This window comes from Jaculus jaculus, chromosome 6 (assembly GCF_020740685.1).
Source record: "Jaculus jaculus isolate mJacJac1 chromosome 6, mJacJac1.mat.Y.cur, whole genome shotgun sequence".
Taxonomy (NCBI): domain Eukaryota; kingdom Metazoa; phylum Chordata; class Mammalia; order Rodentia; family Dipodidae; genus Jaculus; species Jaculus jaculus.
In genome coordinates this window covers 19,755,252-19,827,340 of record NC_059107.1, presented here as the reverse complement: position 1 = coordinate 19,827,340, position 72,089 = coordinate 19,755,252, and the positions used below count along the sequence as shown (strand labels likewise).

The following is a 72,089-nucleotide window of genomic DNA, read 5'->3' as shown; positions in this document are numbered from 1 at the left end:
CACGATTTTTAGATAGGGCCTTTTCATGGGTTCTGTTCTTCCTCCTTCCTTAAAATAATGGCTATAATGCTGGTTATGGTTTAGTTACATCTAAGAAAACCACCTTGATGAAGGAAAATGAATGCACCTGTGCTGGCTGGCGGAGTCCCTAGCTGCGGCACTAGTATTGCAGATGTAGTTCTCATCAGTTCTGAACTCCATTGCTTCTTTATGACAACTGCATCATTTGAATACCTACCTAAAGCACCAGAAAATGCCATGGTGATTCAAGTGCTCTGTGCTATCTATCTATGTGCTACAGACTATTCTCCTGTGTATTGTTAATGAGACACAGGGTATCAACATAGATAAATTACTAACATGAACTAATTTTAAAAAGTAAATCTAGGGCTGGAGAGATGGCTTAGCGGTTAAGCACTAGCCTTTGAAGCCTTAGGACCCCAGTTCGAGGCTCGATTCCCCAGGGCCCATGTTAGCCAGATGACAAGGGAGCGCATGTGTCTGGGGTTTGTTTGCAGTGGCTGGAGTCCCTGGCATGCCCATTTTCTCTCTCTCTCTCCTCTCTCTCCCTCTCTCTCTCTCTCTCTCTCTCTCTCTCTCTCTCTCTCTCTCTCTCTCTCCCTGTCTCTTTCTCTCTCTGTGTCTGTCGCTCTCAAATAAATAAATAATAAAAATTTTTAAAAAAAGTAAATCTATTGTACCTTAAATTTTAATTTATATCTAAGATACAAAAAGTATCTTTAGGCACTTGGCTTGTACTCAAGATGCTCTGAGTTTGTTCCCTAATACTGATACCTATATCTATTTATCTATATGGATATAAATATATAACATGGTCAGTATATCTGTGGATTTGCTAAACGTTTATAGATGTTTAAATTTATCTGTCTGGATAGGTAAATAAATAGATGACAGATGAAAAATAGGTATACAGATAGACACATAGATAATTAGATAGATAGATAGATAGATAGATAGATAGATAGACAGATAGATAGATAGATAGATAGATAATAGAATAACCAAATGCTTTACTTTCTTGAAATATCTGCTGCCATTGGTAAATTTTGATTGGATTGAGGAGTGACTAAGAGACTAGTCAGATACATCCCCACATGTGTCTGGAAAGGGGTCTCCAGAGATTAACTAATGGGAAGACCTGTCATCAATTTGAATAGCACAGTTGCATAAGCTGGGACCCTAGATAGAAAGGGGGAAATGGAAACCACATATTAGTGCCAGAATTCTTTCTCTCCTTTCTCGCTGCCATGATGTGAACTGCTCTGCTTGACTCCTCTCCCTACCATGTTGGACTGTAACCCCCAAAACTGTGAGCTAAACACCATCCCTCCTACAGTTCTTAAACCTCTGGAGCTGGTTTGAAGGATAAATTTGGAGGGGTTTTAAAATACAGACTAGAGAAACACTAGAATACCATAAGTTCAGCTTAATGGGTGATTCTGGTATGAACTCAGAATACGGTAATAAGGCAGACAGTGAAGGACAAGCCCAGGAGGTTTCAGATGGGAACAAAGTCTTTATTGGGAATCAGAATCCAGGCTATGTATGTTCTTCTGAGCAAAGAAGCTGTTCACATTTTGTTCTTATCCTGAGACTCTGAGAGGACTGAGTTGAATCATAACAGGCATTTCATCTAGTAGAGGATGCTTCAAGGCAGCCCAGCATTCAAGCTGTGGCAATGCTTTTGCTGGTTGCTTTTACCAAGGTGAGTATTGAAATAAAATTCAGAGGTTATAGATTCCAATACCTGCCGTATGGTAAGAAAAGTACATATAAAGTTGGGACTTAAGAAGGCATGGCTTCTGAAGAGATTAAAGTCCTTAAAAAAAAAAAAGTTAAGTTTTCTTTGAGACAGTAGGAAGTAAAGTTATTCAGGAACTGACCAGACTCCATCTATCCCAGCCTAGTGGGTATAAAAATATAACTGTATTTGAAAGACTTTCCTTTGAAAATAGCACCACTGGAGAGACTGCCTTCACAGTGTCCACTAGGAAAATGGTTAACTACCTTCAACTGGGCAGGCTTTTGGAGACCACTGCAACTATACTCCAAAGGGAACAGCTACAACTCCAACTAGGGGAAGACTTTGATTTCATCTATATGAGGCCAGTTTTCCAGGCATGTAGAACGCAAAATCCATGGTGTGCTATGGAGGATCACACCAAGATTTCAGAGAAAGAACCCAAGAGAGCAAACAATGTTGCCATGGTTGTAATCTCCGCAGGAAGACCCTGACAGGGCAACATGTGGAGCTGTAAGGATGGCACAAAAGTTGCGGTGGAGATATACCCAGAAATTAGAGATGACAAGAACACAGAAATTTACCAAGGAAATGAGGCAATGAGCCAAGCCAGCCTAAGAGAGAAAGAGGATGCCTGTCCTCACTGGCTTTGTGCTTTTCTACCTTTTATTCCATCTGGCTTCCTAGCTCGTGGTACAGTGTGCCCAAAATTCAAGACAGGTCTAGTTAAACCTTAATTAATCCTCTCTGTAGATGCTTGTGCAGATACTCCTGGTGGTTTTACTGCCATGCCTATGCCACTGAACCCAAACAGGAGTAAATATAACAATCATGTCACTTATCCAGATAGAAGCAAAAATACCAAGTGCTGGGTAGATGGATCAAAAGTTAAAAGCCATTGCCTTCAAAGCCTCCCTGTTGGGGTTTGATTCCCTATTGCCCACATAAAGCCAGGTGCACAAAGTGACACATGTGTGTGGAGTTCATTTGCAGTGGCAAGAGGCCCTGGCACTCTCAATCCCTATCTCTCTCTTCCTCTCTCTGCATAAATAAATAAATAAATAAATAAATAAATAAATAAATAAATAAATATTTAATTTTCATTACTGGTGAAACTAAGCTTCCAGAAACAGTATTCCTACAAAATAAAATTCTCTCAATACTCCCTCCCCTGATGGTGAAAAGGCCGCCACTCTACAATGTTTCTGTAAAGACTCCCAGTGAATGTCAAAACTAGCTCTAACCCCACACTTCACTTCAGAACAACTGAGCATTTAGTATAGCTCAGAACAAAAAATGGCACATGATATGATTTCTTTCCACTTCACTTGCTAGTCCCTTTGAAGAGCTTCACTTGACATTTGGTGAAAAATCACCCACCTTCAGGGAAGCTCTTAAGTCACACGTCATGAACTGTAGAGGGGATTTAAGTCCTTTGCAAGGATGTCGCCCTTTACCACACAGAAACGTACCTTCCAGGAATCCTCACAGCCTCTTCAAAACCTGAGATCTGTACATCTGGCTTCATTTAAGGAGGCCTTTAAAACAGACAGAGGGGCTCAGCAGTTAAGGCACCTGCCTGTAAAGACTGGTTGCCTGGGATTGATTCCCCAGTACCCATGTAATGCCAGATGTACAAAGTGGCATATGATCTGGAGTTCATTTGCAGTGGCAGGGGGCCCCTGGTACATCCACAGTTACTCTCTTTCTGTTGTCTATCTTTGTCTCTATCAAACAAATAATTTTTTTAAAAAATTCTAAAAACTGAACAGAAAATAATTGGGGTTCCTTAGTTTCACAAAAGATTCATTTGAACTTTTTTCCATGGAGTTTCATCATAGTAGATTTAATATGTACTTACATATTAAAAAGAAAGTTGGCCGGGATTGGTGGCGCACACCTTTAATCCCAGCACTCGGGAGGCAGAGGTAGGAGGATCGCCATGAGTTCAAGGCCACCCTGAGACTCCATAGTGAATTCTAGGTCAGCCTGGGCTAGAGTGAGACCCTACCTCAAAAAATCAAAATAATAATAATAATAATAATAATAATAATAAAAATAAACAAAAGAAAGTTGATTGGGCTGGAGAGATCGCTCAGTGGTTACTAGCACTTCCTGCACAAGCGTAAGAGCCAGAGGGGGCCTGAGATTACTGAGTTCAGTTCCCAGAATCTATGTACATATCTAGTCATGGCCACACACATCTGTAACCCACGTTCTGTTGGTAGCAGAGACCAGAGAATCACTGTAGCTCACGAAACTGCCACAGCTCCAGAATCATTGAAAAGACTCGAGGGAGGAAGCAGATGAGAAATAATAGGAGACAGGTGACATGTTCCCTTATAGGGTGTCACATTTTCACAGACATGCATACACCACCCACCCGCCCCCCCAACATACACACTCCACATCATCCCTACTACACACACAAAGCAAATTTATTATATGCTCATTTTTCCCTTTTGTGAACTGAATTACGTTTAGTTAAAATTAAGGAATTATATTTCTATATACTATGAAATGAAACATCAAGGCAAATCCATGCTTCTAGCAATAGGATATCTATCAGATACATTTTCTGCATTTGAGTGGTGGTGTAAAAGAAACATAAGCCAAAACCTAAAGTATTTCCTCCAACTACACATTTTATAAATACTTATTTATTTATTTATTTATTTATTTATTTATTTATTTGAGAGCGACAGACACAGAGAGAAAGACAGATAGAGGGAGAGAGAGAATGGGCTCACCAGGGCTTCCAGCCTCTGCAAATGAACTCCAGACACGTGCGCCCCCTTGTGCATCTGGCTAACGTGGGACCTGGGGAACCGAGCCTCAAACCAGGGTCCTTAGGCTTCACAGGCAAGCACTTAACCACTAAGCCATCTCTCCAGCCCAAACTACACATTTTGAATAGACAGTAATACACATATATTAGTGAGATTTTGCTGTTGTTAACTTTAATAATGCTCCTTATATTCCTCTCAGCCTGGGAGTCAGCTGACAGGGAGCCTGAGTAATTTCCATAAAAATGTCTTAACAGTCTAGTCATTCCTTGACTACATCAACACAGATGGTGTTTGCAATGCTGTGTGTTTAGCAAGAGGAGCCATGTCAATATATAGGTAAGACAGGCATTGATTAGAAAACAGTCAACGAGGTTCTTGCACACATAAGAAATAGGAGTTGGGGGCTGGAGAGATGGCTTAGCGGATAAGGCACTTGCCTGAAAAGCCAAAGGATCCCAGCTCGATTCTCCAGGACCCACATAAGCCAGATGCACAAGGTGGAACATGCATCTGGAGTTCTTTTGCAGTGGCTGGATGCCCCAGAGCACCCATTCTCTCCCACACCCTCTCTCTCGCTCTCTCAAATAAACAAATAAATAAAACATACTTAAAAAATAGAAATAGGGATGGAGCTGGACAAACAGCTCAGCAGTCAAGGCACTTGCCTGCAAACCCTAATGACCTGGGTTTGATTCACCAGTACCCAAATAAATCCAGATACACAAAGTGGTGCATGCATCTGGAGTTTGTTTGCAGTGGTTAGAGGCCCTGGCATGTCCATTCTCTCTCTCTCTCTCTCTCTCTCTCTCTCTCTCTCTCCCCCCCCCTCTCTCTCTCTCTCTCCCTCCCTCCCTCCCTCCCCCTCCCTCCCTCTCCTTGCAAATAAATATATAAACATATTTAGTTTATATTAATAAAAAGAGCTGGGCCTGGTGGCACACATCTTTAATCCCAGCACAGAGGTAGGTGGATCACTGTGAATTAGAGGCCACCCTGAGATTACATAGTGAATTCCAGGTTGGCCTGAGCTAGAGTGAAACCCTACCACAAAAAAAACAAAAATAAAATACAAGAAAAATAAAAGAAAGAAAGAAATAGGAGTGTCTACTAAGAGTCCTTTTGGCCATGCCCTGTAAGTAGACAAATCTGAGAAATCATGTGAGCTAGCATCCTTCTCCCATTTACTATTTGGCTCAATTATCTATTATAACATTCCCAAACCAATCTCTTTCTTGTATGTAGTGGAAGAGAGGCATTCCCTAAGGAAATGCACAAAAATGAGGAGTTTTATAGGTGCAGTCAGCATGTAACACATGACTGATGGCCATCTTCTGCAATGCAGCAACTTTGCGTTTTCTAAGTCCATTTAGTCTACTCCTGCTATACTCTGGAGACAAAACCAAGACCATAAGTGCTTCGCTGTGTCCAGAAGACACTAAGAGACGTGCTTTTTATAAAGTAATAAGTTTCTTGAGCCATATCTGTTGCTTCCAGGTAACCATAACTATCATAGTCATTAATGTAGTGTTCAGTAGAAATGCCCTGAATGTTTCAATTCCAATTAAAATAAATAAAAGAAGGCCAGGGGTTATATAAAGCCCTCCTCAGCCTTTAGAGTGATTCTCTTTCAAGCTTTGCCATATATATATATATATATATATATATATATATATATATATATATATATATATGTAGCTCAGCCTTTGGAAAAACATCAGATTAAATAGAGGATTTTTGAAATTATGATTATTGGCAAAATATTAATTTTTAAACATATTTAATAGCAGGCACACTTAGCTTCATTAAAATCTCTTTAAGCTTAAATTCCACTTCATGAAATAAGTCCATACTATTAGCTTCTACTCTTTGCCACAAGATCAACCTGTCAACCTTCCATCAGTAAACTGTCCGACACCGTTCTTCTGTCTGTCCCTCTCTCCCACACTAGAATCGCCATGCCTTCCCTAAAGTGCCACAGATGGTCCTAGGATTGGTAATGATGGTGACTCCAGATTCTCAATACTGAACTACTCCTCATGTGATTTACCAGTCACTGTGCTTAGGATAGCCTTGTGCATCAGAATTTTCATTATAAGCATTAAAACATAAGCAAGAAAATCATTCCTAAGTCTCCTCAATTTCATTTATTCAGCCTACATATAAGGGCCAATAGCCTGTGGCATTATGTGATATGGTATCATAATGTTGACAGAGGCTGGTATAGGCCTGCCCATCTAGAAAGTATTGAGAAGAGAGGGCAGAAGCCATGACTTACCTGAATTTTAATGGCACTGTGTTCATGAAACATTCATTCACTACTTACTACATGTTGTATTGCCTTGCTATTTAAAATTTCTACATGGCTTTTTCTTCTCAAATAAAACACGATATCACTTAGAAATAGTACTCTTACGAAGCAGGGCAGTGGCTGAGAAGCAGTTACTCAGTGCAGTGTTACTGGAATAACTCTCTGTGTGGTTATTCTCAATAGATATTACAATTTTACCAATAGTTGTATTTTAATGCTCAGTAAGCATGGAGAATATCTGTGTACATACATTACCAAATTGTTTCAGACATGTTATTTTAAGCATACAAAATTTATTACATGGTATACCAGATTACTAAAATGCAAAAATTATCAAGGACACATCTTCACTCATCCTCAGGATTTATTCAGAGTTTTCCATTTCTCCTAATGAAAAATTTTACAACCAAAGAAAATCCAAAATCACCCACTGTGCTCAGTTACTGTGCTTCTTTAGTCTCCTCTAATTCAAACAGTGATTCAGTACTTCATATTTCATGACTTTGATGTGTTTAAAGTATGAAGTCCAAGTACCACGTAGGCCTTCCCTATTTTGGATTTTGAGTGCTAGTTCTGTATTATTACATTCACCTTAGTTATCTTTGGCAGAAACATCACCAAGGGATAAGGTAATATAAAGATCTTGAACTATTTTGTCAGGAATTGCATGTTATAAATTAGCCTAAATGTGACTAGTTAGTTTAAGTGAAAAACTGATGGAAATATTGTCGTCAGGATTCTCCATTGTCTTTTGTAGTTGATAATTATCTTATTATGTGTAAATTCAAATGAACGAACTATTCTTTTATTTAGCTAAATTCCCCTGACTTGTTTTCATATCTATTAATGATTACTGTCCACATAAATTATTATGACAATGGCCAAGTAATAGTTTTCTAATTCTGTCATTTTTTTTTTCTATACTGATTAATTGTCTGAAGAAGACATACCCAGGAATGGATTTTTGTTTTGATTTCTATTTTATTTATGTAGTGAGTTGCATAATTTTGGCTTTGAAGGCACATAGCTCATCAGTTAAAATCCTTTACTATCATTCATTTAGTGTCATGCCCAAATTGTCCCATAGTTATCTAGAGAGGGTCTCCCCATCCTTCCCCCTGTGTCCTTTGTAAATAGCCATTATTTTTTGAATACAGTTACTGCTTGCCCATGATATTGCTGATTAATCTAATTTTCTTCCCTGACATTAGAAGTGTCTCCATTGAGTCCTTAGATATTAAGGATTGACCCATTTTCCCTTGAAATCTCTTTAGGAAAGCTTTTCAAAAGACTCCATGTTGGCAAAACAAGCATTCATTTTTTAATCACAGAAAGAACCTTCCCTGAGTAATCACTGACTTAGCTGAAATTTTCTTTCTCCAGCCTTCTTAACAACACTGGCATTCTCCTTGACATCACTGCTGGTTCCTTCCTGTCTCCTTATCAAATTTTCCTGACCCTGATAAACTGAATTACATGATAATTAAATCCTTATTATAGCTCTTCTCTAAGCATGCCCAGAAATCATATGAAGGCAGAACATTGTAGTTTGATTCTGGAAGTCAGCCCGCCTTAATTTACATTCCAAACCCTCTGTTTACAACTATAAGAGTCTATAGAGAAGGGAGAAGGTACTCTCTGTACCTACATGTCTGCACTTTTAAAATGAACATATTGATAATACCCACCCCATAAGATTGTTTTGACAGTTAAAGCTATCAAACTATCTGTGCCCTATAATAAACTGCATCATAATCAACATGTCATATACATATACATATATGACATATATACATATACAAAAAGTATATATAAGCCGGGCATGGTAGCACATGCCTTTAATCCCAGCACTCGGGAGGCAGAGATAGGAGGATTGCTGTAAGTTCAAGGCCACCCTGAGACTACATAGTTAATTCCAGGTCTGCCTGGGCCAGAATGAGACCCTACCTCGAAAAACCAAAACAAATAGTAATATATATATATTTCCTTTTGGGGACAAAGTTTCATGTGTTCCAGGGTTCCAGGATGGCCTCAAACCCGCTATGTAACCAAGGATGACTTCCTTTTGCTATTCATCCCCTGCTTCTCCATACTGAGTACTAGGCATGTACCAACACTCCCGTTTTATGAGGTGCTGGATATTGAAATCAGGTGTCACACATGCTAATCAAGCATTCTACCAAATGAACCTTATCCCCAGTCCCTCATATTTTTAACTATCATTTTTTGTCTCTAGAGTTCCAACTTTCCCCATGTTTATAAATATTTATGTTAGCTGGATTTTACATCAGTGACTTAATGTCCAATAGGAGCCTCAAAATTCATGTATGTAGAACCAAGCACTACACTTTACTCATAAAATCTTGTGTATTATTTCCCCCTCTCTTCTTTATATGAGAAAAATAACAACTGGAGGATCCATCTTAAAATGTTAGTTGCATTTAATTACCTTTTTAAATACTCAAATGCCTACTTTGTTCAATATTAAATGCAAATGTGTCCCAACAACCTTTAGAACCTCACAGGCTTTCTTGGCCCCCACTTATACTTAACAAGTCATAGCTCTTCTTGCCTGGAAACTTTCTTCCTGTCCAAATCCTAATACCTCATTTCTTTTTATTTTTCAACTTTTTTATTAACAACTTCCATGATTATAAAAAATATCCCATGGTAATGCCTTCCCTCCACCCACTTTCTCCTTTGAAACTCCATTCTCTATCATATCCCCTCCCCCTTTCAATCAGTCTCTTTTTTTTTTAATTTAATTTATTAGTTTTCATTTCAGTGAATACAGGCAGTTTGGTACCATTATTTAGGCTCATCTGTGATCTACCCCCTCCCATTAGACCCTCCTTGTTAATGAAAATGGGTCGTGCATTGTGGAGTTAGCCCCCAGTTATTAGTATGATAAATGTCTCTGCAAATCATGACCCAACATGTAACTCTGACATTCTTTCCGCCCCCTCTTCCGCAAGATTTCCCTGAGCCATGTTGGGTTCATTTTTGGTCTGCTTCAGTGCTGAGGTGTTGGGGGCCTCTGAGGCTTTGGCTCTCTGATTTGGTAGGAGTTGATTTTTCTCTGCGTTGATCTCCTTCCCCTTTGTGCTGGTATCCAGTTCACAGGAAAACATCACCCTTGCTTATTTTGCCAGTTGTCCTTAGTTTCAGTTGGGCCCCTTTTGAGGTATGTTGGGGCAGCTCTCTTCTTAGGATCTGCATCTATCTTTTTTTTCCCTTGTTGTTTGTAGTGCAGCTAGGCGGTCGCCATCAATCAGTCTCTTTTTTTATTTTGATGTCATGAACTTTTCCTCTTATTATGATGGTCTTGTGTAGGTAGTGTCAGGCACTGTGAGGTCATCGATATCCAGGCCATTTTGTGTCTGGGGGAAGCACGTTGTAAGGAGTCCTACCCTTCCTTTGACTCTTACATTCTTTCTACCACCTCTTCCACAATAGACCCTGAGCCTTGGAAGTGTTGATAAAGATATATCAGCACTGTACACTCCTGTCACTTCTTTCCAGGACCATGATGCCTTCTGAGCCATCCCAAGGTCACTGTCATCTGAAAAGAGAAGATTCTCTACCAAAAGTGAGAATAGCATTAACATAACGGTATGAACATTAAGAGAAGTGCTTACTGGGCAGTTTGGTGAGCATAGTATATACATGTAGCCAGACATCAGCAGACATTACACCCCTGGGGCTCATGACTACCCATTTTAAGTTTTCAGTATCAGGATGTATTCCCTCCCATGGAGCAGGCCTCCAGTCCAATTAGAGGGCAGCTGGTTTCCACCATGAAAGATGTGCCACTATTTCACCCTTTGACTCATTTGGCCTGGCTGGCCAAATATAAGGCTTGAATTGTCCACTGTTGAGTATCTTCACTGGTGATTTCTCTTTCTTCCATTGAACGTCATGAAGAATGGCTTCTTCCAACTTTCTGTCTACATGAAGGAGGTTATCAGCTCAGTTCTAGCAGGATTTCTCAGTGGCCCTGCAGCCCAAATATGTGGAATCTTGCACAATAGCATCTTACCATCTATTCCTGGTGGAAAACCAAGGGCCTTGGCAATGGCCTATAATGTTTTGAGGGCATCAGGGACCTCCCTGGCAAACAACTCACTGGAAGATATCCCACCCTTGGCCCTGAAAAATTTCTAGCAACAATCTATGGCTCCTGAGTGTTCCATTGTCCAAAAATGTAGGTTTCTATATGATTTATTTATATCTTCTTAGATTTTGATTAGCCCTCTCTCCACCTTTCCTTTACTCATTCTCTTCCCCTGACCTCACTTTGGGCCTTTTAACCCCCACTAATCTATTCTTCTACTTACACATATAAAATACCATCCTATTAAGTACCCCCTCCCTTCCTTTCTCTTCCCTTTGTATCTCTTTTCTAGCTTACTGGACTTTGCTACTGAATTTTCTCCCTACTCACACAGAAGTCCAGTAATGTGTAGCTAGGATCCACATATGAGAGAGAACATGCGATGCTTGGCTTTCTGGGCCTGGGTTACCTCATTTAATATAATCCTTTCCAGATCCATCTATTTTCCTGCAAATTTCATAACTTCATTTTTCTTGACTGCTGAGTAGAACTCTATTGTATAAATGTGTCATATCTTCATTATCCACTCATCAGTTGAGGAACAACTAGGCTGGTTACATTTCCCAGCTATTGTGAATTGAGCAGCAATAAACATGATTGAGAAAGTATCTCTAAGGTAATGACATGAATCCTTAGGATCTATGCCTAGAAGTGCTATAGCTGGGTCATTTTTTTAAAACTTTATTTTTACGTATTTATTTGAGAGAGAGAGAGAAAAAGAGGCAGAGAGAGGGAGAATGAGAATGGGCATACCAGGGCCTCCAGCCACTGAAAACGAACTCCAGAAGCATATACCCACTTGGCATCTGGCTTATGTGGGTCCTGGAGAATCGAACCAAGGTCCTTTGGCTTTGCAGGCAAATGCCTTAATCACTAAGTCATCTGTCCAGCCCATCACTTCTTCATAATAAATGTGTTAGAGTTTGTCAGAAAACAAAACAGAGCTAACAGGACATGTGCACAAATAAATTATAAACATAGACCATAGGCACACAGAGATGATTCTCAACTTATATTTTTTTGTATTTTTCATAAGATAGACAGATAGATAGGTAGATAAATTGGTATGACAGGGCTTCCAGCCATAGCAATTGAACTGAAGACATGTGTGCCACTTTGTGTGCATGTGCAACCTTGTGTGCTTGTCACCTTGTGCATCTACATCACCTTGTACATCTGGCTGACTAGGGACCTGGAGAGTTGAGCGTGGGTCCTTAAGCTTTGTAGGGAAGTGCCTTAACTGCTAAGCCATCTCTCTAGTCCTAACTTACATTTGATTCACATTCTGATGAGCCCATCCCTATGTAAATATACCATAGGCTAAAATGTATTTAATACACCAAACCTACTGGACATGTTAGTACAGATTGTGGTTGGATTTTTGTCATTACTTCACACTATACTGGAATATCCTAAGTGGCAACCATCTATTAGTATATTTGGTGTGTGTTAGGGTGGGCAGAAATGCAGAGATAGAAATGTATCTTTAGCAAATCCCTGTGGGAGAGAGGTCCAGGAGTAGCCAACATTTTATTTTGAGTCCTAAGACAGACAGACAGAAAGAAAGACAGACACATATACACATGTAACACGCAAATACACCACCACCATACTAATATTTCAGCTCAAAAGAAGTGAGGCCGGTAGGATTCCCTCTTCCTTGTGGAAGTTCAAACTTTTTGTTCTATTCTGGCTTTCATCTTACTGCATAGTCCCATCATACATTATAGAAAACAGCTTGATTTTCTCAGCCTACTAATACAAATAAAAATCTCATCCTTGGGCTGGAGAGATGGCTTAGCGGTTAAGTGCTTGCCTGTGAAGCCTAAGAACCCCGGTTCGAGGCTCGGTTCCCCAGGTCCCACGTTAGCCAGATGCACAAGGGGGCGCACGCGTCTGGAGTTCGTTTGCAGAGGCTGGAAGCCCTGGCGCGCCCAATCTCTCTCTCTCCCTCTGTCTGTCTTTCTCGCTGTCAAATAAATAAATAATTAAAAAAAATCATCCAAAAACTGCCTCACAGAACCAACAAAAATGATGTTTGACCACATATTTGGATCCCATGGCAAGCATATTGGCATATAAAACTAACCATCAGACAGACTTTCATGGTTTTTCTGAAATATTATACATGAAAGAACTTCTCAAGCTATCTGTATAAAATTAGAGCCACAGTCTCTATTTCCTTTATTCTTCATATTTGATTCTCCAGCTTACCATCAAATGGTTTATTGAATGTTATATGTTACCATCTCTTCTTCTAACCTCCTAATGAGTATATTTAATTATAAATTTCATAAAGTCAGGAACATTATTTTATTTACTCCTGTGTCTCTAGAGGCTGGAACAAAGAGGGAAAATAGTAAATATTATGAATGCATGGATGGATACCCTTTTTGCACATAGTATGCTTTCAGAGATACAAAGAATAGTGCTGGAGAGATGACTCAGCAGTGAAGGCCCTTGCATGCAAAGCCTAAGGACCCAGGTTTGATTCTCCAGTATCCACTTAAAGCCAGATTAAAAAAAAAAAAAAAGGCACATGCATCTGGAGGCCCTAGTATGCCCATGCTCTCTGTCTCTCTTCTATCTCTCTCTGCTTGCAAATAAATAAATTAAAAACATTTTCAAGAAAGACACAAAGAATATGCCCAGCAATCTAGGTATCCTTGAGGGGGTCCTGATATGAACTTCTACAGGTAGTCATTGGTGATTATGTGTGCATAATTGTGTTTTAGAAAGTGCATGTCAAATGAACTGAGGTAATCCCTTTTTTTAAGAAGACATAGATGTCTCAACATTCAATAAGGTAGCACCAAAAATTTTGATGAGCTTGTAAGAGATTTCCAAATTCATCTTAAGTCCTTAGAAGTGAAAATGTTAATTTATAACTTAGAGAATAATGTTTTTTTTTAAAAAAGAAAGTAAGGACATCTCACATCTACTAAAATAAATTTATACCAAATAGTTACCAATTAAAAAGTTATGATGATGATATTTATGAGTTCAGTGCTTATTAGCTAATGGAGTATGGGAATGGTGCTTTAGATGTGAGTCTTTTGTTTTTCTACAAACCATGTACTTTTTTTTATACACACACATACACACATTCTCTCTGTGTGTGGGTGTATTCTTTTTCCTGGTTGCCTTTTCCCTCTTTATTTTATAACATTCTATTAGTGACTTTTGTTATGCAGTGGAATTTTCAGTATTCAATATATAATACTCCATATCTTCATAAATTTGCTTCAGTGACACACACATATGACAACTGACCCATGAACCTGTTAGAAGGTAATTCTACAATAAAGCGAAGTTTCCTTAGCTCATTTTTTATGGAAAGTTTTCCAACGAATTTTAAAGTGGATATTTTTGTTCTTATCATCAGTCTATTATTTTCAGAAGCATTTTGGGGATGGTACAATCACATGTGAGTCTTTGATAACATCCTTTATTATGTTCTTAACAAATATAAAACTCGATTATTTCAAATCTGTTCAATTAATGCTGTTGCTTTTTCATGCTGGTCAGTCAGTCTTTTAAGCCCTTTGCAGAAATAACAGGAGCTTAAACCATATAATGCTTGGTGTTTGAGGAGGGGGTATGCTTTAAAAGGCTCAATTCTCCAAGCAAAGTAGTTCTGAAACCTGTTTTCATTTTCTTGATGATAATCCATCAATTTCTACAGTCCTAAAAATAATATAAAGCAGTTAAGCCATGGGGTTTCAAGATTTACCTACACTGGGAAGTAAGCTTAACTCCTGTTTGGAAGGTTGTAAAAACATTTTTATACAATGAAAAATTAATAACCTCAAAGCATTTGGATAAGGATAAAATAATCCACATACCCTAATGTTTAGTTTTACTTAGAAAGCCTTCAAAAAAGTGTCAAAAGTAGGAGGGGGGATCAAATATCTAAATGATACCTTAAGAGGAAAATTCTAGAAATGAGATATTTTCCCTCAATTAACTTACATATTCATTTATTGTTAAGAAGTTTCAAAAGAACCAGGATAAAAATGAACTTTCCTAAGACATGATCCCAGAAGAAACTTCTTGATTTTGTGATTATAGAAATGGACCAAGAAGCTGGGAAATAGACCCTGTGATTTCCTTAGCACAAAGGTACTTCAACAAAAAATTGTCTCAAGGCAGTAGTACTCATGGAGTTTGCATATAGAAGCAGAGGTCGGCAGACTACAGTGCTGGATTAAATCCAGCTGTAGGCCTGCCATGGAATGAGCTGCACATTTTTAATGGGGATAGGACTGGTAGGGAAATTGAGGGAGAAAGACAGAGAGAAGAATATGTAACAGACTATAGAGCCAACAGACACTAAAACATTTATTTCCTAGCACTTTACAGAAAAAGTTTGTTAATCCTTCTGCCAAAGTGTAGTCTAAAATTTCAATGTAGGATTTATTTTTATTTTGTCAGCAAAGAAGCCAACCAGTGCATAGAAAGTAAGAACCAAGGAGAAGGGAGAATGTTCTGTATCTACAGCATAAACAGATCCCGGAGTGTATATGAAATGTGGTGCTATGCCAGGGCCAACTCAGCAGGGCTTACAAGAACCAATTGTTAAATTTAAAGATTTTTGTGAGTCAATTCCCAAACCATTGAGGGTTTCAAATCAGTCGCTTGTAGGGATATGGGAACCATGGGAATTAGCAAACACTCAGAGAGATCTGGGGTGATGGTTGCTTATTTGCCAACTGGTGATCTTGCTCATCTCCATATGTTCCCATAGCAGCCACAGTCAGCTTTGCTCACATATGTACTTTAATTGAAACTTGCTTCTTGAAAGGTAGCTCATTCAATGTGAGAACTGTAGGCTTCCACTCTACAGTTCTGAAAACCTTCCTGTCACCAAATATTTTTAATCAAAAATGAACCAGATATTTTAAAGCATAGTGAAATAGCAAGTAAGGGATCAAAAAATATGACTAGAGCAAATCCCTTCACTGGGAATGCATATCTCGGTCCACACATTTTATGTATTCATTTAGATATCCCAAGTGACAAAAATTTACAAGAAAACTGGAAACCCAGAAGGCCTGATATGTAGCTGGCTTTGTAGAAAATGTTTGGAGGATTAGTCTTCCATAAAATATCATGGTGGCTGAGTATCAAAGGTGAGAATACAGACACTTCAGGTTTTCAGATGAAGGCAGGACATTTGAATGTGTATGAAATAAATAGAAGCTATTAAATGAGTAAACACTAGCACACCGAGGAAAGGAAAGAATTTGAGGTTGATTCTAATTGGAAACATCATCCATATACTGGGTCACAAAGATAGCCTCCACATATTTAGGAAAATCAACATAATTCCCTGCATGATATCAGATCATAATGCTATATTCCTAGAAACAGTTGTCAATGCTAGTGGCAAGGCTGGTTTCTTGGAGAGCCTCTGACAGATGACCCTTTTCCCTGTGTGTTTTCCTGTGGGCACATGTGCACCTGGGATCTATTCCTCCCTTTATAAGATTTACAGCCTCACCTGTGGACTCACTTAGCACTTACTGTCTTTATAAAGGACCTATATGTCCTAGTAGAGTCATCAATAGGATTAGGCATCGAACATATCAGTAGAAGGTAGACACCATTCAGCTCATAACACTATATCAGATAATAACAGATAATTACCAATGGAAAGAATAGCAAGGTAACATCAAAATATCATATGGCAAACAACATGGAAACTTGTTGATCTTGGTATTCTCCAAAGGAGGAAGGAATATAATGAAAAAAAAAATTTCATGTCAAATATGTATGTGATAAATTTAAAAATAGCTACAGGATGTATAACTTCTATATACAGAAGAAAACCATAAAGGTGAAAAATAAGTTGCTCAATCTAATAGAAAAATGACAAACAGAATCATAGGTGAGAGAATACATCTACATTTATCCAGAGTACTCTAGATAAAACTTGAAAAGGCTTTAAGCTCATTGATAATTTTCAACAAAGTGAAGAAATTTCAGGATACAAGAAATTCAGTCAAGATAGAAGCACAGAACACTGAATCTCACTTGTGCCTTGCAGGCTTTGTGTTTTATAATTGCTGAACCAAGGGAACTTAAGCATTGTTTTTCTTATGCCTTTGAATAGCTCAGAGAACAGAAGAATATAAACCTGAAACTGTAGAGTGGATTCTACAAATACGAAATCACAATTTTGCAGCTCCAATTTGATTAATTCAGATAAGATTCATCAAACCCACTGGGGAAAGTACTGCCACAGAACAGGTTATTTCAAAACAATCGTATTTATTACTTAAAAATAAACAATAATGGGCTTTTTCAAAAGTAAGAGTCGTCACCACTCCAAGCACATAACCAAAACACATTCCACCATCACTGCTGTAACCTAGGTGCCTTCTGATGAACGTAATCAAAGCTTATCCCATCGCTTGTGAAGAGTTCTTTTCAAGAAGTGCAACAGCCATCTACTCAGGACTTCAGACCTAACTTCACATGCTACCAGGACAGCGCAGAACCCTACCTCAGTTGTCCAGGAAAGGATCATTTCTTTGTCCACTCATTGCTTGCGGATATCAGTCTGTCATTACTCCTATCACCAGATGCTCCTGACCAAAAGGTTAAAAGACAAAGCTGTTTCTACCTATCACACGACAAGGCGAAGCCCAGAAAAAAAGCCAGTAAGTAACAGAAAAAAAAAAAAAAAATCCTCTCCTCAAGGAGAACACCTAACTTCTTTCAGGACTTGGAGGTGAAGCAAAACTGTAGGTTTCCGAGCAAGGACAGTAGATACCAGTTTCCTCAACCTGATTTTCACTGCTTTGGCAGAATATCCAGCTTAAAAAAAATATTTTGTTTATTTAAGAAAGAGAGAGGCAGAGAGAGAGAATGGGCAAGCTAAGACCTCTAGCCACTGCAAATGAACTCCAGACACATGTGCCACCTTGTGCTGCTGACATATGCATACTGAATCAAACCTGGGTCCTTAGGCTTCACAGGTAAGTGCCTTAAACTAAGCCTTCTCTCCAACCCATAATATACAGCTTGTTAATTCATTTTAAATATTAACTTTGAAGGACTGGTGGGATGGCTTAGGAGTTAAGGCATTTGCTTCAAAGCCAAAGGATCCTGGTTTGATTCCCCTGGACCCACCTAAGCCAGATGCACAAGGGAGAGAATGAATCTGGAGTTCGTTTGCAGTGGCTGGAGGCCCTGGTGCACCCATATTCCCTCTCTCTCTCTCTCTCTCTCTCTCTCTCTCTCTCTCTCTCTCTCTCATATCCTCTGTCAAATAAAAATAAATTAATTAATTAAAAAAAATAATTTTTAGTCATGGTGAAAAATTGTAAGCATTGTCATCTTACTTATTCTCAAATGTTTACTTTATTTGAGCTATGTTCATATGGTTCTGTGGATGAGCTCTAGAATTTATCATCTTGTGAAAAATGCAAGCAAATCCCTTGTCTTTCTCCCCATCTATGGAAGACAACATTCTACCTTCTGATTCTCTGAGGTAGACAAAGTGGATTCATGCATCACCTGTCTGTGACTGTGTGATTTCATTGTCATAGTTCTTTAAGGCCTTGCATGCTGTAGCATGAGAGATTCATAAAGTAGCATACAGAGTCCATTAGCAGAACTGTTGGAGCATCATCCCCTGCCTCAACTTGCTTATTGCCTTAAAGCACTACGAAGGCCAGCCAGTGATGGAGCGAGCTTCCATTTCAGTCCTAGCCTGAACTCACCATGATCGACAACTAACCGAAGTCCAGTGGTTATAAGGTACAGGGTTAGCAGGGTTTTACCTTTCAATTTTTGTGTGGCAGTAATAGGCATAGCAATTATTGTTGTTGTTGTTTTTTTAATGATATCAGTCAGGAATGGTGGAATACATCTGTATTTTATTTTATTCTATTTTATTAGAGCCCCTGCAATCGAACACCAGACGCTTGTGCCACCTAGTGGGCATGTGTGACCTTGCACTTGTGCATCTGGACTACTTGGGATCTGGACAGTCCAACACGTGTCCTTAGGCTTTGCAGCCAGCCACCTTAACTGCTAAGCCATCTCTCCAGCCCAGTAGTTTTTTTTTATATATAGGTTTTGGGGGTGAGAAGGTCCTCAAAGTAAACAATCCATATGGAGGTGACCCACTCAACAGCTGCATTTTTACGGGAGTACCTTTATTTTGAACCCAGGCAGAGTTCCTTTGTCTAAACTCTTCGAAATTTTCTTTTTAACTGTTCTTCTAGGTGCTTATCGAAATCAGTAAGATACTCTCCATGGTTATCATTATGTAAAAACTCCCTTTTACAGGGGGTAAGATCTCTGAGGGCTCACCACCACTTACTCTAAGCAAATGATAATTGGATAAAGGGTATCTTAGAAAATAAATGTTAATAAGGTCAAACATCTTTTAAAGATCCCATCACTTGCATCAATATTTTCATCTAAAGGACAATGTTGGGGGACTAGAGTGATGGCTTAGTGGTTAAGGCTCTTCTCTGCAAAGCCAAAGGACCCAGGTTTGATTCCCGAGGACCCACATAAGACGGAAGCGCAAGGTGGTGCACGCCTCTAAGGAGTTTGTTTGCAGCAGCTGGAGGCCCTGCCATGCCTGTTCTCTCTCTCTATCTCTCTCTCGCTCTCTTGCTGTCTCTCATCTATCTGCCTCTTTCTCTCTCAACTAACTAACTTAATAAATAAATACAGAAGTAAATAAATAAAAGTAAAACTAAAACTATTTTAAAGAACAATGTTGGGTACAGTGTCATGGATGGGAGAGAGTACTCCATCTAGTCCTCCATAATTCATGTCATTTTGCATAAGCCACATGGCCTCCTCACCTTGGGGTGAGGCTGCTGCCACTGGGCCACAGAGCATATTCCTGCACCAGATGGAGTTGTTCTGGCCTGCTTATGCTTCCTATATTGCTTTGTCCTGTTCACTGGGATCAGGACCACACTGTTATCTTCTGTGTTGATGCAGGAGGTGGCATCCTTGTGCTGGCAGGCCCCAGGGCAGCATCATGGCCCTTGTCTTTTATCTGTCTGTCTGCACATTGTCAGACCTGGTTGCTTAAAGGGTCCTAGGCTGGATGAAAAAAATCTTCAACCCCAATATGCTTTCTTGCAGGGGAGAAACATATTCAGTATGCTCTAAGGAAATAACTGCCCATTCCTGGGGCACACTTAATTCTTTTTCACCTGCACTGTTTTATCATTTATGCCTTCTTTGATCTTTTGCTCATGGTTTAAAACCTTCAAGAAGCTGACTAGCATCTCATTTGTCATTTTTTTAATTGTTCCCTCACCTCTTGGAAACTGAATCAAAACAAATCTTGCCATACTTGCCTTTGAATAACCTGGACAGACTTCTGTGTCTGCTCTGTCCTTCTCTCAACCTCCTTTGATGGCTTTAGCACTTTAAAAACTTGATTTGCATGCTGTCTATATCATACAGATCCACCTCTCACATGACATCCTCCTCAGTGATCCCTGAAATATTAATATGGGTAAGGAAAAAAAATGCAACTACATCACTAACATATCCACTCCAGAATGGAACAAAAATTATTAAAACTATCTTACAGCTTCTTGCCCAATCAGAAGGCAAGTTCACTGGAGAGCTAGGCTCCTCCCTTCAACAATGATTTCTGCTTATAAAATCTTGAGTTGGCCTATAAGTCTTGTACCACTGAGTACCCTAGGTATTATACTTTTCATCAGCTTTCTGAGTCTTATGGGTCTCCCACCTCCAAGTAGTAGGGGATGTTGAAACTCAAAGGAAATAACTAAACAATAGTTTCAATGGTTCATCTGCCAGGATAACACCATTTAAATACTTTTCAATGTGTTTGAAATCAGGAATTATTAAGCCCTCAAGCTTGTTCGCTTTCAATATTCTTTTGTAAAATATTTTATTTATTTATTAATTTATTAGAGAGATAGAGAGATGGAAATAGAGAGAGGAAGAGGCAAATAGAGATAATGGGCATAACAGGGGCTCCAGCCACTGCAAACAAACTCAACACATGCACCACCTTGTGCATCCAGTTTATGTGGGTGCTGGAGAATCGAACCTGAGTCCCTGTGATTTGCAGGGAAACACCTTAAACATTGAGACATCTCTCCAGCCCTAATATTCTTTTAATGATTTGGATTCCATTGAAATTTCACATGAATTTTAAGATCCCTCTATCTTTCTATTTTATTGTCATCTGAAAAGAGAAACTTCTTTAACCAAAAGTGAGAGCAAGAGTATTCTGTGGCTATGTACGTAAGTATTTGGAGGGCAATTTCATAAACATAATATCAATATAATTAAGCAGCAGCAGTAACTTCCCCTCTTGGGCTTATGACAGTCCAAACCACAGGCTTTTTACTAGGTTTTCAGTATCAGACACAAACTCTCCCTTTGAAGTGGGCCTCATGTCCAGTCTGAGAGACATGCCACTATTACAGTAGTGGGTATATCTTGCCTAGATGGCCAGTTGCGTAGCTTGCAGGGTAGAGTGCTAATTAAGACCACTGATGACTTTTGTTGCCCAGTAGGCTACATTAGCACTTTCTAATACTATGACTGCTACTCAACAGGAAGGAGGCTTCCAGCTCTTATTTCTCAGTTCCCTACAACTACAGTATGTGGTGGTATCTTTAGCAATAGAGTTTTACCATCTAGCTCTGATGAGCAGCCAAGAGCCTTGGCAGCAACAGCCTGCATTGTTTAGGGGCTATCAGAAGGCCCCCTGACTAAAACTCATGGGAAGGCATCCCACTCCTGGCACTGAAATACTTCTGTAACAATGTATGGCTCCTGGGTACAGAATTATCCACACCCAGAGAGTACTTCTGATCAAACTTCCTCCCTATATATATTTTTTAAATTAGCTAAGAAAGAAGTAGGTTTCCATATGGCTTATCCATATCACCTTGAGAGTCGATTAACCCTCCACCCATACCCTAATCTTCCTATGCCCATCCCCACCAAGTGTCTTATTCTTTTTGAGGTGGTTATAAATGAGAGAGTTTTGTTTACTTTCAGAAATAATTATTTTGAAGAAAAAAATATATGGATTACTTGTTACCACTACCTAGGTAAACCTACCTTCAGGGATCTTAAGTCAAATGTTAAAAGACAATTTGTTTATTTGAAAAGTAACCTTCTGAATCAGTTAAGGATCCAGGGAAAATAAATATACAGAAGTTAAATTTACAAAAGATAAAAATACACAGAAGTTAAACAGAGGGGCAGTGTGCATTGTTCTACCAATTCACTAGGTTTTTGTCCCAACTGAGATAAAGCTGGGAGTGAGGGTAGCATATGTGTCTTCCAGTAATCCAACCTTCACCAGAGAGGTCTTTGGCAGAGGATTCCTCCTAGAAACAATAATTCTCTGGTTTCTCAACCTGCCACTTGCCTGGCTAGGGCAGAGTCTGGCTACTAGGAGAAATCTCAGGGAGAGGGAAGCAAATATAGTTATGAATGACACTAATACTATCTGAGTAAGAGGGGTAAGAAGCTTCAGGATGGTGTCTGATAGCTTGACAGTTATTTAGTGTAAACATTACTGGCTTCCTCTGGTCAAAAAACTCCTCTTTCTCTTCTGTCCTGCCTCATCCACTCCTGATCATTGTACCTGGTCAGGATGAAAACAGATCTTTTCTAGAAAGGAAAAATAGGGACTAGCTGCAGTGGGGACTAACTTCAGAAATAGCTGGATTCATGTTCAGTTTTATTTGCCTACACAGAAAACTTTCTGCTTCCTCAAGCACTCTAACTTTGTAATGGGAGGGGTACTTTCCCACCTCCACGCGTATACTCAATCCACATGAGCCAAAGTAAGTATATGTAGATTAGTTCAAATGTCACAATCAAAATCAACCCATGTATGTGTCAACAAAAGTTTCTGTACAAAGCCAGAAATTAAATATTTTAAATTTTGTGAGCCAATGGGCAAAGATCTAACAAACTGGTTAAAAAGTTGCATAACAAAAAATAATTTTATTGACAAAATTTAAAACTTAAAAATTTTGTTTTTTTTAGAAAAGGTTTACTAATGTGAAAATTTGAATTCCCTTTTGATTTTGAATGACAGTATTTCATTTTAAAAGGGCTTAAATTTAATCTTCCACATAATCAACTGATCTGTAATGAGATTTTTACCTATTTCATCTTTTAAAATGTCTTTTCGTACAGATAGGTATCACCCCACACTGATATTAATTTCTGAGAACATAATTTTAATTAAGCTCATTCATCATTTGGAAGGCATTTATAAATTGTACTAGACTTTTCCCTTTGATACTCACCTTTCAATATGTCATTACAATACTGATTAATCACTTCCAATTAAACATTACGTGAAAGCTGCTCAATCAGATTTTGATACATAAAAAATTCTCTTTTCACTTTCTCTGAGGACTGACAATATGACTAGGTCTGTATTAGATATGTGAGGAAAATACATAGGTTATGAGATTGGCATGAGACTGGAGATTTTTGTCTTTTATTAAAACAAAACATATATACCATAATTGGCATTACTTGTGATTCCAGAAATGTTAGTAATTCAAAGTAACTTTATTATATTTTTAAATTTCAATATTTAAAATTTTAAATATGAGTATGTATATGCTCTGCCTTGGAGATTGTTGTATGAATCATTATACAACTGTACCAATTCTGTTGTAAAAGAAATTAATATCCAAAGAATGTAGTGTTCTACAATAGCTATTTTTGTATGTGTTTAGAAAAAATTTAATGGGGCTGGAGAGATGGCTTAGCACTTGCTGAGGCACTTACCTATAAAGCCTAAAAATCTTGTTTCAATTCCCCAGTACCCGTGTAAGCCAGCTACACAAGGTGGCACATGCATCTGGAGTTCATTTGTATCTGGAGTTCATTTGTAGTGACTAGAAGCTCTGGTGTGCCCATACACACACCCTATCTATCTATCTATCTATCTATCTATCTATCTATCTATCTATCTATCTACCTATCTATCTATCTATCTCTATCTCTCTGCTGGTAACTCAATAAAAATCTTTTATTTTAAAATAGGAAACTTTAATATCAGGCAGAAGCTCAATCACAATGAATCACCCTGTTAAGTGATTGAGCTGATGTGGCAGGACAAGAAAGGATATTTACCCATCGTCTGTTTCAAAAAATGGACAGAAGTTCATAACGGTAAAAAACACTCACCACAGACAATACAGCATCAAGATCCCTTGATAGATTCAAGTATTTCTTGCTAAGTACCTGCCAATTAACAACATGCCATATAGTCATAGGAATGAAAACATCTCACATTTCCAAAAACTTTAAAAATTTGTCTAACACTTATATTTCTGCTTTACATAGGTTTCACCATCCCCACTTTGGCACATTCCACTTCAGGTTATCCAAAAGAAACAGGTATTTTTGAAAATATTCTTACATATAAATATTCCACATAGATGGATTGTTCTATAAGTACTTCAAATTTGAGATAAACTTCTAAAATAAATGAAAATCCATTTGATAACATCTATCATCTTACCAATAACCAAAAATATCCAGCCTACATTTTTCTTGTGTGTGTTTTTTTAGATTGAAACTGTTTAGTCAAAGTCCTAAACTCTAAACAGCTATTTTTATCAACTCTAATATTCATAAGCAAGCTTATTTTTCTTAAGCTCATTGCTTTGGCCATTCCTACCAAACATGAATGATTTACTCAGCATTAGTAAGCAATACTTTTGTTTTATTAGTTAATGAATATGCCATGTGAAATTTATGTTGAGTGTAGCTTCATGTTCAGTTCTCACTGTTGTGAAAAATTTTAGCTGGAATGAGATACTCTCATTTAAAATTTTCTAATTTTCCTGTCTATTGCCTTCTTGTTCATGGGCACCATTGTGAAAAGTACTTATTCCCTCACTATGGCAATGTTATTCACTATATGAGTGGTCTTTCATACATCTATAGTGGCATTCAACAATAAGTAGAGTGTTGTGGCACCAAATTTAGTAATATATAATTCACACTCCACTGTGCTTTAAAAGTAAAGCATTTTCTATTAGTTTCCTATGGCTGCCATAAGAAATTGCTATAAAATGAGCAGCTTAAAACAACACTAATTATTCTATTTACATTCCAGGCCAGCTACCAGACCAGTTATTGGAGGCGCCAGTGGAGAATCTGTTCTTTACATCTTCTAACTCCTATAAGTTGCTGATAAGTTGCTGTTCTATCTACCTGGGAATAATGTCCTTCTACTGACTAGTTTTATTATTCTCTCTCTCTCTCTCTTTCTCTTTCCTAGGTGGCTCTTATAGGGATTGTGATTACATTTAAAACACCTAAATAATTACCATCTCAAAATCTCTAATTTTACCATAATTCCAAAGTCCCTTCTGTCATCTAAAGTGACATATAATTTCCAGATAGTAGTACAAGAAAACATTTGAGACACCCAGCATACCACACATTTGAAGTCTGCTTCTCTCTCTTTGATATAATGGATGTAACCTGAAAATAAAATCAAATGACTATGAGACTAAATAACAACAAGTATTTGAAATGTTAACATGTTACAACATGTCAAGTCTTCCTTTTACCAATTCAACTTCATTTTGGTAATAGAGAAGCAGCTAGAAACAATATGTAAATTAATATTCATGGCTACATATCACACTGAAATTAAAAGTTAATGAGTACCATATATCAAAAAATATCAATATGCATTTTCCAGATATTGATAAAATATAATATTTTATCAACTGTTCCAAACTATAGGAAAACAGGTGGCAGGCTATTGAGATTTAAACATAAAATGTCTCTCTCAAGCTGATGTGTTTGGAACCTTGGTCCCCAGATGGTAACACTAGCTTAGAAGGCTCTTCCATCTTTAGAAAATGTACCCTCACTGAAAGAAGTAGGTCACTGGCGGTGGGCACTGAGGCTTTGCAGGCTGGGCCCACTTCCAGTCCTCCCTCTGCTTCCTGACTTTGGATGAAATGTGACCAGCCACCTTCTGCTCCTGCAGCCATTTCTTCTCCACTATCATGGACTATATTCAATCGAACCGGAAGCCCAAATAAATCCTTTCTTGTTTAAGTTTCTTCTTGTCAGGTATCTGATCAGAGCAAGTAGAAGCGTCACAATCGTTCAGGCTATATTAGACCATTAGGCCCTTATTGCTTGACTCCTGGCATCAATCAGCAGATAATAACGATAGCCAGATGGGCTCTATAGACATACTTTAGACAATCAGGTGGTCCAAAAAAATAACCTTACATTTAAATATCATAAAAGTTCACCCGAAAGTTTTGTTTTTTGTTTCCTTTCATAAAAATCTAAAGATCTAACAACTACGGGCCTACTTGATAATATACCCACAATGCACTAATTTGCCTCTTCAGACAGTACGTGGACTTCACACCTGGCTAACTTCAAGATTATGCACCTTTGAATATATGACTCCAGTTTCTTAGCCCTCTAAATTTTCCACTAAATCCTTCAAAGTTCCTTCTAGGCATGAATTTCTCAGACATACTGACCTGTTTACCATACGTTAAAATGGCAACCATTGCCACGTGATTATTTACAAAGTTGTCACAAACTAGAACTCTCAAGTTAAACAACACTACAAAGCAAATAACTTGGGATCCTTTGTAAAAAGTACCCAGTATTTGATTCTTACTCTAAACCAAATAATAGCTAGAACTGAACCCTGTGTGTCAGCTAAAATTTTTAGTGTTCTTCAGGTAACGTTCATGGAACCAGGTTGAGTATGCCTGAATTCGAGCAAGAATATTACATCATCTCTCATTCTTGCTGTTATTAACTGATAGGAGTTTTGAGCTTTTAAACTCAAAGAATAATAGGCCTGTATTTACCTGGAATATCTACTATTTCTGCTCAATTGTTCCACATTTTCATGTAAGAAGAATTTAAGCATCTCCTGAGTTCTAAACAATAGGTTTGATTTGATAGTGATAGTACAAATACCTTAGCTAATGTTCATTTCTTTCTTCTTATTTTTATTTATTGATTTGAGACAGAAAAAAAAAGGTGGGGGTTGGAGAGAATAGGTGTGCCAGGGCCTCCAACCACTGCAAAGGAACTCCAGATGCATGCTCCACTTTGTGCAATTGCCTTATGTGTGTCCTGGGAAATCAAACCTGAGTTGTTTGGCTTTGCAGGCAAGCATCTTACCTACTAAGCCATCTCTCCAGCCCATTGATATTCATTTTAATTTATTGGCCTAGCTAGAATTAATAGCTTCCATCTAGTGAACATTTTCCTATGTGGCAGACTTTGTTCTAGGCACACTTCATGAATTTGTTTGTTTTCATAGCAGATAACTATTATGTATTCTCATCTCTAGAATACATATGATTTATATGATGAAATCAGAAAATTCTTCATAGTTGCAAAACCAATAATTTGTAGATGCTAAAATTTTAACCAAAATTTATGATTTAAACTTACTACCTCACTGCTAACCAATCCTAGCATGCAGCAGAATATAATTTGTACTAAAAACATTCTTAATGATATAATGCAATTATTATCATGCAGTGGTGCAGGTCCAACTCTGAACAGCAGTAATTCATAGGGAGATCTACATCTTTATTTTCCTTGGATACAACTAGTTTATGCTAGAGTGTGTCATGGTATGTAGTCATGAGGCTTTGCCAGGTTATATCCAAGAATAGACTCCATATACCCAACAAATAACACATGAAGATAAAGACAACTATGTTTGCTTTGCTTATACCCTGACAAGTCTTTGTTTAAGGAAAGTTATCCACAGTCTCCTTCTCTTCTCAAAACTCCTGATTACTACTCCAAATATGTGAACATCCAAAGCAATCAAATATTATGACTAATGGAGAAATGTGGCTTTCATTAATATGATTGCCTCCTTCTGAAAAAGGAAACAGAAGTGATGACCAGCATTAACATGTAAATATGTATACTTGAGGATCTTTGTGTAATCTGCCCATCTTTATGTTGTTCTTAGAATTTTCCCCATGTGACAACAGGGGCTTAAATGAATGTTTCCTATCTGCATAATGGCCACAGAGACAACCCAATAGAAATGGAAGTTATTTTACTCACCTGTAGTCTTCCATATTGTACCATGTCAATAGCTTCCAATGTGTACTGAGGTGGGGGGTTATGTTTCACCATGTGAATTTATCAACACTAGCTAAAGAGACTCATTTTTTGATAATTTCAGTCATTCTTCATAACTTAACTAGATGATATTGGATGATTTACAAAAGATTCACACACACACCACCTACAAATGTATTTCTTATTTAATCATAAACAAGTACACTCTGGCAGAAGTCAATTCATATGGATTTGTGTTTATGCCCGTTGTAGTTGTTTGTGACCCAATGAAACATTTTCTTCGAAAGTTGCAAGAGTGACTGGTGTTCACATTTTCCCAAGTAACATTTTCTTCTCCAAAATTGCCCTCTCTCATTTGACTTGCATCTTATATGCTGTTACTACAGTTACATATATATTAAAAAGTAATAAAAATCATTCCCAATTGAAAAGAAATTATAGAAAGATAATGTTTCCCTCGTCACTTCTGATTAGCTCTAATCTGGCTCTCCATAAGGAAAGGACATGACATTGAACATCGAGTCTCTATTCAGAAAACGAATCCTTAATAGTGCTGAGAGAGGAAAAAAAAAAAAACACGAAGTCTTTTGATCTTGTATTTTAATCTTAAATTTTAATTTGCCCCATAAAATTTTAATAACTGTCCTCAAGGTTTCAAAGCGAATAGAATTAAGTATTTTGCCCACGCTGCATATTACACATGTAATTCAGATTCTTTTGTGTCTGCAAGAGCTTTGAAGACTGCTTATTAAATTAGTAATGACCACCCGTCAAGGGATGTCAACCTTTCCTGTACACGCTTGAGCCTTGACCACACATCAAAAATAGATGCCAAACACCCTTCTGTTCAGAAGCATAATGTGAGGATATGACCATGATTTAATAAACTCTACATCTCACATGGGACTGTAAATAATCATAGCTCTGGCTTTCCTGGACTGCATCTATTACATACAAATTAACAAAAGTAAAAATCAGTTTAAAATATACTTTTCAAAGGGCTGTTGATCAAGTTCTAACACTGCAAAATTTTAGCAGCCCTCTGAACCCTAGATAAGATATTCCAAAACTTCTGAGTACCTGCAACCCTGGTTAGTACCAAGCCTTGTATACATTGTTATTTTCCCTATACATATATTCCTACCATAAAATTTAATTTATAAGTTAAGGAGGGGATGTTAGTAATAAGAACTGATGATACATTGGATTGATTATGGAAATGTACTGTTATAAAGTTATGTGAATTGTGGTCTCTCCCACTTTCTGTCTCTCAAAGGGAGTTAATTGAACCCAAACAAAGCAGATGCCAGTCAATGTGAAAACAGAGATAGCTATCAAATGGCTAACAAGAGTAAAATATACAATGGGGTAACACTGGAAAATTGGGTAATTCATGCAGGAAAGAGTAATAGTGTATGATATTCCATAATACAAGCACAAATGTGCAGTATAGTTGGCAAGCACTTTATATTTTTTGAAGAATGTGTGTTTTGTTAATTAATTTGTGTGAGAATACCCTGAACACTTGATAGGGAAGTTCAACATGAAACCAAATAATTTTGTGAAAGTGTGATCTGTGAAAGATTGAAAGACTAGCAACAGTCCAGAGCAAAAATGCCTGAACATTTTATTGAGGATGTAGGAAGCTTCTAGAAGGACCTAAGCACAAGAGGACCTCAGCCAGTATATTCCAGGACAATCCCAAAGGAGTAAAATGACATGAAGCGTGGAATACAAGGTCCACATAAGGGATTCTGTATAACTGAGTACTGCTTGCGGACAATGGAGAGAAACAGGAGATGTGGTCTGGAGTCTGTGTGACCTTTGCGAATGTGTGTTTGTGCATACATTTGTACATATTCATAGATAACTTAGTTTCAGGTAATTAAAATTATTGCTTAAACTTTATATGTATATTTCAAACAGAGCCATATGGAGGTGAAGGGAGTAAAGGATTGCTATTCTACTTTTTCCCTGTACTTCATGCCTCAGTGCATCCTATTCTCCAACACACATAAAATCAAAGATATAATTCAATGAATATAAACCATATCTACTACGAATTTGGAGATGTGAAAGTTGAAACAGATGTCCTAAGACAAATGATTGACAGGATTCAACAAGTTGCCTGCTACATCATTTATTAAGTCATAATTTGCATATCATAGAGTTATGTCTTCTTGTAAGTTTATATGAGCTGCAAAACATATGCGACAAAAAATTATACTATATATAGCTCTACCCACCAAATTTCCTCTATAATCACTCTTTCACCATTCCCAACTCCAAACCAATGACAACACCAGGTATTTCTCCTATAGGCTTACTTTTTCCAGAATGTACTATAGGTGAAATCACAGAGTTTGAAATCTGTTGATTCTGGCTTCTTTCATTTAGGATAATGTATATGACATTTGGTTACACATAGTATTTACTCACACCCAGGCACTTAACAATTACCCATTCATTGTAATTGCTAATAGCATTGATTTTTTCATATATTGATTCACTACATAGTTTTGTTAAATCAATTGGTCAGTTCAAATATATTAGGATATTGCTGGATTTTTTCCATTAATTTTAAAGGGATTGGGGGAATTATGTAAATATTTGGTTTGGGGCATACATTTTCATTTGTTCTACCAAGTACTTTGGAGTGAAATTTCTAGGTCAGGTAATAAATATTCCTTTATTCATGATAGCAGTGAATTATTCCTCAAAGTGGCTGAACATCCTTCAGCAGCAGTGATGAATATATATTCGTCATTTCTCACTGATGAGTCTTCTATATCTGCCCCTCTAGTTTTTTCAGTTCATGTTTACTGGAGAAATAGTTATAATAGCCTAGGAATACAAACAACCTAAGTGTTCTCCAAATGATAAATGACTAAAGGAAATGTGGTCCATGCACAATGATAAACTCCTTCTATTTTTCTCAACATGGGTAGTACTAGGTATGCTTATGGTATGTGAGATAACCCAGACACCAGGAATCACCTTCACCATGTTGGTATCTATAGGTGTCCATATCTTCTTAATATTAATTTTTATTTTATATTAATTATAACAGGTTATTCTCTTTAATTCCCTTGCCCCAGCTCCCATTACCCTGGAGACTCTTCTCAGTAGAGTTATGGCATTCAGTGAAGGGTCATGAAGACCACAGTCAGCCCCTGTAGGGGAGCAAAGGGAACATGTCTCAGGATATTTCTACCCACTCTATGGCTTTTACAATGTTTTTGCCCTCTCTTCCACAATGTTCCCTGAGCCATAGCAAGCCTACTGACAGACTGATTTAGTGTTTGTTTCTCTGTATCCTCTGTTTTGATAGGTTTTAATTGATCACTGTGTTTGTCACCATCAACCTGGGGCTGGTTGTCAGGCTAGCAGTAAGAGCAGTGTTCATGTCATCACTTTCCCTGCAATTTCTCCTGAGTCATGGAAGATATAGTAGAGGTGGCACATGTTATGGTAGGCAGTCAGCTAGCTAATTTCTTGTCTTATCAACAGATCTCTGTTCAGCTCTGCTCTCTCTACCATCTGTAAAATGAAGCAGATCCTCTGAACAAGACTGAGAGAAGCTTGAGTTAAAGGGGGGTATGCAAATTTGAGATTTGTTTTGTTTTGTTTTCAGCATTCAACCCCATTCTTCTTTTCCAGAGAGCAGTGGGGCCTTCTCTCCAGAGTCTATGAGTTTCCTGACAATGGGGCTCTGACTTGCTTTTCAGTACCAGGTATGTGTTCTCTTCCACTGAGGAAGCCTGAGGACCAATCAGAGAACCCCCAGAGACCTGCCATTATTGTGCATGTGTGTGCTTCTTGACGAGTTGGTTAATTTCAAAGTCTGCAGGGTCTCCTGCTTATTCATGCTGTCAGTAACCATTTTCCTCCAGGGGCTGCCTGGCTTTCCAGCTCGATGAGGGCTAGCCTGGTAGTTCCAGCATGATATTCCAATGTCCTGTGATCACAGCCAATGTTGTCATCAGCAACAGGGTCTTTAACTTCTGGCATGTAATCAAGTGTTTTGGCAATGGGGTGCATGGTTTGGGGGACCTCATGGTTATCCCTAGCAAACAGTTCACCATGGGGAGGCACCCAATTCCGGTCTTCAGGATTTACATGCAGAGTCCTCATTCTGGCTAGCAATCTACAAGATATAAACACGTATAAAGGGGGAGATGGGACAGTCTGGACAGATACCCATATCTTTTTTTTTTTTCACAGTAAGTGAACTTTTTTATTCAAACCACAGCACTGCTATATGAATGTTATTACTACTAATATCTACTACTGATAATTCGTTTTCCACAATAAATGCATTCATAAGGCAAGTTAAATCTTATCTATGTTCCCAGAAGTGGTATAGCTGGATCCACGGACTCTATATCCTACCACAAAGATTCCCATATCTTTTTTAATGAGCTGTTTCCCTATCATTTAGTTTTTAAATTTCTTCACATATTTTTAATATTATTCCTATATTAGGTATGTGTACAGTAAAGATATATTTCTCAGCAAAAAAAAAAAGAAAAGAAAAAAAAGCCGGGCATGGTGGCACACACCTTTAACCCCAGCAGTCAGGAGGTAGAGAAAGGAGAACTGCCGTGAGATTGAGGCCACCCTGAGAATACATAGTGAATTCCAGGTCAGCCTGGGCTAGAGTGAAACCCTACCTCAAAAACAAAAAAAAAGATATTTCTCATTCCATAATTTTCTATGTACTTTATAAAACAAGAGCTTCTCATTTTAAGAAAATCCAATTTATTGATTTTTTATGATTATATTTTGATGTCACATCAAAGAAATATTTGCCTAACCAAGAATGATAAAGATTTTATTTATGTTTTCTTCCTCTGCTTGTAAATAAATATATAAATATTATAAACATTTCATCTTTTAAGATTTTAGGGGCTGAGGAAATAGCTCAGAGGTTAAAGGTGGTTGCTTGCAATCTGCCAGCCCAGGTTCAATTCTCTAGTGTCCACATAAAACCAGATACACAAAGTGGTATATGTATCTGGAGTTTGTTTGCAGCAGCAAGAGGCCCTGGTATATCCATCTACTCACTATTTCTTTCTCTCTCCCTCTCTCTCTCTCTGTCTCTCTCTCTCTCCTCCCTCAAAAACAATAAATTAATAAAAGTATCTTAAAAGATTTTATGTTTATTTCTAAGAACTATTTTGAGTAAATTTTGTATATAAGATACAAAGCTAAGGATCTAGGTTCTTTTGCAGTCACATTAATATTTGATTGTTCAAGAATCATATGTTGCAAAGACTATTAAATTTCATTTGTACCTTTGTCTAAAATCAATTGGTGAGATACATAGGATAAATTTTAGTGATTGTATTGTACCTTTTTTTTATGAAATTGGTAGAACTAGAAGATACTTAAGGTCTATGCAGCCCAAATAAAAAATAAAACTTCCCAAAATATACATGGAACATTAGAATCTGAAGGAAATAGTTGAGAAAATAGAAAGAAAGAAAGAGGCTTCAAGTCATGAGATGTTCTGCATCAGGGTTTCTTAAAATTTTCCTACTCACTACTCCTTTCTACTCAAAAACTTTTATTACAACCTTGGGTGTGTGGGCATAAATGAGTTGATATAAAAGAAGGCATATGCCAGGGATAACGGTTCATGCCTACAATCCCAGCATTTGGGAGGCTGAGGCAGAGGCAGGAGGGTTGCCAAGAGCGAAAGGCCAGCCTGGACTACAGAGAAAGTTCCAGGTCTGCTTGCCTCAAAAAAAAAAAAAAAAAGGTATAAAAAGCAAACAGTTATTGGCAATAATACCTTGGAATAACATTAACCAAGGCAGTGAAAGATCTATACAATGAAAAGATAAAAACACTCAAAAAAGAAATTGAGGAGGCCTTGAGAAAATGTAAAGGCCTCCCATGCTCCTGGAGAGGCAAAATTAACATTGTGAAGATGGCAATCCTACCAAAGGCAATATACAGATTTAATGCAATTCCAATTAAAATTCCAACATTGTTCTTCACAGAGATGGAAAAAAATGATCTTAAATTTCATATGGAAAGGGAGAAGGCCTTGGATATCCAAGCATACCCTCAGCAAAAGAAATACCTCTGGAAGCATCACCATACCTGATCTAAAGCTATATTACAAAGCCATAGTAATAAAAACAGCATGGTACTGGCATAAAAAATAGGCATATAGACCTATGGAATAGAACCGAGGACCCTGACTTTAGGTCAAGCAACTATAGCTACCTGATATTTGACAAAGGATAAATATTTAATTTTAAAACACTCTTCACCCTTTCTGAGGATTTGTGGACAGTTCATGGTTTCTGGGGAGCAGGGAGATATGTTCTTCAGTGATGCAGTCATTGGTAACTTGCCCATGCTCACAAGAATACCCCTGACCCATGCTCCTGTACACAACACTTGTGGTAGTGTGGATGGATGTGCCCCAATAGACTCAGGAGTTTTGAAGTTTGTAACTCAGTGTCACTGTGGCTGGATCCTAGGGTCCAAGCCTAAGGTGTATTTGGGAGTGGATCTGAATTCTAGCCTAACATATTCAGAGTGCTTCAACTCTGCCTGGGGCTCCAGGGTGGGCTTGCTTGTGGTGCTGGGGGTGGTGGTGTTTCTCTCTGTGTAGACCTGTGAAAGGGGGCCAACTTCTTCCTCCATTATGGAACTTCTCTGAGATCTGTAAGCTTCGAATAAATGTCATTCCCCCAGTAAACCTAAGCCTGGCTTGAAAGTTCATCCCAGCAACATGCAGTTGACTGTGATATAACCCTAGTTAAACACATTGATTCAGTAACTACTTAATGATTATTTATCTCACTTATTAAAAATTAAAGCATATTTGTATACCAATGACATGGATGTGATTATTTACATAATTAAATTTTGGCTGAAATTTAGAACACCTGAAATAAGTTTCAAAGTTGACTGATATTTTCATTTTATAATATAATTATCAATGCTGAGAACAGCACTTCACATAAATACGTAATACAAAATGCAATAAGTATGGTTAGGGCCATTTCAGAAATTGTTGGAAATTCAGATCTAATCTCAAACCAAAGTTCTTATAATGATTTTGTTTTTATGAAACTCAAATCAGTAACTCAGACCACAATTTTTAAAGGCAAATAGTTTATCAATCCAAAGATAGATTAATTTGATACCTAAAGGTTGGGGAATAATGATAGAAAATACTATCTTTTTTTCTATAAGTCTTCACATTTCTAGGCGAGCAGAAAACGTTACACAGTAAAAACACTATAACTTATAAAGTGAACTAGTCTTCAATCTGAGCTGAGGTATTACAGGCAATATTTGTGGTATTAATAATATTAATGGTGTGAGAACACACTCAGCCCCAAGTGTGCATGCTGTGCTCAAAACTAAGGCTGCCATGACGTCCCACCACACAACACAGACAAATTTCATGACTTGAATTCTTTATGTACTTAATTTTGAATTAATTTGGGGTCAATGGGTTTCAGAAATCTTTCTCTGCTGCTCATTTTTTTTATAACCACCACAGTGAGTTACATAACCCCATCTGGTATCGCCACCCATGGTTTAAGAATCTGGACTCTCGTGGTAAAAGAAGGCCATACTTGTTGGTCTAAAGCACTATTTCCAACGACCTAGGCCACCTTCTCTAGAAATAATACACTGACTTTTTTTTTTTTTTGCCCCCATAGATTCAATGACTTAAACTGAGGATAGGAGTAGACGGGAGATATGACCCATGCTGTGCAGAGCCATGAAAAGCAGCAAAGATCTGAGCACTGTGGGAGGAATAAAGACCAGTTGTTCACAAGGCCATGTACAAAGCTTGCAAGGTGATGTTGTTTTCTGACTTGCTTTACACCTACCTGTAATGCTTTCTAAGAGTGCTTAACTGGAAGGAAGTTGCCAGATTTAGAGCTTTTGTTCTTAAGCAACAGACTTTGATAATCAGACTGTCTGTATTCGAAACCTCAGCCAACTCCTTTTGCAGATGATGTCTTTGTGTGGTTAAGGATGTAATTCAGATAGCATCATCTTCCTGTTTCACAGCCTATAATTCTCCTTTAATTTAGATTATGATTAAAAGCAAATAAAGAAACATGCAGATGAATAATTTTATATTTTTCCTGAAAATGGCTATTTTTCTTAATTAATCAACCTGAAATAGATTCAGGAATTGGCTTTGATAATAGTAAACCACATCGTGTGTGTGTGTGTGTTTCCCTTGAAAGCTGCTCACACAGACAGCATTTTAATTTCCCATGGTATTGCTATTTTGACCTCTAAGACCTTGCAAAGTAAAGTATTTATGATCCTGGGCTTTTTTATGGTATTGTTTCAATATTTTTGTAACATTTGTATTTCTTGCTGATGTTTTTGGCATTAAAAATCACTCAAGCTGTGCTGAAATATAATGGCATTCACTGAACCATGCCGTGGAAGGATAATTCAGTTCAGTGAGGTTATTCTAGCTCATCATGTACACAAAGGATTGAAAGAAATTGTAGAAGATTCTCAGTTCTCTACATATGCAACGTTGAGTCTTTTTTCCTCTCCCCCTAATAACTTGACATAGAAAAACCTTCCCTTGAATACAGAAATATCTGTTTTTCAGTTTCTGGAGCTAACCAAAGGAACAGTATAGAAGTGGTCAAAAAATGTAAGCAAGCAGGCTGAAGGGATGGCTTAGCTGTTAAGGAGTTTGCCTGCAAAGCCAAAGGACCCAGGTTCAATTCCCCTGGAGCCACATTAGCCAGATGCACAAGGGAGTGCACACATCTGGAATTCATTTGCAGTGGCTGGAGGCTCTGGCCTGCCCATTCCCTCTCTCTCTCTCCCCCCCCTCCCTCCTTCTTTCTCTGTCAAATAAATCCAAATAAAATATTTAAGTACTAGTGATCATTGATTTTTTACCTATGACCCTGATGAAATCAAACCTCAAGAACGGGTTGTGGCTGTAGCTCAATGGCAGAACACTTACCTTCCTAGAATGTGCAAAGCCCTCGGTTCAATTCCTTAAAAATTCCTAAAACACATACACAAAATTAGTCAATGACTAAAATTAGGTCTCTGCAAAAATAATAATAATAATAATAATAATAAAGGTTTTATTGCCAATATTAACCTATCTGCATGCAAACCAACAAAATGAGATATTTTAAATTTAGAGTGATGTAATATGTGCTGTTATAGATTTTCAAAAACAACCAGAGGTGATTTTTCTCCACATATTGAATTTGTCCCACATTAAATCTCACTGCTTCATTTATGCCATTTTTCTATATATTTTACAATTCCTATCTGAAGATCAAGTGAATTCTGAGCTTTTCTTTCTCTTTTTACCTTCAGACCATAATGTACACCAGAGTATCTCCAGCTATTATTTTACCTTTTTGGTTTGTTGACCACTCACATGTGCCCTTGCTGCACCCCCAAACACATATGCAAAAGCTGAGGACTGAAGCACGGATACCCACATGCCCTGTGTGTTTTCTCTTCAACTGCACAGGACCACTGCATGCTGAACTATAAGGAATCAGTGTTAAACTTCATGGACCAACAGGTTAGCAGTCATAACCACCCCCTAAAGATAAAACTCAGAACTTTGGAGTCCTCTGCGTAGGAAAAGAAGACAGTGATGTAAATTTCAAAGCAGCAGAAAGCTAACATGCACGGGGCAAGTCCCCAGTCAGACAAACCTGGTTTAGATGGTGCTGCCTGGGTTGGGCAACTTATCTTAGTACCTCTGCAGTTTAATGCTATGACCTGCAAAATGGAGATTCTAGACTGCACAATCATATTGACCAAAACCAAGTAAAAGCTTGTTTGTGTTTCCACACTCTGAGCATCCTGCTTTGACCATAGTTTTATGGTGTCGGGGGCAGAACTCTTTGCAGAAAGTTACTCTAACATTCTTAACATGTGACTTCCACATTTGGGTCCAAAACAAAAGTTGCTGAAACCCTCAAAATCATTACAATGTGCCAGCTAGTAAGGAAAACGATACAGGAAGAGATGAATTTCATTACATCTCGAACCCCACCCTCCACTGGTCTGTGTCTCTCTGGCTCTCATCTGTGATTTTCCAGTGACTCCCTTGTGTAGTCTATTTCTCCACCCTTAGGCTCTCTGCATGAAACATAGCTCCCTTAATCAAGAGAAAGCATCAGGCTCTGCAGGGATGGCTGTGCAGTTAAGGTGCTTGCCAGCAAAACTAAAGGACCCAGGTTTGATTCCCCAGTACCCATGTAAAGCCAGATGTATAATGGCACACGCATGGAGGCACATGCATCTGAAGTTTGTTTGCAGTGGCTAGAAGCCCTGGTTTTACCATTCTCTCTCTCTCTTCCTCTGTCTCATAAATAAATAAATAATTCTTTTTTAAAGAAGTGAGCATCAGAATGGCTGGTGAGCACTGTATGTTAGGAGGATCTGCGTGCCTTCATCCACTCTTTGGCATCCTCACAGCCATGATGTAAACAAGCCTAAACTAGTCCTTTGACTGAAAATAAAAAGCCCTCCTGGTCCTAGGTGATGGTCACCTCATAGTCAACCTTATAGCCTATCATGACTCACATGATCCACTAATGCCAGGAATGTCCAACAACTGGAAATGGCCCAAATTCCCAACCTGGACGTTAATGAATAAAAATAAACAGTTTTAACTCACTGAAGTTGGGGGTTGTTTTTCTCAGCATCAGATGATTCAAGGCAAACTATCACTTCCCTTTCAAGGCTAAGAGCCACAGCCTGTACCCGTCACTTCTATTCTTGTGCTATGTGTACAAGAATCGACATATAGCCATTCCAGCTACAAAGAATGCCGTAGCCAGACCAGCTATGTCCAGGTTTCCAGTACTAAGGGAAGAGAGAAGAAATTGCATTTTGAAGCAACTAGTTAGCTATTTGTGTGGCCTATAGTTGTGGATATTAATTATAAAATAACTTTAAAGGTTTAAGGATAATAGCTCCAATCCAGAAGGGACCCCACAATGTGCACTGTAACTTACAGTCAGGATGAGAACACGATAGTATTTATTAAGAGGAGCAAAAAGAATAGTCAAAAGAATCAAATTCTCAGTAGTCATTCACAGTTTGCCCCAATCTTCAGGCTACCCCCCCCCCCTTCTCTCAAAGTAAAGGCAGGAACAATATTGGGAAATAGTCCACAGAGAGAAGATAAAGAATAAAATGGAAACAGTGTGTTTTCATGTCATGCTGACAAAGCCTGGGTGTATATTAGAAAAGATTAGATAGACTTTATGGCACAAAGCCAGGGGACAGGACCAAAGAAAGGCCTTTCAACGTTATCACCTGTCACTGTATTATAAGCGGAAAATGTCCCTGGGAAACTATCAAAAAATCAGATTGGGAAGGGTCTTTTTTCCCATTTATTGCATACTAGACGTTTCGATAAATAAATAAATAAAATGGTGATGCATGGTAAGCTACCTTGGCCTTGGGGGGAAAAAAAAAAAAAACAGGTGTCCGTTTCTTGCAGTCACTTTATATGTCTCTTTTCAAATGTTACAGTAAAAGACAATAGATAAGAACAGAAGGGAAGATGGGCTATGGACAACTGACAGGAAAGAAACCTAAAAGGAAATCTTTTTGAAGCAGTTTGATAGATGTATATAACTGCCCACACCCTAAAAGACAAGCATCACTTACTAAGTAGCTAGCTAGTCATCTAATGGTAATTGAAGGTTTCATCCGCAGTCATTACAAAAATCAAGAACATCCCCTGGCCTGTATTTTGAAATGTGATGTTTTGAGTTCTCCTCCTGATGGCTGCTGGCCTTGCACTGGGTAAGCAGTGATTGCTGTCAGAACTGGTGTAAGTCATCCTTCTCGCAGAGCTACTGCCGGTCCAGAATTATCTATGAAGCGCCAAATCCTGAAGCAATCCCCTCCCCAAAAATATGTATAACTTTGCCAGACCCTGGATGGAAGACAGATTAAATAATCAATAAGTAAAGTGACAGGTACAAAAGAATGAGACAGAAGTAAGATGCAGAGCAGTCATGGGCCACTTTGTGAGTGACAACATCTACAGGATATGTCCAATTGAGATGCAAGGAAGATCTCAAGGTCAATGGTAACCAGAGAAACAGAGAGCCACAAGAAAGCAGGCTTTGTCAGGCCCACATATAGACTGCTCTGCTGAGCATGGATGAGCAAGGAGAACAGAGGACTTCAAACAGAGACTTCAGAAAGGGAAGGGAGCTACAGACCAGGGTGCTGGCGCACAAGAGAGGAGGAAGCTGGCCTCAGAGAAGTGCCTTTAGAACCTTATTCTATTCAAACTGATTTCAAAGAAAACATGTAGACCACCAACAGGAAGCATTTTATGGCATGACAAACTGTCCTGTCTGGATGATCCAAAGGATTAGGAAACAGCAGTATGAAGGAGGAATCTAATTAAAGGACAAAGATCAATTCCCGGGAAGTGGATCAGCATTTTGGCGAGTCCTCAGGGATAGTCTCCTTTCCTCCATTGGTGGAAGTTATTATCCAATAACACTAAATAAAATGGAACTGGAGGTATTTATGTTAAGTAAAAGAAGTCAGGCAGAGAATGACAAAAACTGCCTGATCTCACTCACAAGGGGAATTCTTAAAATGCTGCTCTCCTACTAATGAGAGCCGAATGGTGCTTTTTGTCAGAGGCTGAGGAGAGAGGGAAGAATGGGGAGAGACTGAAAATAGGTTACTAAATGACAGATGAAAACAAAGTTCTCTGGCATTCTGTTGCACACTTGGATGACCATAAGTAACAATATTTCACTGTATAAAATTTGAATGTTTTAAATAATAAAGGTTTCAAGGGCAAGGCATGTTTCCCTGATTTGAACCTTATAGACAAGTATTCTATATTTATATATATATTTGGGGGTCAATTAAAAAATTTAAATATATTGGGATAGAGAGACGGCTTAGCCGTTAAGTGCTTGCCTGTGAATACTAAGGATCCCGATTCAAGGCTTGATTTCTCCCGGACCCATGTAAGCCAGATGCACAAGGTGGCACATGTGTCTGGAGTTTGTTTGCAATGGCTGAAGGCCTTGATGCTCCCATTTCCTCTCTCTGCCTTCTCTGCCTCTTTCTTTCTCTCTCTCTCTCTCTCTGTTGCTCTCAAATAAATAAATCAATTAATTAAAAAAATTAAATATAAAAAGCTAAAAAGGTTGAATAAGTTTCTTTCTTGGAGAAGACGTCCAGAGCTAAGACTACAGCATTACTGCAAAGAGATCTGTGTGAGTCACGCATGGGACTGACCCTCCCTCACCACCCTCACTTTTCCTTGAGGAAACCGCATGCTGCTTGGACTGGGACTTCTGTTCTTCTACCCCCCTCTCCCAAACACAGCCCCACACAGGCCAGCAAGTTTCTTTCTCCAAGAATGTGCCACGTTGTAGCACATGACATACCTGCACAAAGCACCACTGCTACACTCCTGTTATCGAGCTTCCATTAGCTCTGCCTAAGGCCCGATGTGCCTTGGAGCCCTGAGCTACCCCATGTCCTCACCAATCCCAGTCAGACTTTGTCATTGGGGTTCCTTTGCATGTAAACGCATTGTTCAGAGGGAGTTTCCACAGTCTTTCCTAAACACATCTGCCAGTGAATTTTAGTTTTTTAATGGCAAAATAATTTTTATGAGGTAATCAGCAGAAGCAGTATGAAGAGGGAAAAGAAAGATTAGAAATGTGTTAGTACACATATCTAAATCACGATAATTTTGTTTTTATAAAATGGCAAATGTGAAAATAACAATATTAATATTCATAATAATAAAAGTAAGCATGGATATAATTTCATTCCTATGCTTTTTAGATTACAAATTAATATCTCCACTGCACAGCTGCGAAAAGTTAGCCAGGAAAGTAGGCTGTTTCCATGAGCCTGTCACCGATCGATTAACTTCTCCTCAGTTCCAGACTAAGATCTTCCTCTGTATCCTACTTAGATGCAAATGTGACAGAATCCATAGTGATAATGGTGATCGAAAGACTGCACATCAGTACATACACATGATACACGTAGTCAAAAGACTGCCTTAAGAAGAATGACACCCAGAAAGGTGAATAATAAATTGAGTGATGCCCTGAGGGGCAGAAATGTAAGGTGTGGGACAGACTTGAGGAGGTCTTGCAAACACTTATTTCTCTAAGTCTTGAGAACAGGAAGAGTGGGCAAAAGGTGTAAATGCCTGTGGTATTAGGAGTGTGGAGGCATTTCTTGTCTGAAAGTAGCTCTTAGAATGTATAATGTGGAGTAATAAAGAAAAAGCAAAACCCAAAACTTGGTATGATGAAAATTAGAGAGATGATGATATAGAGAAAAGAAACATTGGCCCAGCTAGAGATGGGTAAGCCCACCATAATGGAGAAATCCAACACACCCCAGAACATCTGCTTATTGAATCTATTGATCTGAACTGACTTCCTGTTCCTAAAAACCCATCCATTGTCCATGCAAATATGGAGATTTGTTTGTGATAAACATTAAATGGATAGTAATAAAGTCCATCACTGCATGATATTGTACAAATTCTAACAGTTCTTTCTATCTCTTGGGAATATGATTTACAAAATTTTCAATTTTATTATGAACTTTCAGTTTTATCAGGGTATATAAAGTGTTCCAATTTCTTTGGTTTACTTACATTCCAAAGCCACAGGTAGCAATTGGAAATTCAAACTAACTTGCATCTTGGGGCTCAAACTTATAGCCCCAAATCTTGCCTGGATGTCATAAGTAAATGGGTCAGAGTGTGAAAAAATGATATATCCATCTTGATCTGACTTCCAAGTGTCCATGTTTCATCATTGCCTAGGTCCTGAAAAAAAAAAATCTAATGAATGTCACTTCACAGGTGCACTGGTAATGACAAGCAATATTGGTTCTAGCTGCAGAGCAAACACAAAATGTTGAACGCATGCTTCTGTAAATGTGGCAGCCTGTGGCATTTAGGAGTACCACATTTGCAAAATTGTCAGACGGTCTTGTTGACATCACCTGACTTTGCCAACAGAAGGTATAGGTGTGGAACAGCATTTCAAAGCCTGTGCTCAGTAGATCCCACAGTTTTCCATGTGTTGGCATAAATCTACCATTAGTATAACCGGACCACATATGAGTCTGAGAGATGAGAGGATGAAGAGAAAGCAACTGGGACAGGCATAGCCAGAGGAATGAGCCAACCAAGGTCAAGGTAGCTAAGTAGCCAATCCCCACCACACCCCAGGCACATGAGCAGCAGACGCACATATGCATGCCAGAGTCTCTTTCTTTTTGTGACTCAATGTTCTCACGGTACAAAGTACCTGATGGACAAAGTCCATGTCCTTAGGTAAAATATGATTCTTAAAAGTTAACAACTATGGGGCTGGAGAGATGGCTTAGCCTGAGAAGCACAAGGACTCATGTTCATGTTCAACTCCCCAGATCCCATGTAAGACAAGGTGATGCATGCACAAGGTCACGCATGCACACAAGGTAACGCACATGCATCTAGAGTTCAATTACAGTGACTGGAGGCCCTGGCAAGCTAATTTTCTCTCTCTCTCTCTCTCTCTCTCTCTCTCTCTCTCTCTCTCTCATCTTTCTCTTTAGCTCTCACTCTCACTCTTACTCTCTCTCTCATAAAAAAAAAAAAAAGAAAAGGCCAGTCTGTCTGGCTTGCCTAAAAAAAAAAGTTAGCAACTAACTTCTGTTTAAAAAATAAAAGTAACAACATAATTTTGAACCACGTCACAGGCCACTGTTTTGTATTTTCTGTTCAAGTCTAAAACTTTCATCTTACAATTAGGAAAAGACATTTACAGACAGGCTAAACCTTCCTAAGGTCAAATAGCTAGATCCCAGTGACGGTGACTCATTTAATTTAGCCAATTTTTGAGAAACACCTTGGAGTCCTCATTTGAATGCACAGATATTTCCAAACTAGGTGGATTCTCTCCTCTTTGCTCTCCCTGATGCTTAGTTGTCATCCAGAAGCAAGAATCACATGAAGGAAATGTTGAGCTCTTCTCTCCAGGTTGTCTCTGAACCTTGTCAGCTGCCATCTTTTGAGCAAAGTATTTGAATTTTCCTCTTCCCGGCCAAGGTAATACTTCTAAACTTGTGCTTCAGGCCATAAACTCACTATATTATTTTAGCAGTAAACTCATACCACTTCCTTCCAGAAGACAAATGAATAGATTATATTTCCATTTTAAAAATGGGACCATTTTTCTTTTTTTTTTTTTTACAACGCTGACTAGGGCAAAATTCCCATGAAACCTAGATAAGGCTGGTCTTGGCCAAATAAAAACAAGCAGACAAAAGCAGAGAGACAAATTCTAATACAGAATATGTCTATTTATTTAGAACAACATAGATTGTCTCTCACAGAGCTGTTGAAAGAGAACCTATGTTGAACGTTGTGATTACTGTCTTAGCTTGGATTCATGAAGAGACCGAGCAGCTGCAAGCTTTAGGCTCTTCTCTAAATACCTGCTCCTCACATCTTGTGCTGGGAGATATTTATGTTATCAATTCAAGTTTATACTAAACATCAGGAAGAATACTCCCTGTAGATCTGCTGACTCAAAATAATGACTTGTGAGGGAGCTCTAATGACAGAACAAGGGGCAATTATAGACCCAGCATGAGACTTGGAATAAGTGTGTGATGTAGTCTGTGCACTTGATTGACCTCCTGTTCAAGTCAGTTTGTGTCTCATGTTGTAGATACAGCCCATGCCTCAGGGTATAAGCCTTGCTAATTTCAATATCAGAAGACAGAATGGATTAGATCTGATGGCTCAAACAAACAAACAAACAACAAACAAAGAAGCTGCACCAGTAGTTGGCAGAAAAGTGATGACACCTTGGAGTCTACCAGAAGGAACCATCAACTCTCTTTTAGGGAAAGACGAGATGTTAGAATAATCAATATAAGGTGTTAATTTATTTCTATTCCTGAGAAAACTAAAACAATGCCCATTTCCTCGTGTCTTTAAATAACTGTTGTGGCTGCTGAGGGGGTGTAGAATTACTTCTGAGAGAGGGATTGGAAAACAAAGAGTGAACTCAGTATCCAGTGACTGTAAGATGTTCGTAGAGTGTGTTAGTTTAGACGCAAGACACTTCCTCTGTCCAGGTCACTTTCAAACGCGCTCCTGCTGTGCTGAAATTCAGTGAGTGAGGAAGGGGTCCTTCTCTGATGGGTTGTCTACGATGCCAGTTCTATCTGTGTTTGCTAGAAGGAGGTGGGTAAAAGAAAGGGTGAGTAGGAGAGAAAGTGTTGCTTATACTTTTTATCAATGTTTACAAAGAAAAGAATAAATTCTCTTGTTTCGCTGTGCACAAAATTATAGTGGAAGTTCAAGCACATAACGATATTGCAGACTGCCTTCAAAACAACATGAAATAACCGATACTTATGCAATTTCTCAGAAGTATAGCTTTGATTCTAAATTGGCTGAAAAGAGGCGTTCCAAAGCAGTCGTTTCATCAGCTGTGGTTGTTTGCTAATAGTACCGTCTAGTCAATGCTGCCTAACCTTCCAAAGCAGTTGTTAGGAAACCTCCAAAAGCCTTGGTAAAAACTTGAAATTGATGCCTTCTAAATACAACTGGGAGCCACATCTTTGCACTTCCATTGTTAGGCATGTACGTAGTCTTTGAGAATGTGCAGAGGTAATATGTAAATCAGGAAGCTTTTCACTAAGAATATACAAATAAAATGCCAACCTACCAAAGAATATAGGCAAACAGTATGGACTAATTAAAATTGAAAAATAAAAACTATATCATATTTATCTGTCCCGAAAATTTTAGGTGGGAAATGGGTCCTAAGATGCTGATTTGTTTGTTTGGGTTTTTTTGTTGTTTGCTTGCTTGCTCTTGAAACAGGGTCTCACTATGTAGTACAGGTTAATCTTCAATTTCAGATCCTCCTGCCTCAGTCTCCCAAGTGCCAGGATTTCAGATATACCTGGCTGAGATCCTGATGTCTTCTAAACCAATTTCAGGCTGAATCATTTAAAAAATAGGTTATATATATATATATATATATATATATATATATATATATATGTATGTATGTATATATATATTCGAGTGCAATAATTTTACAAAAATTGATTTTCAATAGGCTGTTTGAAAACAAACTTTCTAAGTTCTCATCAAGACACTAGTTAAATATTGTGTGTGGATTTTAAGCAATATATAGAAGAGTAGGCATATATAAATTTTCAGATTTCTTTGAGAAAACCGAATGCTGAGGGGAAACTCTTGAGAACATGTTCTCCTCACTGGGGAGGTATCATTTGGTAACTTGGAATACGTCATCAGATGCAGATGATTCTAATGAACTACGCAGCCCAGAAGACTGACTCACTAAGTCTAAATCACAGCTTTTCAGTTTATTCAATAGCACTGCCACCAGGTTTTAAATTAAATGGAGAGATTTCTCAGAAATAGCAATATTATTATATTAATACATGTGCTAAGAAATATAAATTCATCAAATTGAATGTTAATATATTAAAAAAATTAAAGACAACTTAATATCTGTCACACTAAAAGTTGGAGAAGCCTGCAAAAAGTCTTACTGTAAGACATCAACTTAAACATATTAGAATTTTATTCATGTGAATCTGAAGTATGCTCAGCTGGACTTAAAAGCTTACAAGGTTTGATATGGCCTCCAGTGAGTCTCTTTTCCTGTGAAATACATCTACCCAACTTTTAATTAATGCACTTGGCTATGTTCATGACTCTATCCCTGAAATGTGACTCAATTCAGGCAACCAAAATCCCCTATGTTTAATGTTTATAGAAATTGCAAAGTTTGTGACTCATCCAGAACTTTTCTGTAATTATTGAGAAATACACTGGATTTGCATGTGGACATATTTGGATGGCAGCCATCACAACACTGAATGTGGCCTGAGAATGCCTCTATCACATGAGAAGATAGTACCACAATATAAAGGAAAAAATAATTCAGAAACATTTGATTACTTTTAAAATTATATTTCTGACATGCATTTATTGTGCATTTGCTACACACAAAGATATTGATAATACAAATGAAAATAGAAACAGTTTAAAATAATTTCAGGGTAATATGGACAGATTAAATGAATAAAGCATCTCATGATAAAAAAACACTCATATGTACTTGGGCTGGAGAAGATTGCTTAGCAGTTAAGTGCTTGCCTATGAAGCCTAAGGACCCTGGTTCAAGGCTCAATTCCTCAGGACCCACGTTAGCCAGATGCACAAGAGGGTGCATGTGTCTGGAATTTGTTTGCAGTTGCTGGAGGCCCTGGCACGCCCATTCTCTCTCTTTCTCTCTACCTGCCTCTTTGTCTGTTGCTGTCAAATAAATAAATAAAAATTTAAAAAGACTTATTATTGTTGCTGATACAACAAAAAAAATCCCTCCTGTTCCTGTAGCATCCCATTGAAAATGTCGAGTTTAATAGAGATGCAATGGTGCAGATCTATAATCCCAGCATTCACAAAACAGAAACAAGATAAATACAAATTCTAGGCCAGCTGAACATCATAGTGAGTTGAAGGTCATCCTTGGCCACATAGATAGATTCTGTCTCAAAATAAAGAAAGGAATTGAAGGAGGAAGAAAGGAAGAAAGGGAGAAAAGAAGGAAGAAAGGAAAGAAGAAAGGAACGAAGGAAGGAAGGAAGGGAGGCAGGCAAGAAAGGAAATGAAAGATTAAAAAGAAAGTTTATTTCACTGTTAGGCATAATTCAGAGGAAGTACGGTAATATCATTTGTAGATTTTCCCAGCATAAAAATATTCTCAATGTAAGAATGGCCTCTAAGCACTGAGCAGATATAGTGTATTCACAAGACCTTTTGGTAAGAAGTCAAAGGATGTTTATTGCAGCTTTTGACTAAGTTAAGTCTAAGAATCTTAACACATTGGCCCACAGAAAACTAGCATCCAAAGTAAAGTGTTTCAGAATAAAAGGGCTATTTTGGTGAAGCAAATAAATTCAGAAACAAAAAAGAAATTTGTATTTCTTTTTCTTTATGTATGGGAATGGCATATGTATTCATGCATGTTCATATGTGTGTTGTGCACATGCATGTAGAGGTCAATGTCTAATGTCTTTCTCAATTACTTGCCTCCTTATTTATTAAGTCAAATTAATCTAGAGCTCACAAATTCAACTGGACTAGCTAGCTAGTTTGCCCCAGTCACCTGCCTCCCTCTGTCTCCCAAGCACTCGGGTTACAGACACACACCTCCACATCCACATGGGAGTTGAGGATCTGAGCTCAGGTTCCAGCACTTGTACAGAAAACACTTTACTGACTGAGCCAATTACTCCAGCCCCAACAAGAACTTTTGAACACAAATTTCCTCACCTATAGCAGCAACATGATAACTCGCTGTCTTTTGAGATAGTTTGTCATGGGTTTAATACGTTTTTGTCCCCTTAAAATTCTTATACTAAAATCTTAACCTTGAATACAATGATACTTGAAGGTGGTTTTCAAAAGCCTCCAGGTTTAGATGATGTCCCGAGGTTTTGATTTCTTCTGAATGGTGTGATTACTGAAATTATAAAAAGAAACAAGTCAGATATTCTCTCTCATCTCTCTTCTCTGTCTCTCCTCCCCATATGCTTTATGTACACTCATGAATGAGGCCTTGGGAGCACAGAATGCCATCTGTGAACCAAGGAGGAGGTACTCACTTGACACTGAAACTGTTGGCATCTTAATTTTTCAGGATTTTCCTGAATTTGAAAACTAAAATGGCTTAGGTTCTCATGTTATATTTGTTTAAATTTAGCCAAAGGGTATAATGAACATTTCAGTGTATTCATATAGCTACTTAATGGCATATCCATAAAGGAAAATTGGTATAATGTATTCTAGAAATTTCAAGAAATTTAACACTAAATTCTATGGTTAAAATAAAGGACAGAAAGAGACTGGGCCAACACAGTGAGGCATGGTGACATAAAAACCTCTAATCCCAGGAGACTGAGGCAGGAGGACTATAAATTCAAGTCCAGCCTAGGTTACATAGTGAGATTTTGTCTCAAAACCAAAAAAATAAAAATAAAAATAAAAACAGGGAGTATTAGAGATATAGCACACTGGTAGAGCCTAACATTCTAACATTTATGATGCCCAGGGTCCAATATCCAGTATTGCAAAGAAAAAAGAAGAAATTAGACATTGTAGGAACTTTCACTCTAAAGGAAGTCATGTGAATGTCATGTTAAGCATGTGTCAGAGTTTTAGAATTGGGGTCACTACTCAAAAACATTTTAGATATATGATTTAGATTATAAATATTTTAGATTCATATCATGAACCAAAAAAGACTTTCTTTTGCTCCCCATTAAATTCATATCACAGAGACCCTCCTAAACAGACTCATTATGATTAGCTGCAAAACCACAATATTTTAATACCTTACTTTGAAATCTTAGGATATATTCTATTAAATACAAAGAGAGAAATGTTAGCCATATTTCTGATTTCTGCTCAAATATGGGATCTTGTAAGGAGGGCAACATGATAAAAATCTCCAGAATATTAATATTTGATGTGTGAAATATGTAAGCTAATTTAGAGTTTAACCTGATCACAACTCTAAGAAGTGTTTGCATTTGCTTCCTGTGGCTGCTGTAACAGATTGCCAGAGATGTGGTGGTTTCAAACAACAGAAATTTATTCTCTCACTGATTTGTAAGACAAAAAACCCAAATCATGGTGGAGCAATGCTACCTCCAAAGCCATTAGGGAAAGTCCAGTTTTCAGCTACTTTTGGCCCCAGGCATCACTGTAGTTCATTAATATAGCCTTTGCCTCCAACCAAATGGCTTTCCCTTTTTAATATCCTTTATCAAAATGCAGCATCTTCAGCAAGTGGTCCTAGACAAATTGAATAACCATCTGTAGAAAAATGAAACTAGACCCAATCGTCTCATCATGCACAAATATTGACTCCAAATGGATTGAAGAACTCAATATAAGACCTGAGAATCTTAAATGACTGAAAGAAAAAATAGGGGGCACTCTTCATGATATAGGACTGGGGAAAAACTTCCTGACCAATACTCTAGTTAAACAAACACTCAATCAGTAGGATCTCATAAAGCTAAATGGCATTTGTACAGACAAACATACCATAAACTGAACCAACAGACTACCCACAGAATGATAGAAAATCTTCACAAGCTATACCACTGACAGAGGCCTTGTATCTAGAATCTATAAAGAACTCGAAAACCTAAGGAATAAAAAAATCAAATAATCTACTCAAAAAAAAAAATGTGGCAGAGAACTGAATAGGGAATTCTCAAAGGAAGAAATATAAATTCCTAATACTCACTTAAGAAAATGTAAAACATCATTAACCATCAGAGAATTACAAATGAAAACAATTATGATGGGATGGAAAGATGGCTTAGCTGTTAAGGCACTTGCCTGTGAATCCTAAGGGCTGAGGTTTGATTCCCCAGTACCCACAATAGCCAGATGCACAAGGTGGTACATGCATATGGAATTTGTTTGCCCTGGAGCACCCATTCTCTTTCTCTCTCTCTCATAGATAAATGAATAAATGAAATATTTTTAAAACTATGAGATTCCACCTTACTCCAGTCAGGATTGTAATGACAACAAATATAGGCAAGGTTTTGGGGAAAGAGGAACCTTCAATCTCTGCTGGTGGGAGTGTAAACTTGTATAACCACTATGGAAATCAATATGGAGACTCCAGAAAAAGATGAAAAATAGAGCTACCAACTGACCCAGCTATTCTCTACTGGGCATCTACTCTAAAGGATCAACTCCTCACTGCAGGGATATTTGCTCAACCATGTTTATAGCTGTTCAATTCACAATAGCTAAAAACTTGAATCAACCCAGATGTCCATCATTTGATGAATGGACAATAAGGATATGGTACATATACACAGAATCCTATGGAGACCAACATTATGGACTTCATCAAGAAGCTCTCACTAGTCTTTGACCAAAAGAGAGGCTACACCCATCAGAATCTCTCTAACAATTCTTATCCACTTTAACCTATGCTGACTTTACTCTCCATCCAAAAGTCTTTTCTTTCTCTGAAGGCAGGGAGAACTGAGGACAACCAGACAACAAGACAAGAAATGATAGCTGACTCCCTGGCAGGAAATGAACCACCTCTCACACATAAGCTAGGGTCCAGGTGAGACCACAGAGGATTTTGACAATATGAGCAACAGTGCTCCTTCACAGTAAGCCTGAAAATCTGCAACAGGGTGATAGAGAAAGCTACTGAAGATACCAAAGCAGAAATCCAGAATCCAATGAGAGCTCAACATTAAAGTGGAATTAAAGCATACTCACCAAGGTTCTTGGAACTTGGTGGAAGGGGGAAGTAGTGGAAAGATTTCAAGAGCCACAGAGTGGAAGGGAATATGTAGAGGCTTTGCCTAGCCCCAAGACTGAATGCTGCTCTCACAAATCATAACCCACAATTCCATGGTAAATACCAGTATCCTGTCATCTTACAGAGGAGAGCCATCAGTGAAATGGGGCCAGGGAAGAGGTAAATGATGGTAACACATGATTCATCCATACCAAGTTTCTACTTAAGTGTGTGTGTGTGTGTGTGTGTGTGTGTGTGTGTGTGTGTGTGTGTGGAGAGAGAGAGAGAGAGAGAGAGAGAGAGAGAGAGAGAGAGAGAGTCAGAAAGTCACTGGACTTAGGATGCAACAATTGAATATAGGATGATAGCTTTAGTTACATCTATAAAAGCCTATTTCCCAAGTATGATCACATTCACAGGTACAAGTGATAAGGATTTGAACACATGGGATGAGATGGTTAGCAAAGTGTCACAATTCATAAGACCTTTTGGAATGCATGGAGTACCATATCAATAAATAAAGTTTAAAATTATTGAAGCCATAGGCTCTTCATTTTGTTTTTAATATTCTAATTTCATAGAATGGGAGAAAGTTGAGTTTAAGCAGGCCCAATAATGTAAGAAATCAGTTAATATTTTCTGAATTGGGCAATCAAGGTAAGAGCATTCTTGAGATATTTGAAACTATTCAAAAAATTATTTATAAAGTCCCAGTACTTCAGATAGAAACTTCCATCAGCACACATAAAAAAAATCTTCTTATTTTTATCTTGTTTTCACTGGTGCCATCCTTCCATTTACACTGAGAATTACAATTTATATTGCTGCCCTGCATGTCTGAAGGTGACTCAGTGGGGAATAGAAGAGGGAATCACTGTAATATAGACAAGCTTGGTGATATCTGTCACACAAACAAAAGAGCATCTGTGAATGGTGATTGACTCCTCCGTTCAGATGGTGCATCTAGTTAAACAGCTGAATAAAAACCATGGCTGAAAACACTCATTAAAATAACACAAAAGCAGCATCATATGACCATGCCAATTTAAAACCATATCTAGTGACAATTTTCATTTCTACCAACAAATGTAAATAAAGGGTTTATGCTCCTGACACAGGAATGCTTACACATCCTTTATGTTTGCCCACGTGTAATTCACATGCCCAAGAATGTCTTTCTCATAAGGATTTCTGTTACCAGTATAGAAAATGAAACTCAAATTGATTTAGGGAAAAAAAAAACAATACATGAAGAACAGGAGCAAAATCAGGAATAAAACTGTCTACAACCATTTTGTACAAAAAGAGTTCTGCAGACTGGGTGACTTAGAAGGAGTAGGAGCTCATTCTCTCATGGTTGTGAAAGCTGGGAAGTCCAAGGTCATGACAGGTGCAGGTTAGGCCTGGTGTCTCTGCTTCCAGGTTGTGCCTGGTGTGTTCTCTTGAGGGGAACAGGGTGTCTAGACATGAAGAGGAGAAGATTTCAAATCAGTTCCAGAAACACTTTTTCAGCAACCACAGTGTCTCCATGAAAACTCACAGCTCACAAATAACCATGTTGCACTCAGTTCCATCTTCCAGTGCTCTTGCACTAGTCATGAAGGTGTCAGCATAAGAATGTGGAGGGCACAGAACACCAAAACTCACCAAACCTCTGATCAGTTATACACCAAAAGAGTCCAGGATTTCAATTATCAACATAGCCAGGTCCTAAGTAACTCTCCATTGCAGGAAACTATCTTTCCATGCATTGAATTCTTTCTCACAAAAAAAGCTCCAAGATGTATTGCTGCAGGTCTTGTATTATGTGTTTTCTTGCTGAGATAACAGTAGAAAAGTAAATGCTTCTCTCCCAAACATGTCAACAAAAATCATAGCATGACTTACATATTAGGTTATATGTTTAATCCTGAGCCAATCACTGTGAGTAAAAACATACAGTGCTCTGATTGGCCAGATCAATAGATACCCTGGAAACTTGAGCAAGGAAAGAGTTGGCAATGTGGTGGTTCCTGTTTATTTTCATTATAAGGATACCTGCTGGAAATACTTTATACATGTCTTTCTACTGTTCCTGGATCATTTCAAAAAATTAGTTAAAATGATATGCATATAAGAGTATGTCCATAGATCTTAAAATTTTATGAAATATACCAGAACATAGTACTGCTATTTCAATGAATACTGTATGAATTTTCCTCTGCATGGTTTCCTCTTTACTGGGTATTAATTTTGCTAGTCATATAGAACAACTAACTTTAATCAATTAAATTAACCAGCTCATATTTATATCTCATTAAACATGCATGTTATTTTGGTTTAAGCTTTGGAAAATTACAGATATTAGGGAATTTCACCCTAAGTACTTGAACAAATATTTCTTACATAATCACAATATGATAATCATACCAACAAAATTTAATTTTGATAAACTTAGCAGCAAAAATAACTAATAATAAATACTTTTAATTTTTAGTTGGACACATAGTGCTCTTTATAAAATCAGGGATCCAGTCAGGGTCATGAACTAGACTTACATATCATGACCCTTTAGTATCCTCTAAATTATTGCTCCTCTAACTTCTTTTGTAATATATCTTTTAACAGGTGAACAGATTTTCATTTAATCCATCCTCATCCATGTTGTTGTAACTCCAGGTAGGAGAATTTATTTACTTTCTTACTGACTATACCTAAATTAAATATTTTAAGGAAGAATATCATTTGTGTGATGTAAGTATATTTATCATATTACTTTGGAAACTGGCATGTTACATTTGCTGAAAGTCATGTCAACATAGCAACATTTCTCCCCTCCCTGCCAGAGGCAATGGAGATTTTGCTGTGAAGCTGACTGTGAGACCTGCCTGAGTCAAGCAGTAGGTATGCTTTTCCCCCTTCTTTTCACAGCTTGGGTGCTCACTTTTCAAAAAGATCTAAACAAAGCACTAGAGTCAATATATACCTGGTTTTCTTTCTTACCTATTCATATGCTAAGGGATATCTTTGTTGTTTTTATAGTTAGGCAATGAATCAATACTGAACAAATCTGCTATATCCATACACATACAGGGTTTTGTTATACATAAGTTTTAAATTCCTTTGAAGGAAGTGTAATTGTTGGACATGTGATCACAGTATGCTTAGCTTTATAAAGAATTATCAGACTAGCTTCCAAAGTGACTGGACCACCTTGTACCCCACCAGCAGTGGACAAACATTACTGTGGATCCACATCTTCACTTGTACTGATATGCCAGTGTTCAATATTCAGGACATTACAGCCAATACATAATGGTAACTCATTTTAATTTGCATTTACCTAATGGCATATGATGCTAGGATTCTTTCCCATGCTTATTTTCCTAGTGTACATCTTTTATTGGTTCAATGCAGGCACTCTATATAGTGACCTTCACAAATGCTTCTCAGATTTTTTTTTGTTAGTTGGGACAGAATGACTAATGGAGTTGGATGTTTCCTCTGTCCTACATGTTAGAATGTAGGGGCATATTCTTTTTAATCAACTTAGGTAAACACTGGACTTGGCCAGCTAGTCAAAACCTCTAACAGCTTAGAAAGCTATAAAATAGTTTTGTTTTGTTTTGTTTGTTTTCTAAAATGGTTTAGTAATGTCTGTACAATAGGGTAGAAAGAGAAATATGAACAGATTATTATTTAAAAAAATGGTTACTTCTACCTTCTCCTTGACAAAAATCACAGGGGCGTTTTGCTCTGAAATTAAGTATGAGAATCTGCTTGAGCCACTGGAGAAAATGTCACAGTGTGTGTAGACTCTGAGTGGGGCCCTTGGAATTGTTAAGTCTTAGGCTGGTCTGCACTGAGTCTCCAGAAATTAGCTACTTGCATCTGGGTTTTTCTACCCATCATGGATTCCCAGATCTTCTGCCATGAAGTGGTATTATGGGTCTGTCTGTCTGCCCTGGGACCTTAGCTTTTTTTCCATACCTAGGAAGATGCTGACCTTGCCACTCATTTGGATTTCTACTTTAAGACTGAAGTAAAATAGTCATCTCCTTACATGCAGGACCAGAAACAAAACTCGACTTTTTTTCTAGTTGATCATTTTCCTCATCTCTAATTTTTATTCTAGGTGCAGAAGCAGAGCCAGAATGTGTTCAGCAACTTCCATGATGACGCATGCCCTTGGAGCACGGCACTTCTGAAACATCCCAGGAGTCTTCTTACCGCCAGTGCCATCTTTATGCTAGTGTTGACTTTTCCCCCTCATAAAATAATTTTTACTACAATCTCTAAAATGTATAGAGGTTGCTTCCCATGCAATACCAACACAAAGGACTAAGTGACACAACATGCAGACAATTGGACCATGTCATGGATATATACACTGAGGCCAGCACACAGCAGTGTAGAGGCTCACTTAGATCTTACCTGCTGCTTCCTTCATTGTGCTTTTGAGGGTGAAATGATTTTCCCTTTTCCTTCCACTGAGAGTGTCAGCATTGCTGCAAGTCCAGGGTTTGCTGGTGTGCTTTAGAATTAGCCCCCATCTCAAAAGAGAATCCAGTCTCTTCCCCTCAGTGTAAAATTTCTAGTTGCCAACACTTTATATGTCCTCTTCATACTGGCAGAGCAAATTGGATCTCAACTTCAGTTGACAGAAATCCAAAATTCAATGATCTTATGCCAGAAAGGAATGAATTGGCACTAAGGAATAGGAAGATGGCATTCACAGGGCTGACTTCAGATAAACTTTGAAGTTACTTTCCTCCATGCTGGCTCTGTTCTGTACACACGAGAATCTTGTTTTTAGGGAGCTTCTATTCCTTTGTTTATAAAACCACCACAAGCACCATCTTTTCTGAACCTTAAGTTCATAGACATATGAAGACATATTCCAAGATTTCTAAAATGGTCTCATTTTATCACTAGCTCTAAAAATGTGTCAGGATCCCACCCTGATCCAATAACTATGGCCCAAAGGATGCAAGACCCAGTCATATGCTCCATTCATGAACGAGAAATTCCATCAACTCCCCTGGAAACTGAGCTGAGAAGAAGCAGTTAATAGAAGATTGATGAATAGATACCAAGCTGCCACAGCAACATGTTGTATACTCTGGAAAAACATGAGCAGAAAAAAATTCTAAAATAAATTTAGTTTTTGGAAATTTAATAATTTTTTTCTTGTTCTCAAAATCATGTTTTCATGATTGTGGTTTCAGAATTTTGGCTTATATTCAGTATGTCATTTACTTTGGATTGTTATTTCCAACATATATTTCCAATGCACTACTTATGATATCACAACTAATTTAGTTGCTATGGAAGACATTTTGATGCCATGAGCTGAAGATTATAACTACAGGGAAAAGCAAATAGTGAGTACCAACAACATGGAAAGAAAGTACATCTTGTTCTCTCAAAATGCTCCCTCCAACCTTATATTTTGATTGGTATTTTGAAAACATGTATTATAATATTGTTTAAAAATATATTTGTTTCTAAGCACACATTTGTCTGTATTTATTCCCCTATGGCTTATACTGGACTGCTGAGAGTGATCAATGATATTTTATAAAATTTAATTGGCATGAGTTTCCATTCACTATTATTATGTTGAATGTAACATAGTAAATATGGAATTGCTCCATGTTTATCTAATTGTATTAGATAACTTGTGGGTTAAGAGAAATCACAAGACTGGCCACCATGATAGCACCAGTCAACATTGTGTTACAGACAGGGGAAGGGCTTGAAAGACTGTTTTTCTCCCTAATGAATTAATGATAGCTATCGGTTTCTGTGCAGGAGAAGTCATCCTCTTCTGTGGCATATCTACTAGTAAGAGACTTAAGTGGTTAAGAGAGAATAACTGATACTGGACAAATATCAAAATCTCTCTCTCCCATGTGTGTGTGTGTGTGTGTGTGTGTGTAATGCAAACAAAACGCTTAAAGTAAATTTGGGGACTAAGGAGACAGATCAGGTGGTAACATGCTTATTGTACAAACATGAGGGCTTGAATTCTGACTCCCAGCAATGTAAAAAGCAAGGCATGGCAATGTACACCTGTGATCCCAACATTAATGAAGTGGAGAGACAGAAAGGTGTCTGGGGTTTGCTAGATAGCTAATCTATCCTAATCAGTAAGATCCAGGATTACTGAGAGTACCTAGTTCAAAAACTAAGGTGGAGAATGTTTGAAGAAGATATCAAATGTCAACCTCTGGCATGTACACATTCTTCCACTCATATGTGCATGATCATACTAGTACACACACACACATACACATATGCATACATACAATAAATGTGGCTATGCATGTGATCCACTAGGAATAACTATTATATAATAGTGGTATGGATAAGCAAAGATTAAAGTTGGGTTCCAGAAATCAATAATGCTAATAGGTAGGAGAAGAAATAATAACTTGATAAATAATAAGGGTTTCCCTTTTCAGTGTCACTTCTGTGGTTGTAAGTCATGGAAGTGATGGAGAATGATAGAATGAAGCTGAGGAAAACACATCTGTAAAAGGAATTCCCCAGTGTGTGTGTGGGGGGGTGGTTATTAGTGTTAAATAAATATGCATCACACATTTCCCATCCATTTTGAATTGCTGGCAAGCTGTATCCCAAAGGTTCCAGAGACCTGTCTCACACAGAAGTGAAGTTTTGAATTAAGAAAATTTGTGAGCCCAGTCAAAGTATGTTAGTTCTCAAGTAAGTTCTGGGGCCATATGGAAAAAAGTGGGATATGCAGAGGTGAGATAATATTGTCTGTTTTCATCCCATCTGCCAGGGCGGGGAAAGGGTGTGAAAATTGCACTGCATCCTGCTACAGTCTAAATGTTTATGTCATCCCAAAGTTCTTATGTTGATATATTTATCCCTGAGGCACTGGTAATATAAGGCCCTTGTGAAATGAGACAGCCACGGAAATGCAGCCCTCATAAATGAAATTAGTGCCTGTAAGGGTTTGAATCTATGACCCATAGGCTCAGGTGTTTACGATTGAAATTGAGCTTATAGCCAGAGTATCCAGAGGGTTGAGATCTTCTAGGGAATAGGTATGTCACTGGGGGTGGATCTTGTAGTCCATCCCTAAGGAGTGTTCAAAGCAGTTTCAGCTCTTGTGGTTCATGTTTGCTGGCTGTTTGATGATGTCTGTCTGCTTGGATCTGTGAAAGTAAACCAGCTTCTTCTGCCATTGATGATGTTTCTGCTGGAGTCTGTAAGCCTGAAATAAACCCTTTCTTCTCACAAGCTGCTACTTACAGATGTTTTTACAGCAACATGAAAATAACTCACAAAAGTGCCCTTATAAAAAGAGTCCCAACAGAAACCCCTCACCCTCCCTTCATGTGAGGTTAGAATGAGACTCTGCTTATATAGAAGGAAGGAGACCCCTAACAGGCACAGAATATGTCAATACCAGAGTTCAGACTATTCAGTTCCCAGTACTAAGAGAAACACGCTCTTGTTCAAAGGACATAGCAAGCTAAATAGACAAAAATGTACATTATCTGTAAGCCAATGAGCTATGCTTCCTAAATATTACTGGACTCTTAATAAATGTAAAAAGTAATTTCTAGTGTGATTGAATATTTGAGAATAATGTTCAGTGGTAGAGTCCTTGCTTAGCATGTACAAGTCCCTAGCTTTAATCCACAATAACATATAGGCACAGTTCTCCACAATCTCCTCCAAGATTTCAGAATAATACTCTGAATAATTATCTTTACATGGTATCAAATTGAGAACAAAGAGAAATAAAAAGCTGGTCTTAGGTCTGGGAGACATCTTTTCTCCATAACAAGAATCTTGATGCACTGTGGTGGCAGGGAAAGAGCTGTGGAATTTGAAGAGCTCGACTTGAATTTTTTTTTAATATTTTTTGTTCATTTTTTTTTATTTATTTATTTGAGAGCTACAGACACAGAGAGAAAGACACATAGAGGGAGAGAGAGAGAGAATGGGCGCGCCAGGGCCTCCAGCCTCTGCAAACGAACTCCAGACACGTGCGCCCCCTTGTGCATCTGGCTAACGTGGGACCTGGGGAACCGAGCCTCGAACCGGGGTCCTTAGGCTTCACAGGCAAGCGCTTAACTGCTAAGCTATCTCTCCAGCCCTCAACTTGAATTTTTACAGCATACCTGACTGTAGAAATTGGTCAATTTGGGGACCAATTCTGAGATTCAGTGGGATTATCCATAAATGTAGTAAATATTCCAATGTCACAGGTTCATGTAGAGCATTAAGTTAACCTAAACTTTGTTTAGATCATTCATCTGAGATTGTGTGTGTGTGTGTGTGTGTGTGTGTGTGTTTGTGTTGACACATTAACTGTTGTGAATAGAACTATCTATTCTTGTCAAGCAGTAAAATAAACTAGCATGGCACAATAAATGTCTTGATTTGTGAAACTTTTAAACACATCATGTATAAGTGTTGGTTCACCATATATCCTTCTGTGGCAGACAGAATCAGGTCACTGGGATGAACTTCCAAACCAGGCATAGTATGGAAGAAGGGAATTTATTTGAAGCTTACAGGTAGATAGAAGGGAGGTTTCATAATGGCAGAAGAATCTGGTCCCCATTCACATGCCCAAGTAAAAAGAGAGAAAAGCCACCACAAGCACCACAGGTGAGCCAACTTCAGGAATTCCATGCCAAGCTCAAGCACTTTGCATATCTTTATACTGGAATTCCAAGTCCACTCCTCACATGCACCTTAGGGCTGGACCCTAAGGATCTGCCCACTGTGACACCAAGTTACAAGCTTGAATAAAACGACTGAATCATTTGGGGGGCATTCATTAAAACTACCACACCCTCTATTTTCAGAAAATTTTAAAGTATATATCTTCATTTTACTCTTAACTGTGACTTCAAGAAAACATCCATGCAAGCCTGCATTTTTTGAGTATGAGTTAAGGATTTGGATCAGAAGATTGTAAAGGAAGAGTTTACTTTACCTTAGCCCCCAAGAGATTATTTTCTACGATGTCCACAATATCTTGTAAGGAGAAGAGGGAAAGAAAACTTTTTCATTTAATTGCTGCTTTGATTTGTATCAGCTTCTTTGGTTTTGTTGCTGAGGCTGAACACAGTTAGAGGAGCTGGAAAGTGAGAGATAACAGAACAGCAGCTTCGGTGTGTTATAGATGCAAAGTAAGGCACAGTTATTGATATTCTTTTTAAAGAGTTCACTGAGGTGCAGCTCACAGTTGTCGAATGGAATGGAAAACAGAAATCCCTTTGAAAATCAGAGATAGAATTCAAGGTCAGTCTCCCACCAGCCAGTATTCCCTCTACCCTCACCTTTTTTGGAAACTGCAAACCATCTATCTGGGTTTGCTCACTGCATGCTGATCGTATCATACCTTATCACTCTCTAAAAGAACACTTGGCTAGCATATCTTAAAACAACAATTTATCTTCTCTTGTTCCCCAAGCTAATTTGAACCCCAAAACATCTCATTGGGAAAATAATCATAAGTCATAGTGCTTTTGATAAAAGTTAAAACTTCCTCATATCTGTCATCCAAAGTTAAGTTAACAGGTACATTTCTCTTAGATGTGCCCTCTGTGCCTACTATAATTACGAATCTCCACAGCATTTGGGACAAGAGAATTGTTATATTTTCCTGTGAGCATGGAAACATGTTCTTCATCATCTGCTCTGTGTCTCTTTGATGCTGGAGCTCTGCAGAGCTTCTGATCAGTCACCAAGACCACCGTGTTACCATGGCGCAACATGCTGAAGCCAGAAATACTCAAAATTCAGCACCACCCAAGTCTGTGATACAATAGATTGAGAGTGAGCACTGAGAATTTTATTTATTGCCATATGCCACTGTCTGGGTTGCACACTATGATGAACTCATTAGCCATCAGTGTTCACATCATAAGTACTAATCCTGGAGATATGTCTTAGCACATCCCAACTTTCAACAACAAGAAGAGAATAAAAGAGCAAAATCTCTACCATGTCTCCAGTGAAATCAGTCCAGTGGGCATATTTTGAGATCATTAAAACATGTGTGCTGTCAAATATAAGATTGTGTTCTGTGTCAGCAGGCAGTTAAAATATAATCTAGGTTCAGTTATGGAAAGATAAATTACATTTTCTTACCTACTTTTGTAGCCTAAAACAATATAATTGTTTCATTAATTTTTAGGGGGCAGACATTTGGTATTGCTTAGCTACTGACAGTTAACACAGCAATTTTCAATCCCCATGCAAAAATTAATTACTGTGTCAATTTTATACTTGCTTTGTAAAACCTTGATCCAGGTATAAATGTTACACTTTCCACAACTGGATGGTGTTAGAGAACTTCAAATGTTTCTGTGACAATAATGCAGAGTCTGTATATTGTGCCTTTCATGTGCATAATAGATCTATACAGGTAGTAAAGAAATCAACCAAGAACCCTTAATGGCAGTAAGGAAAAGGAAATGATACCTAGGGATGGGCAAATTAAAAGAAAGACAAAAAGAAGAGATGAATTGATCTTCCTTAGCTATAATTCAATATTTTGCATCTTTTCATAACTTCAAGCTTGTCAACCCACAGCATCTAGTGTGATTGGAAGTATCTAAAGGTAGGGCAGGATGAAAAGAGTTGAACTGCTTCATTTATTTCAACAAAACAATAAATTTCAGCTTTGATGAACTTTGTTTATGAAAATGAAAAATGTTTGGACTTAATGCCTCAAAAAATCTAATTTGCTACCTTGAGGCCTCAGGAATTTACATTCATAAATAATTACAATCAGAACAATTGTTTACAACCCTTCTTTGCAAAAAGTAGTATCTCTTTGCTTACTTTACTGAACCACTTCCCTGGCAGGACTGCTCATCAGAACCCATTGCCGGTCACTGTGCACACTTTATTACTGAAGCTATATACTCTGAATACAGCCCCAAGTCTGGTTGACATTCTGCACATCAGCTCCTAATCCATAATTCCTTTTAATAATAAGATATTTAGGGGCTGGAGAGATGGTTTATTGGTTAAGGCATTTACCTGAGAAGCCTAAGGACCCAGGTTAGGTTCCCCGGGATTCATGTATGCCAGATGCATAACGTGACACATGTGTCTGGAATCCCTGGCATGCCCATTCTCACTCTCTCTCTTAAATAATAAAATTTTAAAAATTAAAAAAATAAGACATTTAAAGATTTAAACCACTAGAATTTGCCTTTCCTCTGAAACAATGCCAAGGTTTGAACAAGAGTCTCCCTGTTTCAATATCCAATATCTTATGGCCTAGGAATTCTACTAGTGCTGAGCAAACCTTGGCAGTTGGAAACACTCAGTACTTCTGTGGTTTCCACAGCTCATTCCCAGCAGGGTGAAGAGAGGTGAAGGAATGAACACTGATAAACAAACCAGTAACCTTCCATCTAGCGTTATCTTTTTCAATGTAGTCTCACCTTTTTGATTGTGCTTTTGGCCCCTTCATCTATAATCAGAAAAAACAACAAGAACAACAACAAAAAAAAAAAAAAAAAAAAACATCCAGAATCCATCAAATCCATGAGGGACTTGAGGGTAAACACACCATCTAACCAACTCTCCATCTCTTACCATTCTTAAGATATATTTTATTTGTATGTTCCATTTGAAAGCGAGATTTCTCCTCCAGGTGCTATTCATAAAATGGCAGTTCTCAAATTTGTCAGTATTGTTGAAATTCTGCAGAAGAGTTCTATTACCTGTTGTGAAGTTTGTTTTTAGGGAAATAAAAAAATGTGGGTATTTGCATAACTAAGTATTAACATTTTCAATACCAGCCCTTTTGGTGTCTGTAAACAGAGATGCAAGAGAAGTCCAATTAATTTGGGGCACATTTCCCTGATGCCAGAGACCACTGGGTAGCATTAGACAGCCATTCTGACAATGGAAACACTTCTTGCAAGAGGCAGAGTGCAATGGAATCAGATACCATGCTCAGACAGCAAAGTGGACAAGACTCATCAGTCTTTGGACAGATTTTTCAAGTGAAATGAAAATTCAAGAATTTCTATACCTTGCTTGAAACATGAAGTAAAACATACCAGCAACAATCAAAAGTCCAAAAATCAATACATTCAATTGCCATAGTCCTTTGTCAGTTAAATAATGAAAATACTCAAATGTCTATGAGTGAAATGTACTGTGTATGTATGTGTGTGTGTATAAGGTTGTGTGTGTGTGTGCATGTGAGCACACGCATGTGCACTGTCTGTCTGCCTTTCTAAGCATGCTTTGTCTTTATATATAACAGAGCATTGAAGGAGGCACAGATCTCATGCAAAGAAAAGAAGAGACTGGTTAGCTGCCTCACACTGGTGAAGCTGTTTTCATAATTCCATAAGCAAATGGATCTTCCCCTTCCCACCTCTTAGCTTCCCCACTTTACAAACCTCATAACCTTTCTTATACATTTCAGTAACTAACCTACTAATGATGACGGAAGCCCCTGGAAGCATCCTTTGAATCAGCCTTTTAACAAGGCCTCTCAATCTTCACTGGCTCCTGACTCCACCACACATATTCTCACTTTATTTGCTCCTAGAACATCAGGTTCAGGACTTTCTTTTCCATCCTGGCACATCCCATTTTTTGAAGTCTTTTCTTCAACATCCTAGCTCCTCTGACTCTGTCTGAGACGATGCGGGACATGAGCACATGACCATTACAAACTCCTCACTTCAGCACTGCAGGATGATGTTACCCATTCAAGTTCTTTCAAAGCTTTCCAAAAACACAGAATATTTCTGCCATTGCTTCCATTTCACACCATATCTCTCCGCAATGACAGCTGGCCTTGAAAATATGTTCCATTCAGATGTCAATCCAATGCATATGAAAGTTAGGTCAGGGTTTTAATAAGAGTGTTTTGGTCAAGATGAGGAGAAAACGCATTGGTATAACATCCTGGGTGCATTTTATTTGAATACATCCTAGGGGGACAGAGCAATTTATTATTAGGACAGAGAAATTAATTTGCTGGTGCTTTCTACCAATAAGAGTTCTGTGTTTGTTTTATTTTGAGAGAAGGGATTTTGTTTTTGTTTTGTTTGGCTTTCTGCCTTAGCACTTGCTAATAAGTTTTGTGATTTCCTTGGCGGGTACTGACACAATCCACTAGAATTTCTCCATGGACTATTGTGAGCATTTCTCTAGCAAAATGTACCATTTGTCTCTCCTGAGCATTCTCAAGGTGAGTAGCAGCTTTATTAAAATAATTTGATCTATAAAACACATGTCTACATTTTATATATCATATTCATAGAAGCAGATACCTAAAAAGGGAATAATGAGAAAGAAAATTGAAAAAGAAGAGAATTGACATCAACATCTATGCCAAACATATTAAAACTAAAATCTGGGTGAAACCTTTTAAAAATACCTACACAATTTGGAAATCTGAGTATCTATTTTTCACTTGTCAATATATATTTCTGACACTTGTATAAAATTTACCATTTCTAAGAAGGATTTTTTTTCTGTCCTTATTTACCTTAATCTCTGCTGGGTAGCCCCTAGCAAATGATAGAACATATTCTTTTTATTTTTTTAATTATTTAAAAGATGGGTAAAGCCATGCTTTGGTTTCTAAGGAACTGACAGTGAGGTTGCCTAGCCTTCCTCTGATTTCACATTGAAAGCAGCTGGAGTTTGTACAAGGTCCAGACAGTCCAGACCCAATCAGAACAGGTTGTTTTCCTATTTTACTTCTGACTGAGAGGGACTTGATGCCAGGTTATCATTTCTACAAAACATCTATGCCAGCAAAACCTGCAGATAGAGACTTTATTTTTCCTTTCTGAATTGTTAGTTGGTCTCCCAGCACATTTTGAATGTAACCTTTTTAATCCCTGCATTTGCAATTAGAGATTAAAATTCCATTCCAAGAGCCATTCGGCAGATGGCAAAGCATGAAAAAAAAAAAAAGAGGTATTTTAAAATTGTATTTATACAGAACACCAGATGAATTTGCCAGCCTGTTTCTTCTTGGGCTTATACATTCTCTTGTGGAAATTGATTGTTTAAGATGTAGATTTCATTTGCTGGGATTTAGCATTTTTATAGGATTTTTGAAGCATCAATTAATCCATCTCTTTCATTTGGCACAGGTGCTCTAAGTAGAGAAGTAAAATCTGTATTTAAAGAAACTGCTTCTTAGGAAGATAAAGTCACGTAAGCAAGGATCATCTATGTAGGCTCAGAAAGGCCATGTGACAATGAAATGGACAGGCCAGAGAAGCAATACATTCATTAAATACACACTCCATCACATCACAAGATTTTTTTTTCTTTAATTTCTTCTATAGCTAAGGTTGTGGAGATAGCTCTTCAGTTTAATGCGCTTGCTTGTAAAGCTTTCAGGCACTGGTTCAATTCCCCAGTACCCATATAAAGTCAGGTGCACAAAATGCTACATGTATCTAGAATTCACTAGCAGTGGCAAAAGGCACTGGCGTGCCCATTCTCTCTTTCTCTCTCTCTCTCTCTCTCTCTCTCTCTCTCTCTCTCTCTCTGTCTCTCTCTCTCTCTCTCTCTCTCTCTCACACACACACACACACACACACAAACACACACACAAGTAAATAAAAATATATTTTTAAAAATCTTAGCCAGGTGTGGTGGCTCACACCTTTAATCCTAGCACTTGGGAGGCAGAGGTAGGAGGATCGCCATGAGTTCAAGGCCACCCTGAGACTACATAGTGAATTACAGATCAGCCTGGGCCAGAGTGAGAGACTTTGAAAAAAACAAAATAAATAAATAAATAAATCTTTAGAGCTTTTAAATGTCTATCATATAATAGAAAGGAAAAGGGCACAAATTGTGAAATGTAGTTTAAGGAGTTATAAAAACCATGATCATATAACTATATTCCAGCTTGGAAGATAAGAAAACTGCCGGCTTTCCAGAATTCTGGCTCCTCCTGTGCTCCTTCCGTAGTTACTTCCTCCCCAGGGTGAGAACTCTTCTAACACTAGCATGAAAGACTAGTCCACAGTACATCAGTACACTTGGGTCTCTTCTTTAGTGACTGATTTCATTTACAAGTGCTTGAGACTCAGCCATCCTGCTTCCCATGGGGGAATCTCACTCATTATTATTGTTACATGTAAGTACAGTCCACACATATGTCATGCTCTCTCCACTTCATTGTGAACAGACATTCTGGGTATTCCTGCTCTTGAAACTATAAAAAGGGACGTTTTATGATCATGTATATACATATATTTTGGTGAGCATGGTGTATGTCTAAGATGATACCTGCTGTGGAGACACTAATTATGTATGGCTGTTCCCGTCCCCCTACACCTCAGCAGCATAGGATCATTCCCACTGCCCGAATCCTTGACATGATGGATAGCCTGACTTTACTCAAAGTGTGTGCTGGTTTCGGAATGGAATGATTCTCAGTTTCCTGATGAGAAGCAATGCTGAGCACAGCATGAGTCATCAGAGCCATTTGCTCTTGGGAAAGGGCCAATTAAAGTGATTTCTTCATTAGCCAATTTATTTACATTTTAATGTATAGGGACTTCAATATGCAACACGGAAACCTTCTGTGAGATATATATGTATGTATGTATATATATATATGGCAAATATTTAAACATATTTAAATATTTAATCTTTTAATGTAAATATTTAAATATATATATTGCAAATAATTTCTCTTCGTAGCTTGCTTCAATTCCCCTTAAGTCTTTAAGAAGTTTTTCATTAAAAAAATATATGGGCTGGAGAGATGGCTTAGCGGTTAAGCGCTTGCCTGTGAAGCCTAAGGACCGCGGTTCGAGGCTCGGTTCCCCAGGTCCCACGTTAGCCAGATGCACAAGGGGGCACACGCGTCTGGAGTTCGTTTGCAGAGGCTGGAAGCCCTGGCGCACCCATTCTCTCTCTCTCCCTCTATCTGTCCTTCTCTCTGTGTCTGTCACTCTCAAATAAATAAATAAATAAATTATTTAAAAAAATATATATAATGCATAGGTAACTTATATTTTTGGAATGGTTACTGCATTTTATGTTTTCCTTAAGATATCTGTTCCTCTCTAAAGTTAACATAAGAAATGATGCTATCTTTTGAAAACTTAATTGCTTTATAATTCAAATTGGATGATCCAAATTTATTGTTAGTGTCAGTATAAGAAATTAAAATCATGATATTTCATTTAGATTGTCTACTGACCCAGCATTTTATATTGGAAAGACCATCTTTGCCTACAGTGAGCTACAAGGACATCATATATATAATCAGTTGATCAAGACTGGGTAGATAGCACATTCTTTAAAAGGTGCTTGCTTGGGGCTGGAAAGATGACAGAGCAGCTAAGGCCTAATGGCCCAAGTTTGATTCCCCAGTGCTCATATCAATCCAGATGCACCTACATCAAGAATTTGAAGCCAGGCCTGGTAACACATTCCTTAAATCCCAGCATTTGAGAGGCAGAGGTAGGAGAATTGCCATGAGTCCAGGGCCACACTGAGATTACATAGTGAATTCCAGGTCAGCCTGCGCTAGAACGAGACCCTACCTTAAACAAAACAAAACAAAACAATAAAATAAAAATAATTTAAATACAATTTAGATGCAGTAGAAGGAGGCTCTGTGTACCTCTCTCTCTCTCTCTCTCTCTCTCTCTCTCTCTCTCTCTCTCTCTCCCTCTTCTTTCTCCCTCTTTCTCTCAAATAAATAAAAGTATTTAAAAAATAGATTACAGAAAATCAGTTAATCCTAAAATGTAACCTTTACTGGATTTATCTATGTGCTAACAAAATAATCTTTAATTAATATGCTTACATTTTCATACAAGCTTTACAATAACTTATCAACTGATGTAGGAAAACATTTATTAAAAAGATTTTAACTGGATTTGTTTCTCATATACCGATTTTGGGAATTAAAATCGCTACAATATTGTCTCTCATTCCACTGATATTACATAACCTTTATTTATTTATTGACACTTTCAATTTCTCACAATATTGTTGCTTGTTTTCTGTGTGAGGAAATATTTGTCAGAGGCTGGTTCTGGTGTCTTAAACTCAAGAGGCTGAGTTTATAGGATGATCACTGTGACTTCAAGGCTAATCAGGGCTATAGAGTGAGCTCCAGGTAAGCCTAGGCTAGAGCAGGGTTAGGGTTATCAATTAATTACTATAATTAATAAATATCATTTATTATATGCATTCCTTCCTATTTGTCTCTTTTCTGTCATACTTTCTGATTATTTATGCTAAAATTTTGAAATATGTTCATGTTTGTATATGTGTATTGAACATGATTATAGAGAATTTGCTAAATCCATTTTTTAATTCTATTATAACTTACTACACATTATTTAGGTTATTTTAGTTACATAATCTTAAATACATAATGACATATTTGTTTCTTTAGTAAACATTTTAAAAAGAATCTCTGTATTTATGTTATTTATTATTTATTGTTAGAGAGATTGGGAGGGGAGATAAAGGAAGATACAGAAAAAGTGAACCAGATGCATGCACCACTTTGTGCACCCAACTTTATGTAAATACTGGGGAAATGAACCTAAGCTGTCAGGCTTTGCAAGCCAGTGTCTTTAACAACTTAGCTCTCTCTACCATCCTTCTTTTATTAACATACATCTTTTCCTGTTCCTAATGTTATCGCTACTGACCAGAATGTTCAATAAAATGTTCAATAGTAGTGGCCATTTCCAATTAATTTCAGAAGTTAGGAGTAGTTATATCAACAGAAAATATTTAGCTCACAGACACTAATCAATGCATTGAGAGAGAAAAAATGTTAAAAGGAGGTGCATATAAATTCAACAGTTCATTATTTTTAACATTTAGAGAAGAGTATTATCCCCCTTGCTTTGTGCTCTCTGTATGATTAAAAATGTAAAAATTTTATCCATGTCAATTTAAAAAACTGGCATGATTTTGGTATAAAATCTTCTCAAGTCCTTATAGAAGAGAAAAATTATGAATCTATCCCTATCATGTTATGCAAATAAAAATTTTATAAAACCAACTGCATGGGATTGGAGAAATGGCTCAGTAGTTTAAGGGGCTTGCTTGTAGGATCTGAGTGCCTGGGTTTGATTCCCTAGTACACATGTAAAGCCAGATGCACAAGGTGGCACATGCATCTTGAGTTTGTTTGCACTGAAAGGAGGCCTGGGCATGCATGCCCATTCATTTTCTCTCTCTCTCTCTCTCTCTCTCTCTCTCTCTCTCTCTCTCTCTCTCTCTCTCTTTCTCTCTCCCCCCTTATCTCTCTCTGTTTCCAAATGAATAACAATTATTTTTTTAAATAACTAAGTACAAATATAGCTCATTGGTAGAGTCTTTGCCTAATGGACATAAACTCCTATGTACAAATACAGTACTGAACAAAAAGATATTGCAAATCAAATGTTGTAATATTTAAACTACTATTATGTGGTAAGTCAAGCATTTATTGTAAAATTACAAGGTATATTTCACATGTCATGAATTTACTCATATTCACCAATTTCACAGAATTAAACAAATGTATGATTCTCACAATAAATGCAAAAATGTAAAAAAAATCTTTGATAAAATAAAATATTTTACATTCCAGATCTAGGAGGAAAATAGTTCATAACATATATACTACAGACATTTTTAGACACTAAAAATGCTAGAATACCCTTTTCTCTTATTTATGAAGTTTTTAGCATAATGCTTTCTTTTATTAAATTTGTATTTATTCATTATTTATGATTGTTCATTTATGTTTGTTAAGTGTTTTGTGGTATAGAATAATTCAGAACATATTTCTTCCTGTGTTGCCTTTGAAAACTGTGTTATTATGATTTTACCCATTTGATCTAAATGATAATAGGTATTATTGGTGTTGTTTTATATTTTATTTTTAATTCTATAGATATTGAAACATTGTTATGTTCTGATACTGACAAGTATGATTTCCTCTTGTTTTTAAACAAGGATAAATATATACACAGATAACAATATTTCAATCAACTTAGTTTTCTGAGAACAAAATGTTGGTTTTTTAATTTTTATTTTGTTTATTTATTTGAGAGCAACAGACAGGAAAAGAAAGAGGGAGAGAGAGAGAGAGAAAGAGAAAGAGAATGGGCATACCAGGCCTTCAGCCACTACAAATGAACTCCAGATGTTTGCACCCTCTTGTGCATCTGGCTTATATGGGTACTGGGTAATCAAGCCTTGAACCAGGGTCCTTAGGCTTCACAGGCAAGTGCTTAACCACTAAGCCATCTCTCCAGCACAAAATGTTGGTTTTTAATTATTTATTATTTTATTGGTTTTTTTCTACTTTTTACTTCATTTTAATTCATTTAGTTCATTTTCTGTTCTTTCTTCTAGCTTTCTCCATGAGCTAATAAAATGATTGTCTTTTCAACTTTTTCCTTTTCTAATAACCACATTATACATTTCCTTGTAAAAGTAGCTGTAGCTACAACTCACCTTTTTAAATAAGTAGTATCTTTATTACTTAGTTGAAAAGTTTTCTTAATTATATAAATATATTATGATTCATGAATTATGATGTAGAAGTTTCAGTTATGTTTTCAAGAGTAGTTGTCTTTTCTTGACTCCCAGGCACTTCCTGTGGCTGGGAAACATGCTATCCTAACTGTAGTCTGTGGATCCTGAGGTGTTCCATCTGAGGATCCAGCATATGGTCTCTGTCAGTTTTAAACGAATGCACCCTGTGGTTGTGCATAGACTGTTATGCATGTGCCAGTTGGTTCAGCCTGAGAGTAAATTATGTCACTAATAGTTTCTCGGTTATGAAATGAGAAAGATGTGTTAAAATCTTCAAATATTACTTGTAAGCTTTGACTTTTAAAAAGATACAGTTTTTATTAGTCTTTTTTTCTGTTATATGCACAGAAATAGAATTGCAGTATTTTCCTAGTATGTGGATTCTTTGATCATTATAAAATGTTTCTGTATAGCAAGTAATACGTTTTTTCTTATGGGTTATTCTCCCCAGTGTTAACATAACCATGGAGCATTCTTTCACGCAGTGTTTGTCTCTCCCTTTTTGTTCAAGTCCTTCATTTTAGTCTTTTCTTCTATACTTGTTCTTATGCCATCATCCTTATAAACAACATACCATTGGAATTTTTTCCATACTAAGAATATTATTTCCTGGATTATTTAGTCAATGCACATTTAATGTCATTAGTACTATATTATGGTCTATCTACTCCCTTACTTGCATTCTGTGGTCTCAGTCACTCTTTACTTTCTTACCTTTCTGATATTTCTGAAGTAATCACCCATCATTTAACCCACCACAACCCTAAAGATTATGACATCATGTTCAATCTATTTAATTTCACCGTCAATGAATAAGTTGCCACAACAATGCAATGATTTTATAATCAACTCCTCAAGTCCCAAACTCAAAACAGTTGGAATTACCCAAATCAGGATTCTGATAGAAATCCTGCCTGCTTACTAAACTTTAGCTTCAGTTCTTTGAAGCCCTTTGCCCTGCACTGAATATAAATCAGACAGAGCCTCGGAGGGTAAATTCACAGACGCACTGTACTTCTGCCCATGTCTCTCCACTTTGCCT

At 37.7% G+C, this 72,089-nt stretch overlaps 1 long non-coding RNA gene across 7 annotated transcripts; it reads right to left on the bottom strand.

The window, feature by feature from the left end:
* Window positions 1–30,212: 30,212 nt before the first annotated feature.
* On the bottom strand, window positions 30,213–56,199 carry LOC123461408. Of its 7 annotated transcripts, none has more exons than XR_006637677.1 (9): window positions 55,910–56,199; window positions 52,787–52,956; window positions 48,484–48,673; window positions 45,136–45,338; window positions 42,760–42,933; window positions 41,522–41,708; window positions 38,761–38,948; window positions 37,072–37,116; window positions 30,213–32,235 (listed from the first exon to the last, which is right to left on the bottom strand). It is a non-coding gene; the product is annotated as an uncharacterized LOC123461408 (long non-coding RNA). The 7 variants fall into 7 exon arrangements; XR_006637681.1 differs by lacking the exon at window positions 41,522–41,708 and adding an exon at window positions 35,957–36,152; XR_006637676.1 differs by lacking the exon at window positions 41,522–41,708 and having other exon boundaries at window positions 55,910–56,198.
* Between the last annotated feature and the right edge of the window lie 15,890 nt (window positions 56,200–72,089).